At 53.7% G+C, this 60,948-nt stretch overlaps 1 protein-coding gene and 1 long non-coding RNA gene across 3 annotated transcripts; one reads left to right on the top strand and one right to left on the bottom strand.

The window, feature by feature from the left end:
• Positions 1 to 323: 323 nt before the first annotated feature.
• Positions 324 to 28,319, bottom strand: LOC122215277 (sperm acrosome-associated protein 7-like). Of its 2 annotated transcripts, none has more exons than XM_042930347.1 (7): positions 27,983 to 28,319; positions 24,431 to 24,490; positions 19,994 to 20,095; positions 18,972 to 19,079; positions 16,238 to 16,309; positions 2,464 to 2,541; positions 324 to 495 (listed from the first exon to the last, which is right to left on the bottom strand). In XM_042930347.1, exons 1-7 carry the CDS (start codon positions 28,281 to 28,283, stop codon positions 479 to 481), a joined length of 738 nt encoding a protein of 245 aa, XP_042786281.1. In that variant the 5' UTR covers positions 28,284 to 28,319; the 3' UTR covers positions 324 to 478. The 2 variants fall into 2 exon arrangements, with proteins under 2 accessions (XP_042786281.1, XP_042786288.1); XM_042930354.1 differs by having other exon boundaries at positions 27,995 to 28,307.
• A 45-nt stretch (positions 28,320 to 28,364) lies between these two features.
• Positions 28,365 to 41,798, top strand: LOC122215288. Its single transcript, XR_006200316.1, has 3 exons — positions 28,365 to 28,447; positions 39,142 to 41,166; positions 41,697 to 41,798. It is a non-coding gene; the product is annotated as an uncharacterized LOC122215288 (long non-coding RNA).
• Positions 41,799 to 60,948: the final 19,150 nt, after the last annotated feature.

Here is a 60,948-nt window from a genome sequence, read left to right as displayed (position 1 = left end):
TTCCCGTGCTCGGTACACATTCTGATGCGGAGAAGTTCCGTGTGTGTTTTGTGTACATGTGTGTGCACTCTGCAGGGCGCTGCCACGGGAGGGGGGCAGCAGGTGACTCTGGTTCTTCATGGACATAACGCTCAGAAGCTAAGCGTCCTCAAGCCTTATCCTGTTAGAAAACAGGAGCCTCTCAAGCCTTTCCTTTCTCAGACTCAGTAATTTCTGTTTATTAAAAAAACAAAAGGAAACCCACATACCCTCAACCTTAACATTTAAACAAATAAGCTCTACTTGAGACTCATGAATAAAACACACTTCCTCGCACAGAGTGGTTAACAGTATGTGCACATATATGCTCTTTATTCCTGAGGGTGGGGCTGTGGGGTCTCACGAAGTCTGGAGTTTCCTGCTGAGGGGGCTCCCTCGGGGCGGGTGGCCTTGCTGACCATCCTCTGCGTCTCCTCGGAGCTTCACCCTCCTCTTCCACTTACTGGGAAGAGCTCCCTGTTTGGAGAGAGAGTTTCTTGAGAAATTCTAGGCGCCCTGCTCATCCTGTGGCTCAGACCCTCCTGGACTGTCCCACTGGTGCAGGACTACAGGCGTGAAGCCAGCCTCCAGTGTCCCCAGTCTGTGGGCAGCAGTCACAGGTGCTGTGGGGCTGGAAGGAACCGCAGGAAGAGAGAGTCCTGGGTGGGGGGAAACGGGCTTGCAAGGGTGCAGAGGCAACAGGGGGCAAGCCAAAGCCCCAAGAGGTCAGGGCAAACTCGGAGGCACTGTTTGCATGAGGGAGAAGGGGAAGGTGTGGGTTTGGGTGAGGGTGGCAGTGGGCCAGGTGGGGAGAGCCCTGGCAGGATCTTGGGGAGCCCAGGCCAGGATGCAGAGAGGGGAGGAGCTGTGGGGAGGCGGTGGCGGAGGTAGGACCGGGTGGGGGCCAGGCCGCACCCTTTAATGCCTCACTGCCACAGCCTTCTGCCTCCAAACCCGGTGGGGGCCCCTCTGAACACTACTGGGCTGGGCTGGGGGTGTCCCCTCCCCTCGGGGGCACCCCCTGTGGACGCAGTCCTGTGATGTCAGGCTCTGGGAGGTCAAGGACCTCGGTCCCTCCCGTGCACGCACTGCTGGGCCCCCAGCCCTGGCACCAGAGGAGTGCCCGCCGCCCATCCCCCAGACAGGCAGGCCCAGGACCAACGTGCAGGACGTGCAATGTGGAAAGGTCCTGCCTCAGACACTGGAGCCATAGGGATGTTCCTGTTCTCAACGACAGAACTCTCAGGGCCCGGGGACTGGGGATTTGGCAAAGTCTCCCTGACATCTGACTAAAGCAGCAGAAAGTGGCTGGATGTCAGTACCGGTCGGTAAGTTTGTGGCGGGCAGGGCAACCGCTCACCCCCCTTTCAACCCCCGACTGCACTGGGCTGTCCCACTGGGGGGAGGTGCAGACCGTGGGGGGCCTGCAATTTCGGGGCCCCAGGGCTGGCTCTGGCCCCGCACAGAGTGGCTCCTGGCTGCTTGGTGACCAGTCACACAATGCGAGGTCTCTAGTGACCCGTCTGTGGCTCCACCCTGCTGGGCATTTAAACAAAGGACAAGATAGCAGGCTGGCCGCAAGAGGATGACGGGTTGGGGGAGGGGTGTTTGAAGGAGCGGCTGACCACAAGATGCTGGACCCAGAAGTGTCCCAGCAGGCAGGAGCGGAGGGCGATCTAACCTTCCCCTGGAATGCGGGCGCCTCGAGGGCAGGGGTCCGTGTCCACGGTGCTCAGTCCCCAGAACTGAGAAGGGTGTGGGCCCGTAGTAGGTGCCCAGTGAGCACTGATGGAGGCGAATGAAGGTGGCCAGGTGTAAGTGTTTGGTCCTGCACTTGGCTCTACGAGGACCCAACTAATGGTGTGTGGTAGAAAGAACGCAGGAGGTGCTGATTTGAACTGTCTACGGGACTACAGAGTCTACCTGGGAGAGGCTGGGAGGCCAGGAGGAGGACTGGCCTGGAGAAGAGGCTCAGGAGTGTTCTGGAAAGTTCCAGGAAGAAGCGCAGGGCCCGGGCAGAAGCCACCAGGGGAAATTCGTGGACCAACTTCAGTAATTAGGAAGTTGTCTGAAAGGGCAGGGGTGGGAGGAGTGGGGAGGGCAGAGGGCGGGGGCGCTCAAAGGTGTGGGACTCCCCGGGTGGGAGTCTTGGGGACCTTGTGGGCCTGGTCCTGTGGTATGTAGTGGTGGGCCCACAGGTCCCAGGGACAGCTGCGAAGGGAGGGGACACCCACACGTGGCCCAGGACTCATGGAATTTGGACTCAATGGGCCAGGAGTCCCGCACTGACAACACAGGAAACCCGTGGGGGTCCCTGCCAGTCTGCCCAGGGACTGAGTCACCTGCCCCTCCAGAGAGCTGTCCCCTGGAGCAGACGGTTTACTTCTCTCCACGGCGGGGGTGGCATCCCAGCACAAGGACCCACTTATCTATTATTCCACTTACCTGAAGATTTTCCAATGTTTTGAAGGATTTTGTCCAGAACTGATGTTTTTTTATATTGATCATTTTTTAAATTCTTTCCTGTGGGGAAAAAATAAGTACAATGATCAGGATTTGGTCAAGGGTTAAGTCACGATTCCAAACACCTTTCTAGCCTCAGAACGACAGCTCTGGGGACACCAGTTCGCAGGTGAGGGCGGCCTGCCCCCGAGCCAGAGCTGCGGCCTGTGCGGCCCCGGGCGGTCACAGACACGGCCCTGCGGCTTCCTCCTCATGCTGCCGCCCCAGCCTGCGTCCTTCAGGTGATGCTCCCGGTCCCTCGGACGCGTATTTTATGACATCTCACGCCCCATCCCGGAACCGCCCTTACCCCAGAATCGCGGGGCCCATCTCACCGCTGCAGAGAGGGCAGTGTGGGTTCACGGCGCGGGTCGGGGGGGGGGGGGGAGAGGCCCACACGGCCCGCCCACGAGGCTCCCTTCCCCGGGGGTGTGGCCTTTGCCACTGCCCGGGCGCTCTCCCCCTTCTCCTTCCTGGCTGCCCCGCTCTCCAAGCATAACAAGGACACTGCCATCCTGAAGGTTTCCCGAAACTCCACTTGAGTGCAGCAGGAAGACGCAAGGAAAACATTCAAGCCAGCCCATCTGTCCACCACGCGGGTCCTGCCTGGTGGCCGGCTGCTCTGTGGGCTTATAAAAGCGCAGCCCCTCATTCGCCTGGAGCCTCCCAGCCCGTGCTCAGCAGGTATTCACCGAGCAAGAGGACGAATCTTTTGTTACAGCGAAGGCCAGCCGCGAATCACTGATTAGGGCATAAAATTATCCGTGTCCCGCGCGGCACGCAGGCTGGAACAGAGCCTGAAGTCCAGGCACATTCCAGAGGTCAGGAGTGGTGCTTTGGGTCGTGGGGCATTTTTGGACGTTCTGGATAGCACACAGGGGGCTGGCTGTTCCAGCAACAAGAGAGAGAGGTTCTTGGCAGATCCTTCAAGGTGCTTCTGGCTTTTTTTTTTTTTTTTTTAAATGTTTATTTATTTTTGAGAGAGAGAGAGAGACAGAGTATGAGTGGGGAAGGGGCAGAGAGAGAGGGAGACACAGAATCAGAAGCAGGCTCCAGGCTCTGAGCTGTCAGCACAGAGCCCGACGCAGGGCTTGAACCCACGAAACGTGAGATCATGACCTGAGCTGAAGTCGGACGCTCAACCGACTGAGCCACGCAGGCGCCCCAGTGCTTCTGGCTTTTAAAACATTCCTCAAAGTTATTTTAAGGTAACAAATTCATATTTTTATAAGTATTATAAGCCCATGGTAGAATTCGAAAATCTGAAAAAAATAAAAAAAACTGTGGAAAGTAAGGCCATTTCCAATAGTTGGTGCCTTGTTTCCAGCTTCCTCCTGGAGGCCACAATTGCCATCTGCCTCTGTGTCCTTCTGGTGACGGAGATTGTTGCCAACATCATACTCTCGCTCAATATTTAAAACCACATTTATGTTTTTTAGAGGAAATTGCTTAGGAAATTTTGGTGGATAATTCAGGCTGATGAATTTTAGGGAAACACATAATTCATTAATAAGTATAAAACATGTGCATCTCAAAATGCTCATTTCTGGACTACGATCTTTAGTTAGGACTTCACGTGCTATGGTGACATTTACACGGACTGTGTAGGTGTGGTTCCACCTGAACATCAATGCACTGATGAGGCTTGTGGGAAATGTTTACTTTCCAGTTGTGGATGAGACCCCAGGGACACACAGCATTGAGGTCACTGAGGTGGCACGTGGTCCAGCTGGGAAAGCACCTGGGAGGCAGGGCCCCTGGCTTCTGCTCCTTCTAGGGTACCCTGAAGCTTTGACCAGAGTTGAAATGCAGGGGTTTTCCTATATGTGAGAGCCCGCTATTTGAACTTTCACGCCTGGAAAATATGGGAGTAACAAGGACCAGATTTATCCTCCCGATTTAATAAAAAAAAAAAAAAAAAAAAACTAGAAAAATTATATGAAACAATGATTTCCCATTCATCAGACAATGGGCAACAAGGGACAGTGACCCCTGAGGAGGGACTGCCAAGGGGCTCCCATGAGCCTCTGGTTCCTGCCTGGAGTGTTTCTGGTCCTGTGTGATGAGGGAGGATGTAGGCAGAGACCTGTGGTGTCACCAGGAGGGGAGGGGCTGGGGAGGCCAGAGCAGCAGAGGTGAGGGAACTCGGACACTGCAGAGGGTGGCCCTGTCTCCAGCTGAGTAGGGGTCAGTGAGAAGCCACAGGAAGCCTTAGCGTGGAACAAGAGCCACCCAAAAAGGTGGCAGAACAATCTCCAGAGCTCACACAGGCCAGAAAAAGTTGGCGTCTTCGCTGGTAAACGTAAAGAGCCTCATTATACACAGGCATCGGGTAGAGTTTTACTGCCTCGGTATCGGGGAATACTAGCCTTTGGGGTAAGGGCTGCTTGGTCTTAACAAAGCTTAAAAGTGAACCTCAAAGTTATTTAAGTGGGTTCAAGAGCAAGGCTTGCTAATATTTTCTAAAAATAGAATATCCAACATCCAAGAAAGTGAGATTCATACTTGGCATCCAAACAAGAATGAGCAGGTATGAGAATAACCAATGAAATATGACCTATAATGACCAGAGTCAACCAATCAAAACTGGCCCAGAAATGACTCTATAGGTAGAATTAGAGGGCAAGGATATCAAAATTTATCGTAACACCGTATCGCAAATGTTCAAGAAGCACAGTGTCAAATTACATAAAAACACAGCTATGCACTGTCTACAAAATTCCACCTTAAATATAAAGCACAAGGAGGTAAAAAATAAAATAAAAAGATCAGCCATGCGAACACTGATCAAAAGAAAGCTAGAGTGGCTATTTAAATATTAGACAAAAACAGAGAATATCGCCAGGAATAAAGAGGGTCATTTCTTACTGTTAAAGCAGTAATTCATCCAGAAGATAGAACAATTCCACATTTTTATGCATACGGATGAAGTGCAATGAAAGAGCTTCGAAGGGCGTGAAATGAACACTGGTCGAGCCGAAAGGCATGGTGAGCACATCCACGGTGATCGTCTGAGACTTAAATTCTGCTCTCTTAATAGTCGAGTAAATGGGGAGACAGGAACTCAATAAGGGTGTAGGAGACCTGAACAAGGTAGTTCAGCTACTTGATCTAATTGACATTTATAATTGTTGTGACTCCGCAAATCAACAACATGTACACGTTCTTTTCAGGCACACATGGGAGTGCTTGCTAAAGAACGCTGTATTCTGGGCCATATTTAAAGTTTTTAAAAATGCGTTAAAAAGATCTAAGTCATACACTGTGTGTTTCTGACCAAAACAGAAATAAATCATAAATCGGTAACACAATGGTGTTGGAAAAGTCTCCAAATATTTGAAAATGAAATGGCACATTTCTAAATGGCCCACGGCTCAAAGAATAGATTTAAAAGGTGAGTTTATAAGGCATTTTGAACGGACAAAAATAAAAACACAGCATATTGAAATTTGTAGGGTGGGATTAAAGTAGAATTAAAAGGAACTAAACATTCACAATAAAAAAGAGAGTTAGCCTCAAGTCTACGACCTAAGTATTCACATTAACAAGTCATTAAAAAAAGGAGAGAAAAACCTCAAAATTCACAGTGAAAAAAAAGAAAATTAAAAGAAAAAAAATCACTCTGATAAAAAAAATAGAAAAACAACATGGAAAAATGAAACCAAAAGCCTGGTTCTCTGGACAGATTAATAAGATTGATAAACTACTGATCAGACCACCAGGGATTTAAAAAAAGGCACAAATTACTGATATCAAGAGTGAGAGAAATGACAGCCCCATGGTTCCTGCAGACATTAAAAAGGGCATTGAGAGACCGCTATTTAGATGAAATGGGAAAATTCCTCTAAAGACACAAACCACCAAAGCTCACCAAAGAACATACAGATACACTAAACAGCCCTTTATCTACAGAAGAAATAAAATGCGTACTTAAAAACCTTCCCACAAAGAAATTACAGGACCTAATGTCTTCATTGGTAAATCCTATCGGACATTTTATGTAGAAGTAATATTTATTTCATACAGACAGATCTAGAAAACCGAAGGAAACGGAGTACTTCCCAATTCATTCTGTGAGGCCATTAGTACCTTGAAACCAAAGCTAGACAAAAGCATCGAGTAGAAAAAACTATAGGCCAACATCATTCATGAACATAAATGCAAAAATTCTTAACTAAATTTTGGCAAATTGAATCCAAAGGATATAAAAAAGGAAACTGTATCACGGGTTTATCTCAGAAATACAGGCCTGGTTCAACACTCAGAAATCAAGACATGTAGGGGCGCCTGGGTGGCTCAGTCGGTTAAGCGGTCGACTTTGGCTCAGGTCATGATCTCACAGTCTCTGAGTTCGAGCCCCACGTCGGGCTCTGTGCTGACAGCTCAGAGCCTGGAGCCTGTTTTAGATTCTGTGTCTCCCTCTCTCTGACCCTCCCCCATTCATGCTCTGTCTCTCTCTGTCTCAAAAATAAATAAACGTTAAAAAAAAATTAAATAAAAAAAAGAAATGAAGACATGTAATTCGCCATATGAACAGAAACCAACCGATCATTTCAGTAGACGAGGGGTTGGTAAACGTGGCTTACAGGCCAAGTATGGATCAGCACTGGTTTTAGTAAATAAAGTTTTGTTGGAATATAGCCACACCTGTTCTTTTATGTGTGGTCTCTGGCTGCTTCTAGTTAAGTAGTTGCAACAGGGGCCATATTGCTCTTAGACTAAAATATTTGCTATCTGACTTTTTACCAAAAAAGTCCTCTATGCTTGCAATTAGATACACCTAATTTATGAAAGGGCACCCGTTCTGACCACTCGTATTTAACCTCCAACACTGTACTGGAACTAGTGGGGTAAGGCAAGAAAAATGAATAAAAGGTGTATGTATTGGAAAGGAAAAAAAATCTATTCACAGATGATATGATTCAGTAAGCAGTAAATCCTAAATAATCTACAGGAAAGCTTCTGGAACACAAGAGTGAGCTGAGCAAGGGGGAAGGTTACAGAGTCTTGTACAAAACAATCACATTTCTATACACTGGAAATGACTAACCGGGGGTTGAAATTTAAAAAACAGTATCATTTATGATCACATCAAGAATTATGAGATACTTATGCATAAATGTAATAAGACATATGCAAAGTCTTTATGCTGAACACTACAAAACTCTGGTGAGAGAAACCAAAGAGGACCTACATACACAGAGTCCTCCAAAGAGGGCAAGACTGAATACGGTTAAGAAGTCGGTGCCTGACAAACTGATGTATAGACTCATAGCAATTCCAGCCAAAGTCCCAACAGAATGGGCTGCGGAAATTAACAAGCCACTTTTAAAATGTATAAGGGAAGGCAGAGAAACCAGAATAACCAAGTTGATTCTGAAAATCCGAACAAAGCGGGAGGACACTACCTGATTTCAAATCTTGGTATCAACGTACTGTAGCCAAGACAATGTGACACCTGAAAAAGAGTAGATCTTAAGTCCGTGGAACAAAGTAAGAGGCCAGAAACAGGCTCACAAATGACTAGTTGATTGTCAACTATGTGCACGGGCAATTCAACAGAGAAAGAGGAGTTTTTGCAAAAAATGGTGTTGGCACCGGACATCAATATGCAAGAAATCAAACCAAAACAAAAGAATCCTTATCTTACACCATATACACAACTTAACTCAAAATGGATCACAGCCCTAAAGTAAAATCTACAATTTTAAAACTTCCGGAAGAGAACGTGGAAAATGTTTGTGACTTTAAATGAGGCAAAGATTTCTTATTTGACACTGAAAACGAAACTTGATAAATTGGATTTGACCAATGTTAAGAACTTCTGATCTCTGAAAGACACTGGTATGCAAATGAAAAGCAAGCCACAGACTGGCAGGCAATCTTTCGGATCACACACGTGACAGAGGACTTGTATCCAGAATGTGTAAACACATCTCAAAACTCAACAGTAAGAAAACAGACTAAGGAAAATGGGCACTAGACCAAAGGAGATCTTCAGATGGCAAATAAAGACAGGAAAATATGCTCGGGATTACCAGTCACTAGGGAAGTGCAAACCCATGCCACAGTGAGACTCTTGTGCGTCTGCTAGAGCGGCCTGGAGACAGAAAATCTCAGGTGTTGAGGAGGACCCAGGGTCGCTCCAATTCTGCTAGCAGGGATGCAACTTCTGCTGACAGTTTCTTTCCTTCTTTCTTCTTTAAAATTTTTTAATGTTTTTACTTATATTTGAGAGAGAGAGAGAGAGACAGAGTGCAAGCGGGGGAGGGGCAGACAGAGAGACACAGAATCCAAAGCAGGCTCCAGGCTCTGAGCTGTCAGCACAGAGCCCGACACGGGGCTCGAACCCACGAACCCTGAGATCATGACCTGAGCTGAAGTCAGACGCTCAACCCACTGAGCCACACAGGTGCCCCCCATTGACAGTTTCTTATACAGTAAAATATAGCTGCCATACCTTTAGCTGTTTACCTAAACTAAAGGAACATTTTTATTCACCCAAAACCTTGTATGGGAATATCTCCAGTGGCTTTATTTGTAATTCCCAAGCTCATTCAGCTGGTGAGTGAGTAAGCCAGCAGGGGCTGCAGGGAGGGGAACCGAATAATTACGGGCAAACATGCATGCGTCTCAAATGCGTTGTGCTAGTTGAGGAAGCTACACTCAAAGGTCTACATGGTCTTTGTAGTGTATGACATTCCGGAAGGGGGAAAATTACAGAAACAGGACACAGGTCAGTATATTAGGGCTCTGTGGAAGCAGCGTGGAATTTTCTGGTAATGGACCTCTTCTGTATGTCATTTGTGGTGATGGTTACATGACTCTAGAAAGGATGAATTTCCCTGTATCGCACTGAATCTTACTAAAACACAGAAAGTCTAGTAATAACGCCTAACACTTCTTATGAATCAAGATCTGCCCCAAGTTCTTACCTTTTCAACCAATTTAATTGTCCCAATGACCCCACAGCTTAAGGCACTATGACTCCCAGCTTACAGATGATGAAACAGGTTCGAAGATGGCAGAGCCAGTAGGCAGTGGAGCCGGGGTCTGACAGGCTCTTCCTCTCTGCCCTGCACTCTTTCCCACGTCCCATGTCCCACAGACACTTGTCCGTTTCCAGGCCCATTCCGCCGAGAAGGATGGCAGGAAGGTTAGCTGGACTTCCACTGGCAGACGACAAACACCACGGGGTTGAGATCAAGCAGAAAATGACCCGTGCCCCCAGGGGACGGTCATATCACATGAGCAGTCCCACCTATCGCTTAGCGGGAGAGAAGGGCTCCAGCCCAGGAAGGAGAGCCCGTCAGTTTCCAAGAGGTGCCCTGCTGTGGCGGTCAGAATTTCACATTAGAGATTCATTCCTTGGAGCCTACTTTAAACCTTCCTTGCCGTGCTGTCCCCAGGTGTGGCGTAGGAGGACGACATTGTGGTGTCTATACTTTTTTGTCTCTGGGGCAGTCGGTGGTGGAGCTCAGCGTAGCCCTGAGCAATGAGTCCTCAACACGTGGGGTTGCTTGACCGCCCTGCTGAGAGCCCGCCCATGTGCCCGCTGGGGGCGGGGTCTGGAGCTCCGGGAAATGCCCCGCCTGTGGCCACAGGCCCAGGATGCACACCTGCTCCCAGAGGGGCCTGCGTGTTGCGTGGGCTCAGAGAGAAGGGATGCCTGGGGGTGCCCAGCTACGCTGAGCCGCAGGGGCCCCGAAAGGTTCCCGGGAGCGGGTATCGGACCGTCTTTGATCTGCATGGTCATTTCTAGTGGCTCAGCCTAAGACCCTAGTCCTCAGGGAGGTGTTCTAATCTACTCATTCCTTCTAATTTGGAAGCTTCCAAAACCTGCTCGCTGTTGACCAGAGACAAAGAAGAAGACTGGTTTCTAAGGGGCCTGTTTGTCTACAAATGACATGAACTGACTTCTAACCCAGTGTAGATGAAATCACGGCACACCTGGGGGTCTAGGACGATAAACGAGCAGAAGTCCCCTTCGTCCTAAAGTCAGTGTGAAGGGAAGAGAGTGTCCGCAAATCTCACTGGCCCAGAGCACTGGACTGGAGATGATGTTATCTTGTGGCCATGAGAAAGTTCTAGATAGATGTGCCCACAAAAGCTGGGGAGGGCCCCTCCCCTGAGGCACCCCAGGGAGGCAGGAAGCGCTGGCTGCTGGCTTCTGAGATGGAAATCATTTCCTGCAGGGACACCTGAAAGGTAAAATCACCTCCATTGTTCTCCCTGGCACACGTCCTGCACACTCACAGCGCAGGTGGGAAAGACAGGACGGGTGGAGGCAGGGTTTGCAGTGCCACGGGCAGAGCCAGAAAAACCAAGAACTGGTCACAGAGCTGGTCCTCACTGCTCCAGGCAGCTGCAGGGGAGCCCCGGCCCCGGGTTCTCCAATGCCCTTGGAAGCGGTGTGAATCTCCAGGGCTAGGTCCTTGGCTCCCCGGCCTGAGGTCCCGACATAGGACCGCCGTGAGGTCCCTCGGGGTGATTTGAATGTGACAGGGCCAGGCACACCGTGAGTGCTCCGAGGGGGAGAACGTCACTGTTGCTGCAATGGTTGTAACAGTCATGGAGGGACGATTACCTTTCATACTTATGCACCATTGACGACACTTGCACTATTCACCTGCTGACTCGCTGATTCGGCAAACGCCAGGCAGCAGCCGCTGTGCCGGGTGCTAGGTTGGGGGCCACGAGAAGGGTGCCTCCTGGTGCCTGTCCAGGAGGGGCGCACAGGCCAGGGCCCATCACAGTTAGCGGAGCTCTGGACTTCGTGTCCCCCTTCCGTGGATGCACACAGAGGAGTACAGGGAGTAAACGCAGAGGGGAGTGGATAGAAGCCTCGACTAGAAAACATTCGCAGACAACCGTGGGATCCTGTGGTTCCTCCCAAGGAAGGACAGAAGTGACGGCTTTTCAAGTCAAAAGATCATTGTAGACACTAAGCTTTCCTTCTCTCAGGTGAGGCCCTTACCTGTCCCTGTACCTGGAGCGTCCATCTGTGCATCTCCACTGACATCGCCATCACCCAGATACACGCCTCGTGCTCCACACGGTGGGTTTCTTAGTCTTGTCTGCTAGCTCGGAGGACAGGACTATGCTCACGCGGCTTCTGGGAGACGGCAGACCCGGTGGATGCCGACGTCAGCAGCGACCCTCCTGCCCACTCGCTCGGGAAGTCTCTGCCGAGGGCCTGTTGTCTGCAGCTACCCTGGGGCAATGTGGCGCCCTCCAGAGCATGCCTGTGGGGGGCCCTGCTTGTGCTGCTCTGGGCCTCCGGGGGCCGCGGGGTTTCCTAGAAGCAGCCACGCTTGTCGCCGTCGGACCTGGAGTCATGGAGGAGGCATCCCCTGGGCGATGGCTGTTCTCTCACTGGCTGTGGCACAGCCACTAAATCTGCTTTCCTGGATCGGGAGAGGAGTGACGGTGGCTTCCTCCCCTGGTGGTCAGGGGCCGCCACCCCAATGTGCTCCACACACAACTCCCTGCTCCTTCGAAGCTTCAGACTGCGCACGCGACAGTATTGGGGCCGTCCACAGGTCACCTGTCCCCGTCCTCCTCAGCACCTGCCCCGCTATGTGGGAGCCACGACTTTGCAGGGCTGTGTCTCCGACCGCGAGGTACTCAAGGACGGGCTGAAGAAGTATTGCTATTGTCACTGACAACCACGTGCTGGTTGAACTGCCTCAGGGTCTCTCGCCCACAACAACGCGGCTCAGGGCAAAAATGCACGTGCAGCCCACAAATAACACCCACTGCTCTCGGTCTGCAGCACAGCAGCGGCCTGGCAACACTGAACACAGGTCCGTCCTTGCTCACGGGCCAAAGTCTGCAACGTCACTGTCCCACCCAGACCACAGCCTCCTCACGGGAACGTGGGGGCGGGGCTCCAGGCGACCGATCACTCAGAAACAACCTCCCGGCCGGCCAGCTGGGGCCTCCCCACCACCACCGCCCCGCAGGACCCCACGGTCCCCGCCCTTCCCTGGCCAGGGCCGGGCGTCAGGGGCCCCGGGTCACCGGGACCGAGAACAGCCCAGCAAACCAGACAAGGCTCCTCTGACCCTCGCACGATCTCTTAGTGAAAATAAGACGGCAGAGCATTTACTTCTTTTTTACTGCAGTCCACATCCGGCAGGACACCCCGGGCTTGTTTCTGGGCACTGACAGAGGGTGTCCACTGCCAGGCGATGTCCTGGGGCGCTCTAGAGTTCACGTGGTGGCCTCGTGGAAACGGGGCTGCGGCAACTGTGACCAGTTCAGAGCCGGCCCACGGGTAGCAGGGCGGCCCCGATCCAGCGTGACTGGCGTCATAATTAGAGGAGGACATTCAGCTGCAGAGCAGTGCGTAAGGAGCAGGCATGTGGTAACAAGGCAGGGGTCGGGGAGGCTGCTGCAAGCCAGGGAACCCAGGAGGCCTGGGGAGACCCCTGAGAGCTGGGAGAGCGTGGGAGGGACTCCCTCACGGCCTGGAAGGAGCCTCCTGCCAAAACCTTCGTCTGGGACTTCTGCCCCCAGGACAGAGCGACAACGGGTCTCAACAGCACAGGAAGCCAGCACGCAGGAGGACAGCCTCTGGAGCGGCCTGGGGGGCTAGCAGAGGGTGGGGGGCCGCCTGTGCCCATGGTCTTCACGTGCTCACAGCTCCCCGCCGGCGGGACCTGGCCCTTTGGGTCTCGGGCACAGGAGCCTCACCAGCACCGGCCTTACAAGTGTCCCTGCCCCTGGGAAGTTGATCTCCTGGCCCACGCGTGGTGCCCCCGCAGGAGGCCGGTTCCTGGGGAAAGGTGGCTTGGGGAGCCCATGGCGCTGATCTCACGAGGGAGACGGTTTCTCTCCGGATGCGCTCATGTCCTCATCCCGTCTTGCTCTGCCACGGCCTGTCTTTGTCCTTCGCTGTCTGAGAGCTTAGAGAAAAGATTTCCTTCTCCGTTTTTCTCCTGGTTCTCCAGTTGGCTCCTCTGCCATCACACGGGCCTCCCTGGGTCCCCCGATGGGTCCCAGAGCACCCACCACGCGCAACACGCAACGATTCTATCGAATTGCCTTTCAGTGGCTTGTGAAGTTGTGAAACATTATGGAATGTTGCCTTTTTTGGGTGTTAATGGATCCACGTTTCCTCCACATATTCCCACAGTGGCATCTTGGCCAGTGTTTTGCTCAAATGAACCCCACGATTTCAGGATCCCCTTGACAGCTGGTTCATCCAGAGCCCACGGACACCTGCCTGGTACAAAGCGCTGGGTGACAAGGAGGACACAGCAGCCCCTTTGGGAACACACAGGGGACTCGTGGGGCTGGTGGGGGGCGGGCAGGGAACAAAGCAGGGGCCGTGCTTCCCCAGAGACCAGAGCCCCAGCTCTACTGTGCATCGTTCCCTCAGTTTTTAGGGGCCAGGTTGAAGTGGGAGTTGTCTTAACACTTCTGTTCAGCTTTTTCCAAATGCTCGAAAGTCTGGCTCAGGTTGTGGCAGGAAGAGGAAGTGACTGGGGGCCTGGGGCCTCGTCACAGCCCAGGCTCTGCTTCCTCGACACCTCCCCCTGGAGGGAGGCTTTGGACTTCATGAGGCGGTTTCCTCTTCACTGAAAGGGCTAACACAAGATCCAAGTACACATTGTGTACTTACAGCGCGACAGCTTATTTACGTAAAGATGAAAAAATGGACAAAGACACAGCAGGTAAACTGAAATAACAAGAAAGCAGGTGGTAGTGACCCTTACATCAGGGAAAGTAAAATCCAAGCCCGAAAGCATTAAACATGACAAAGAAGGGCTCTTTTTAATACCGAAAGCTAGAGTTCGTAATGGAGAGATAATGCTCATGAACATCCTTGCGCCAAATGTCACAAGAATCACACTCGTAAAGCAAAAACTACAGGAAATGCAAGGATGTGTACAGTGGGAGGATTTACACCCCATTCTAGGGAAAGATTAGGGAGAAAAGAAGAGGTGAGCAGAGAGGGGCCTAAACCACATCATCAATAAGCAGATACTACAAGTACCCTTCCCTCCCCGGCAGAGTGCACACTTTCTCAGTGCTCTCGCAGCATTCACAGAAATTAATGTCAGGTCACAAAGAAAATGTACATCAGCCACACAGTAGCACTACTGAAAACACTTCCCGATCATAGTTTAATCAAACTAGGAATTATTAACAGAAACAAAGAGAAAAGGCCCTACTACCTAGAAATCAGAAAACACCTCTCAGACAACTTTTGGGTAAAAAGGAACTATGCACTAAAATTTGTAGAATTTCTGGGAGATAATGACAATGAAAACATGATATATGAGAATCTATGGGACACATTTAAAGAGCAGAGCACCAACCACTTATTGGTAAAATGAAGTCAGTGAGCCACTCAGCCCGAAGACTGGGAAAGGCAGCAAAGCTCACTACAAAAAAAGCATAAAGAAGGAAATAGTAATGACAAAGACACAGATAAATAGGGGTACAGAATGGAAACTCGGTGTAGTTAGTTAATATGCCAATACCCTAGATCTTGGGAAGAAATTAATACATTAGACAAAATGCTGGTTTACCTAATAAGGAAGATAAAAAAAGAGTATATATTTATAAAATAAGACATGACAAGGGGGAAATAGCAGTAGAAACAAATGATATTTTTAAAATAATGCGATGAGTTGGAGACTTCCTTGCAAATACGTTTGAGAACACAGAAGAAATGGATGTTTTTCTAAAAAAATATGCATTGCTAAAATTGACTGCATCTGATTAAGAAAGATTAAATGAATCACTTTGCCTAGAAGAAATAGAGAGTTACTGAGTAATTACTCTAGGAAAAGCACCAGAATGAGATGGTTTCACAGGGCATTTCTGACTAGTCTGAAAAGACCAGATGGTTTCAATGCTCTTTAAATTTTCTAAGAGATTCAAAAAGAAAGAAAAAAAATTTTTAAATCTTTGTTATTAGCAGGTATCACACTGACATTTCAATCTGATAAAAAGTACCAAAAAACACTACAGACTAATACCACCTATGAACTGTATTTGGGTGCAAAATTACTAAATAAAACACCAACGAGCAGGATCCAAAACAATGAACATGACCAAGTGAGATCTGTTCTAGGAATGCAAGGTTGGTTCAACACTGGAAAATCCATGCATACATCATTCACCGCATTAATAGATCTAAAGAAAAAACTTCAGCATTGCCAAAGATAATGAAAATGGTCGGGACAAAATGTAAAAAAGTTGGTGGATACTTTTTTTTTACACATGAAAATACATAAGTCTTTGTCCAAAAGCCAGAATCTTACTTATTGGCTAAACTTATTCTGCTAAGACTGTGAATGAGGCACTGAAACCCACTAACTCTGCTACTTCCAACCACTGTTCTAGAAACATGAGCTAATGCAATTAGACAAGAGAAACCAATGAGATGCATAAACATTGGTAAAGAAGAAGAAAATTCTATTTGTACGTGATAATGCAGTATGTTTGGAAAACCCTAAAGCATCAATGTTAAAATGAACTGAAACAATAAAAGGATTTAAGAAGAGAGCAGAATAATACTTAGCCTTCAAAAATCAACAGCATTCAAATACACAAAGAAAACAGTTACAGCACACAGGGCAAAGATGTCCTCATTTGTAACAGCAGCAAGGCAGACTGACTCTCCCGCCCCGTCTTCCCAGCATGCAGGCAGAGGTAGCTACTGAGTCACAGTCACTGTCATTGGAAACTTTGTCCTTACCGCCAGAAGAGAACTGTGATTCACTGTAACCCTCAGGATTGCTGAGTCGGTAACTCTGGTCAGTACTGGGTTCTTCGATGACGAACATGGAAAAAACAGGTAGACAGTGTTTTGATTACACATTTATGAACGTTTCGGCCATGTTTTATTTTCGAACATTAAGTTGAAATGCAATATCATTTTCAAATTTTATTTAAAAATGTGTTCTTGGGGCGCTTGGGTGGTTCAGTCGGTTAAGTGTCCGACTTTGGCTCCAGTCATGATCTCACGGTTCGTAGGTTCAAGCCCACATTGGGCTCTGTACTGACAGTGAGGAGCCTGCTTGGGGTTCTTTCTCTCTCCTTCTCTCTCTCTCTCTCTCTGCCCCTCCATGACTTGCACCTTCTCTCTCTCTCAAAATAAATAAATAAGCTTTAAAAAATAACGTGTTCTGGAAAGCCATGGCACAAGTATCAAGTCAGGCGTCATCTATCAACACCTTGTATTCACTTGTTTGCTGGCCCCACCTCCCAATTAGGAGAATTTACATCTCCAACAACATGCAAACACACGCCCAGCAGGCTGTTGCCGTGGCACCCTGCAGAACTGTAGAGACAATGTAAAATGGAAACAAGTAGAAAGACGGCGGGCACGAGGCGTGGTTCACTGGCACAGGGGCGTGCCCCGCTGGAGAACCAGGCACCAGCTCCCTTAAGGGTGTGCGGTGGCTCCCAGCTTGGTGTGAGGGGACAAAGCAGAGCCTGGTGGGCGCCCTCACCTAACAAGGGAGGTGATCTGAGTGTACGTGAATCTCATTTGAGCCCAAGGGAACACGGGACTCGTGGGGACGGCACACTAGGCATGCACGTGGTGGGCCACTAGCGGATTCTAGTACATACCTCTGTCTATCATGATGACCTCCAAAACCATAGTAATGCCCACATATTCAAATACAAACATCTAACATCAACAGCATGAGGAATGAGCCTGGCTTCACGGGAAACGAGGGGCACAAGAAAGGGCGGGAGGAAAGACGTGCCCTGGGTGACCCTGCGAACCACACGTGAGACAGAGACAAAGAACTCCTCACTGACACTGCTCTCCTGTTGGCCAATCTGATTTTCCCAAGGGGTGGGGGGAGCAATCCGAAGTCTCTAGACTAAGCAAGTGCTTCAGTTACTGTGGAAATGGGAGCCAGATTTTTAAGAAAGTTCCAAGGAGCGGGATGGAGGCCTGTCAGCTGCAGGTCATGGTTTTACGTAGAGAAAGAGGGAGACAGTTTAATATGGCTGCGTGTGCACGTGCCTCTGTGTTTGTGCATGTGCACGCCTGTGTTGCACATTTGTGTGTGCGTGACTGGTTGTGTGTGTTTGTATCTGCACACGCATGTGTGTCTGTAGGTCTGCATACGCACACACGTCTGCGTGTGCCTGTGTGCACACGCATGTGTGTCTGTGTGTGCATGTGCTTATCTGTGTACATGTGTCTAGCTGTGTGTGCACGTCTCTGCATGTGTACTGCGTGTCTCTGTGTGCGCACATCTCTGTGTGTGCACAAGCGTGTGTCTCTGCATGTGCACATGCGTGTCTGTGTGCATGAGCGTGTGTCTGTGTGTGCACATCTCTGCGTGTGCACGAGCATGTGTCTCTGCATATGCACATGCATGTCTGTGTGCACGAGCGTGTGTCTCTATGTGCGCACGTCTCTGCATGTGCACAAATATGTGTCTCTGTGTGTGCATGTCTCTGCGTGTGCACGAGTGTGTGTCTCTGTGTATACGTGTCTCTGCGTGTGCATGTGCATGCGTGCGTGTGTGTCTCTGTGTGTGGTCACATACTTCCCAGCCCAGCCTGCTGAAGGAGGCAATGACATTCTACTCAAGTCCACCTGACACCCACTTTGTTTCTAAGTTCCATCCTTTGGTGAAAAAGAATCACGACTCCAGGGCTGGGGCTGGGGGGCTAGAGGCCCAGAACACCTCATGGTGCCAGAAAGTGGGGAGGTGTTCAGAAGGAGGGGGCACAGTAACAGGACCAAAGAGCCAAATGGAGGGACCCCCCAAGGCAAATCTGGGGTAAGTGAATGAATAAATAAGGTACAAGCTCTTCCTCAGGGCAAAAATCCCAATAAAGAAACACAGAAGGAGTGATGGAAGCAGAAAGCTGCCATTTCACAAGCTCTCTTCTCTAGAGCCTGCCACAACCCTTCACGGACCAGGCGTCCCGCGAGCTACATGGGCACCTTTCTTTTGCGTCATCTTTAGGGTGAGGAAAAGATCTGTCACCCCGTGGGGGGCTAGCTCCTCAGCCTCAGAGCCTGAACACTGGAGTTCATTTCAGCAACCTTGGCCGTTGGAGGGACACTTTCCCTCACTCCGGGGGAACCTCCCTGGTGGTGGGGGCGACACTGGCTCTCCCTGCCCAACCCCTGACCCCCAGGGAGGGGCAGGTACCCAGCTGATGTGTGGGGGGGGCGGGCAGTGTGGCGGCCCTTCCTCCCGGCTAGTGGCCACCTGCCTGCCGGGACCTTCCTGCCAGGCTCTGCTTCTCTGGGTCAGAACCACGGGCAGGGGTGGTGGGCAGGCGGTTCCTCGATGAGACCGGAAATCAGCCCAACTGGAGTGAAGCAGCCTCAATCTCTCTCCAGCCACGCTTTCATCCTCCGTGACGGGGACTTCCCCATGTACATCTGCCTGGCTCCTCTGTCCTCCCCACCACCTTCTCCTAAGGCAAGGGCATTACTGTGTTGCATTTACCATTATTGAAAATTTTGTCCTCACTGCCAATAGAGAATTGTGAATTATCGGAGAGTCCATGATAATTCTGAGTGCCACCAACTTCAAAATTCTCATTCATGCTGTCATCTTTGATGAAGACCATGGAAAAAATAAGGAAACAAATTTTTGATCACACACACACGAACATTTGGGTCCACACTGTATCTTACGGAACGCTAACAGTTGTCAAGGTCTACTGAAAACGTGCCTTGGAAAGTTGAGATGTACCGGAGTCAGGCGTCATCTGACTGCCTTGAACCCAGCAGTTTGGGCCCCAGCAGATGCTGGGTGGTGTTCGTCCCAGGAACCGGAATTCACATCTGGGCGCACAATTGCAAGAAAGTGCTGAACTTCCCGGCTGCTGAATACAGTTCACGCACTGCTTGTGGATTTCTGCTCCCGGCCTCCCCTTAGCAACTGTCAGCCAAATACTGGGTCTTGGTTCTCAGCGAGCTGTTTCACTGATCGACACGCACCCCGGACACCACGGAACCGCCCTTTGGAAAAGCGCCTTCTCTCTCCACGTTCACTACTAGCGGTGTGGCCTCGGGCAGGTTCTTCAGACCTTTGTTCTGTCCCGCTTGCAATGGGGTCAATGTCACTGCCCGCGCTCTCAACGCTTAGGTACGTGTCAGTGAGCGGGTGGTCGCAAGTCCCCGTTTCCATGTGTCCCCCCCGTTCCCGCAGTGGCTAAGCCACCTTTGCATCCTGAGCACAAGAGCCTGCTTGTGTGTGCACCCCCGAGACCACCCCAAAATAAGAGGAACTCGTCTCCACCAGCCTCGGCTTGGCCGCCTCAATCTCGGGAAGGTTACAGAGAAGGTTCCGGACACCTGTTTCTTGCACACCGCCATTTGCTTTTGCCCCAGAAGTAAGCTGGCCTTAAAGAATGTAAACTGGTAGGATTATGTCTTCACAATCAGACCTCTAGGTCTGACCTAGACCACAGACCTCTAGGAGTACACGCAATGCAATCACAGGTTTAAAAAATGTATACTTGCTTTTATCGTTGAACAACTTTGTTGACAATGTTGATGCTGTCATGTGCTTTCCAGCCACTGATGACTTATTTGGATTCAACATCTCTTGGACTAGAATTTCATCTTGGGAAAAGCACATAAGGACATGTCAGAACCAGCGGAGCAGGACAGGTACCCTCTTGTTCTACTTGGACCGAAGACAGTCTGTGAAGCGGGACTAGAAACCGGAACTCAAGGGGCACCGTGGAGACGGACAGGGTTGGGGTCTCTAAAGAGCCCTGTCTGGGGTGGGGGACCACTGCCCCCCTCAACAACTCCTGAAAACCTGAGGGCGTCCAGATGCCCTGGACAATAAACTTTGTTCCCCAAAGACACGAGGCTAGAAAGCCTGGTCCAGGTGCTGTCCCACCTCTACTCTCTGCCCCTCTGTCCTTCTGTCCCCTCTGAGACTTTCCCCAAGCCGTCCCCTTGGAGGCACACGGTCTTTCCCGATTTCTGCAGAATGCAGCGTTGTTTTCTCTCTCCCTCTACGTCTCCCTGACAGCTCCCAGGAAGCTTCTAACGTAAGTGCGCTGGGCTTTGCGTCAGACAGACGGGACCCACGTCCTGGTTTCACTCTCACTGGATCACGACCCAGGAAGCTTCTACTTGGACCCTCAGTTTTCTCCTCTGTAAAATGGGTCTGTCTTATCTCATCAGGCGTGTTACGAGGGTCACACAAAGCCGTGTATGTGGAAAGCCCTTAGCACAGTCGGGGACCGTGGTGGAGACTAATGTAATTTAAAAGACAGCAGCTGGGAGTTGCCCGACCTCTGCTGCCTACGAGGAACCCTGAGCAGTCGGTCCAGGTGCTGAGGCTGGAGCCCACCTAGCAGCCGATGACTAGTTTGCCCAGACTTTCCTGGTCCACATCCTGGGAGCCCTGAGATGCTGGGCAAAGCACACGGCTGCCCACCCGGGTTCCAAGTCATGTGACTTACAGGAGTCCAGGGGAACAGACGTGAAGCATCACTGGAAACAAAGGTTTCACCACCATGTACGGGAAGACGCTCTTGCACGGCTCTGTGTGGCGTCCTCCAACCTCCCCCACAGAAGCTAAACTTGGCTGGGGCCGTGGGGCGGCTGGGGGCTCGGGACATGCAAAGGTCAGCGAGCCCACTGGCTTTGACAGGAACTTTGCTTCTCCCGGTAGAGAGAAGTGGGTGGCTTCACCCCCCACACCCTTACTTCTCCCTGCCCTGGAAGTGGACACAGTTCTGGGGCTGTGGACGCCATCCATGACCACAGGCAGAAGCTCAAGGGATGGCCAGGGTGGCCTCAGGGCCATGACTTGATGTCGCCGAGCTGCTGGTGACACAGGAGCACAGCCCCTTACTGCTGCCATTCTGGCCCTGCTCATGTGGCCAGTGGTTTTTGCCACACCTGTCTCCACCTTGAGAAGATTTTGGCCACTCTTCTGGGCCAGTTATTGTGCAGAAGAGCCCATTTTAAGTCCCCGAAGATCAAGGTGTCTAGTTAGATTTTGGGTCAGACAGAAGAGCGGAGATTCATGGGAATAATAAACTTGTATTGAGCACTTACTGTGTACCAGAAACTGTCCAGATGCCTGGGGGTCAAGGGCGGCCCAGCCCTGGTCCCTGGTCTCTGTCTGGAGCAAATACGCAGCCGTGTGCGAGGGGCAGGACTCTACATGTGTGACTGTGCACAGCACTTTACAGAGCACCCACCAGGGGCCGGGACAGGAGCCTGACTGACCAGCTCAAAGCAGTGGGAGCTCCTGGAACCAGTCTACCTCGTGAAGGAAGTCGGGTGGCCTCCTGGGGACACTAGAGACCATCAGCTGCACACATCCTGAGAGGTCCTCAAAGTGGGCGGGGACAGTCCTCAGGGCCAAGAGGAGGCCGAAGCCAGCCGACCTCACACCACCTTCAGAGGGGGGCTGGGGGACACCTCAGAGGTGAGCAAACCCAAACCACAAGTTCCAACAGGACTCCAGAGGCACTGTGCGTGTAATCGTAGCAGAAACCTTCAGGGAGTGACAGAGCATCAGGTTGCTGTACGAGTGAAACAACGCTGTCTTCGAATTGTGTCTAATTTCTTATGGGTAACTTGTTGTTTCTGATAAATGAGATACTGAATATACAAACAGACAAGCACCAGACCTACGTCAAAATAAAACCAGCCCATGGTGTTGGCCGTAGCCCAGAAGGCCGGGTTGGGGGGGGACCTTCCAGAAGGCACTCCTGCAGCCGCACCTACACCCCCGGGTAATCTGCCCCTGAAGGCAGGACGGCTTCCCCAACTGTTGTCCTGCTTCCAACCTGGGACCAATCAGAGAAAGCCCCATGTGCTTCCCTAACCCATCCCTGGACCTGCTTCTGGTTAGCTGCCCCGGTGTCCTGGCCAGGACCCACGTCTGGGCCCCCTCCCCCAAGCTGTCCTGGCCCAGGACCTCCCCCAGGCCCTCCCCCAGCCTCCCCTCCCCCCCCCCATGCTGTTCTGGGCTAGCACCTCCCCTAAGCACCCCCCAGCTGTCCTGGGCCAGCACCTCCCCCAGGGTCCCTTCCCTAGCCACCTCTTTTCCACCCTGAGCTCTCCCCGCCCCACCCACCTGAGTCTCTGCCACAAGCACATGGCGGTGGCCTGGCGGATGCCCTGCTACAGGGAGCTCTGAATGGGCAGACCCTGCTGTTCTCACGCGGTGGCCTCACTTATTTCCAGAGATGCAGATGTCTTACTCTCCTGCCCCCACCCGGGGGAAGTATGCGGTGGGTAGACAGGGAGCCTCAGCTCCCCTTCTGGGCTTAGTTGATCAGAAATCCCAGTGACTCATCCTTTCCGACATTCTCCACAGTAGCCGGGACTTTGGGGGGTCAGCCCACGGGATGGAGGGGGTGCTGGTGTCAGGACTATGGTCCTGCGGGGCCCGGGACGGTCAGAGCACCCAGGAAACTTGGGAGCGTTTGTCTCCACCGCTCGTGGACCTGCTGGTGCCCCGTTCTTGCTGGAAAGTTCACCTGATGAGGCCTCGCCCTTCCAGGTCTGGCACCCTCAGACTTACCTGACCTGCACGTAGCATTTTTAAGGGCATCTAAGTCACACCTTTAAGCTCACACCTGCGTGGGGCAGGGGCCTCCATGCACCTGAGTTCTCCCCAAGGCCTGAACCACACACAGAGCTGATGTCCTGTCGTTTTACGGCCAGGACCTGCTTCAGGGGGACTGAGGCACCTGTGGGCATTGGAACCACTGCCTCTGAGTCTGAGACGGGAAGCACAGAGATGAGCGGAGTAGCCCCAGACCAAACTGGAACATTCATTCATTCGCTCATTCATGTAATCTGCCAATCCACCTGTCTGTCTGTCTACCATCCCCCTGGCAGTCAGAGAGGATTTCCCAGGGCCTCTGCTGCATCAGACTTGGAAATGCAGCAAAGTCCAACGTCGTGGCAGAGACGCTGCTGGAAAGAGCCCACATCACCAGACAGGCACTCCGCTGTTCGAGTTTCTAGGGCTCCTGCTCAGACCCAGGGAAGTCCAAGTCCCCAGCCGGAGCCTAGGGGGAGAGCCGTCCCAGCAGGAGGGAGACTGCCGGGAGCCCTCTCTCTGCCCAGGGGGCTTCTACAAATGTGAAGTGAGGGCTGGACCAGAACTGGGGGCCCCGTAGCTCTGGCCATGTGGGACCCACGCGTGTCCGACTGACATGTCCTCTAAGCGTGAACTACACTGAACTGTGAATACTCTGTGTGACAAAAGGCTGAAAATACCTCATTAGTACTTTTATGTTGGTTACACGTTGAAATGATAACATCAAACAAAATGTGATTAAGTTTCACCCGCTTCTTTTAAAAAAAAATATGGCTACTGGATGGGGCGCCTGGGGGCTCAGTCGGTTAAGCATCTGATACTTGATTTCTGCTCAGGTCGCCATCTCACAGTTTTTAAGTTCAGGGCCCGTATCAGGATCTGTGCTGGCAGCACGGAGCCTGCTTGGGATTCTCTCTGTCCCTCTCAAAAATAAAATAAACACTTAAAAAATATATGGCTACTAGACAATTTAAAACCGTATGTGTGGCCTGCGTTGTACTTCTTTTGAGCAGCCCTAAAGTCAGCGATTCCCAGGACAGCAGGGCTTCTGGGGAGGGCTGGATACTGGGCATTTCTTACGTGCTCCTGGCTGGCGCGGCTTGCTGGTCTGGGGACCCACATTCAGAAGCGATGCTCCACGGCCCTTCTTGCGTCTAATGGCCTAAAATTCTACTTCTTTCCTGAATTCTTGGAAGTTTGACTCAGGTGAAAGCACTGAAGCCGTGGCCATGGCTGTGGCCATGGCATGTGGTTCTAACCTCAAACCAAATCACACCCTCCACCTGTGCCACCAGGTTCTCTGGGGAGCACCCATTCACAGGCACCCACCCCTCCAGATACAGGCCAAATACCGATATGAGGAGGTTCCTTACCAAATATTCCAGGTATATCCTCCTGATCTTTTGAGTTGGGTGGCATTTCAGTGGTTGGACCTAGGGGGGAAATAAATACCCTAATAGTTTAACAATTCATTGAATTTGCACTGATCTCTCTCTCTGCGGCACCCCCAGCCCGCTGCAGCAGGGAGAGGCCTGCAAGGGGTTCCCAGGACTGGGTTCTCATCCGGAAAGTGGCGGGCAAGGTAGCCGTGTGGTAGAGGGATATGCCCTGTGCTCTGACTCCTGCCGTGTGGGGCAGTGCTCGCTGGCACCGTCCCTCAGAAGGGAACACGTGTCCTGGCACCAGGGATGACTGCCCTTGCTCGTGCTCCGCGGACAGCCAACCAAGAAGGACGCGCACGTCCTTTCTGAAGGGCTCCAGAGGCCGGTGCCTCTGGGAGCTTAGGGATGTGATTTGGGGAACGGTGGGGGTTCTCTGATCGGGAGGGGGTCCCAGAGAGACTGGCCACCGGCTCTCTCCCCTTCAGAAGCAGAGTGATTCCAGGTGGTCTGTTTACAGGGAAGGCACGGGGTCTCAGGGGTGAGCCGGCCGGGCCAGACGGCAGACTTCCGTGGGATCCCTGGACGCCCGACCCCCAGCCTCCCCGGCCTAACTGGGGGCCCGACAGTGCATGGAGTGAGGGTTTCTGTACAGCAGCACCAGCCGGGGGCTCCCTACTACTCCTTTTGCTCAGAGCTGGGTGTCCTCGTCCATTTCCTCAACTCAGGGTCAAGGTCAGCCTCCCCTCCCGCCCCCGGGGAGGGGAGAGGGCACGCCCGGGACCCGCTGGGCAGCGCCACCTTGCCCGGCTGCACAGAGCTCGCAGGCGTCTGCAGACTCTCGTTCCAACAGTAAACCAGTGACGACGCTGATTTTCAAATGGTTTTAATGACGGACAATCTGCATACCAATGGCCTCATCTGCACGCGGGGCTTAGAACAATGCGGAAATCTCTGCAAGGAGGTCTGCACGGAGATGACAATCGCTTCCCAGTGTGCTGACCTCCCGGCAACGAGGCAAACAAAAGTACAGTTCGCCGAGGATGAGGCATTAATGAGTCATTAAGAATGGGCACAGCTGCGTCGAGCGAGCACTTTGTCAAAAATACTCTTTTCATTCTGTGTCTGTCCCGTGATTATAATGGGAGTATTGTGCCAGTCAGGCAGCAAGCGTGTGCAGAAAAATATTTATGCTCTAGAATACCCGCACGGTTTTCAAAGTGCATTGTCAACGGTGGCGGCTGTGGCGTGTTTCGCCTGTTGTCACCTCCGACTGACAGTCTCTCGGCTTCAAACCGCCGAGCGCCGGAGTTACCAGGATCCCTGACTACTCCTCCATATTTGCACAGTGCGCATCCCGGACACCGGGAAGGGCTCGCTGCTGACCTCTGCGGCTGTGCTCTGGTTAATTTGGGGAAAACAAGGCAAACCAGGCCCATGGCTGCCGTTCCCGTCTCTCCTCGTGGTCAGGGCGGCTCACGTTGGCCAACGGCACCAGTGCCCTGGGAGGCGGTAAGCCCCCGGCGGTGGGGGGGACTTCAACCATCCCCATTTTGACTGCAAACTTTCTAATAGATGAAGTTCTCATTTCCAGTTTCTCCCTTAACTCAAGCAAGACTCGGAGGGCAAAGCCTCCTCTGATGGGAATGGAAACTGCCTGAGCCGGCCGGAGCCCACACGTGATGGACCCCATGACAATGATGCACATGACCCTTCCTGTCCATCTGCCTGTGCCTTGGCCTCTGTCCCACATCTCTGCAGATAAACCTGGAAGGGTCTTTGCATTTGGAGACAGTCTTGGAGACACCAGTCCGCGCTGTCTTCTGGCTGTTGGCCTCACCGAAATGAACTCCTTTCTCGTGTCACCACCACTGTCTCCACCTTTGGATTTTGTCAGCGGCCGGAGCTGGTCTGTTTGGGACCCCCGGAGACGGGTACTCCCGCTCCCCTGCGCCCCAGCCGCAAGCCCATAAGGAAACCCACTGTTTCCTTTCAGAAAATGATTTAGAGACTGCCCTTAACTGGCCTTTCAAGCCGGGAAGACCATGACGGTCACCTAAGGGTGTCCCTGTCTGGACAGGAGACCAGGTCGGGGAGGGGCGGGCTGCCTTAGGGCTGGAGGAGTGCTCCGTCACTGAGCGCTGGGAGCACCTCCCGAGGGCACTGGCACGTGACAGTCTGAGCAGGAAGGAGCAGCCTGGAGGGACGCGCCCTCCCATGGGGGACACACGGCACCCTCCTGTTACAGCCCCATCCGCACCCACGGCGTCGCAAAGGACACTGTCCTTGGGAAGCGCCTCAGAGCTCAGTTTGCTGAAGAAAAGGAAGTTGGGGATGTTCAGTCCTTTCAGGACCACCTGACTTCTGGCCCGACTGCGGCCTGGCCCAACCCCCGCCCCCCAACCCGGACGTGTGGGCGTGGCAAGGGTGGGAGGGGACACAGAGCCGGCTCAGGCAGCACCCATGGTCCTGCTCTCAGAGGAGCCCCCCAAACCCTGTGGGTGAGCCTTCAGGGTCCACTCAGCCATCCTTGGGAGCTGGGGCTGGAGGACCATCTCTGCCCCGTTCCTTCCATCTGTGGTGACCTGTGCGGCAGGTGTAAGAGTGGCTGGGTGGCCTGAGAATAGAGCTTCCTGGCAGGAAGTGGGGTAGGGGGGTCACGGAGCACCGCCTCCCTGCCATCCTTTGCTGGGGAGTCACAGAGTCCCATCCCGTCCCGGCCGGCCTGTCCCCGCTCGGATCCTCCACGCAGAAGGGGCCAGCATGGGAGGGCTGGGGCCAGAGGCACGTGGGGGCCGTCCTGGGTGTGATCGGCACCCTCCCTGACAAGGGCATTCGGGGACCACGGCGGATCGGGTGCAGCCGGGATGAGCTGCTGTGCAGGCTTCCGTTAATTTTGTCCGGGTCTTCATGACACCGGCGTGTAAGGGACAACCGCCTCACGTTAGCAAGAAAAGGTTTAGGTGAAGCAGTAAGACCATTTGGACAGGACTACAAGGTCCCGGGACAGCAGCAGTGTGTGTGTGCAGGAAGTGCGGGGTGGCGGACAGGGCGGGGGCGGCAGGGTCTCTGTGCTGCCCCTCGACTTTCGGGAGGTTAGAAATTGTCTTTGTTTCCTTAGTTTAGGGGGAGAGGGAGAGAGAGAGAGAGAGAGAGAGAGGGAGCAAGCTTGTGCATGAGCAGGGGAGAGAGGCAGAGAGGGGAGAGAGAGAAAACCCCCAGCAGGCTCCACACTCAGCACGGACCCCAATGCGGGGCTGGATCCCATGACCCTGGGGTCAAGACCTGGGGCCAAATCAAGAGTCGGCCGCTCAACTGACTGAACCACCAGGTGCCCTAGAAATCATCTGTGATAACAAGTGAAAATACATCGCATACGCTCCTTCCCCATGGGGTTCTGGAGTTCGAAAAGGACTTTCAAGGTAGAAAAAGTGTTCAACTCGCTTCACTCTCTCCCAGAAATGGATGGGAAACTGGGGAGGTGAGGAGGGGCCTGACTCAGCCCCAGGGAGACGTGCGTTTCCCACCCGCCCAACAGCCACCCACCTGTGACTGTACCTGAAGTCATGTTGATGGGCTGGGGCTCCGTGTGGCGCCAGCAGGACAGCAGCAGGACAAACAGGGTCACTCCTCTGTCTCCTGCCATGTTCCCTCCAGCTGAAGGAGGAAGACCATGCCCTGAAGACCTTGGTCTCCAGGATACCCTGGAATGTCCAGGGTCCTGTGACATCATGGCAGGAAGTGAGCAGGGTCCCACCCTGTGTTCTGGGGAGGGTAGTGTCCAGCGTCCTGTGACCTCACAGCAGGAAGTGAGTGGGGTCCTGCACCCTCGTGCTGGGAGGGCCATGTCTGGGGAGCTGTGACGTCATGATGGGAAGGGCGCGGGGTCCTACCCCGTGTTCCGGGGAGGTTAGTGTCCAGCATCCTGTGACGTCATGGCAGGAAGTGCACAGGGTCCCGCCCCTTATGCAGGGAGTCTGGTGTCCAGGGTCCTGTGACGTCACGCAGGAAGTGAGTGGCGTCCTGCCCCCTGTGCAGGGAGGGCTGTGTCGGGGCCGTGTGACGAAGCAGGGAGGCTGACTGGCGCAGTAGGGTAACAGAGATCCCCTTAGCGTGCTCACTTCCTGTTCTGGAGCCTTCTTTTGTCCTGCAGTCCTTGAAGCCCGAGGGGTGGGATAGTAATCAAGACTCTAAGGGCACGTGGCAGAGCCAACCAAAATCAGCTTAAGTGACAAGAGGTGCCTTGGAAGGCGGATGGTGAGCGCTGGAACCAGCATTTCCAGAAGAATAGGGCTGATGCCCCAGGTCTGCCACTCTCCCCCTTTCCCTCCTTCTCAGCAGCCCTGACTTCTCTCTGGTGGTGGACTCTCATCCCAAGACAGGAGCATGGCTACATATGTCCCACAGCTCATTGTCTCAGACACTCTAGGCTTTTCTCCATTGACATCTGTGAGAAAACCCCAAAGGAAGGACTCTGGTTGGCTCACCTGGGTCATGCCCGACCAGGACTGATACCTGTCCCCGGGCTCACAGTGGGGTGGGTGGTCTGCCCAGGCCACTGCTCTTGTGTAAACAGGTGTGGGGTCCCAGGGGAGTGGACCAGGGTAAAAGAGAACAACCATGCCTCCTAAAACCTGGTAATGGCTCTAAAGATGGCTGGCCTACCAGGGGTCTCTTAGAGTTCTGGTTTTTTTATTGCTGAAATGGGGAACTTTTGCAGATTTTTGCTTAGGTATTCTTCCTGGTGGATGTAGTGGAACCCTTCTACCTGTGGGAGTGATCATGAAGGATGCTGCAAATATCTGCAATGTCCCTCAGGCATGTTAACGTGGCTTGGGTTTGCGGGTGATGTGGTGGGTTTCATGTCCCACTTGAGCTAATTAATGGACTGATGACATATAGACCAGTGGTGTGGACTTCTGCTGTTCAGGTCCTTGAGCCAGCAGTCCCCGCATGAGACAGTGGAAACAAAACACAAATGGACAGCGGCACCTCGAGTGACAGAATTGTGACCCACCGTCCAGGGCCACCGTCCGAGTGGTTAAGCAGCAGTTGCTACAACAATCAGCCCCAAATGACCTGCATTTGATCAGTAATTGACAATTTTCTTAATTTTTGTCCCACTTCCTACCTATGCCACTGGGAGAAGGCAGCTCCGGGCATTTCCCTGTGAGGGGCTGGGGAGCAAACCTGGGGAGAACCACCTGGGGCAGGCGTGTCCTCAACACTCACTTAAAACAACATAAATTTAGGGGCACCTGGGTGGCTCAGTCGGTTGAGCATCCGACTTCGGTTCAGGTCACGATCTCATGGTTCGTGAGTTCGAGGCCCATGTCGGGCTCTATGCTGACGGTTCAGAGCCTGGAGCCTGTTTCAGATATGTGTCTCCCTCTCTCTCTGCCCCTCCCTTGCTTGTGCTCTTTCTCTCTCTCTCAAAAATAAAAACATTAAGAAAGAAACATAAATTTATCATCTTAATAGTCCCAGAGGACAGAGTCCACACTGGGTGGACGGCAGCGATGTGTGACTTCCAAGGGCTCTCTAGACTTTCTTCCTCTGCCTCTTCCAGTGCCCAGAAGGCACTACGTTCCTTGGCTGTGGTTGGTCTTCTCCATCTTCAAAGCCTGTCCTCTCTCTGGTTCTCCCTGTGCTGGTTATATAGACATTTGAGATTTCATGGGGTTCTCTGTGAGCATTAATTTTAGGTGCCAACTTGGCTGACCACATGGCCTAGACATGTGACCAAATATTCTGGATGTTTCCATGAAGGGCTTCTTGATGAGATTTACTTTCAGACTGTTGGACTTTGGGTAAAGCCGACTGTTCTCCATAATGGGGGTGAGCCTCATTCCATCAGTTGAAGGCCTGATTAGAGCAAAAACACTAATCCCTCCCGTGCAGGAGGGACTTCTCCCAGCAGATGGCCTTCAGACCTGGACTGCAGTGTCCGCTCTTTCGTGGGCTCCAGCCTGCCCTGCCGTTTGAGACTCGTCGGCTTCCACAATCATGTGAGCCAATTCCTGAAAATAAATCTTTTCTCTCTGCATCCACACTGCCTCCTGGCTCTGTTTCCCTGGAGAGTCCTCATTCGGGCCCCCATGGACAATCCAGGATAAACCCTCCCTCTAAATTCAGGTGGCTGGCAATCTGAATTCCACCTACAACCGCAGTTACCGCGACCATATTAAGTCAGAAAACTCGCAGGCTCTGGAGATTGCAGGCCTGGGTGTGCAGACCACCGTCCCGCAGACAACAATGTCTTTTGCCCACTTCTGACTTAGTGTGGAATTTTGAGAGTTCATTATATATTTATTCTTACTAGGTACGAGTACCTATTAGAGCTTCCATTTGCAAACAGTCTCTCGCGGTCAGCAGCCCACCTTTCATCTTCTTTACAAGGTGTTCTGCGGAACAACAGTTGTTTTTGGTTTTGCTGAATCCAACGTGTAGAGGCTGCTTTCAGGCAACGAGCTTGGGCAGTGGAAGTCTGAGTCAGGGGCCTACAGTGACCGCCAGGCTGAAATCAAGAGGCCCAGTAAGTGACCCACCCTGAAGTGCCATCGGCCCCAGCGGACCAATGGACTGCCTACAACCAGGCCTGACTCCTAAGATTACCAAAACAGGGAAAATTCCTCCGTCCGCATGCTTCCTCACTGCATCCTGTAACCACAGCGCCTCACCACTGCCTCCTGGCGGACAGTCTCTCTGCTGTCCTGCGACCCCCCCCCCCCCAACCCCGCCCCCAATGTATTCAACAAACCTCTGTCTCTTTGTTCTGTCCTGGGGGGTGAGTTCTTTCACCGCCTGAGGCCCGGACCCACCCAATCAGAATGTGCCACACAGTGTAGTCATGTTTTCCATAGTTGTCCTGTCTTTTCCCTAAGCCCTTGGTCTGGAAGATTTCTCTTATCTTCTAAAAGTTTTATACTTTATAGCTTATAATTATCATGTATAACCCACATAGATTTATGATAATATTGTCTATACTTGCAGAAAAATTTTGCTGGGATTTCAATGAGAATTTTGTTAAACCTTTAGATCGGTTTGGAAGGAATTGTCAAAAATGTTTTCCTGCGTGAATTGATACGATCATAGATTCCTTCTTCGTTTGTCCACCAATATGGTCAGTGACAGCGGGGAATTTCTACTGTTTTACCTTTTTCTCCTCCGCTGATCCTTTTCTGTCTTCTCTTGCTATTGAACCCATCTTGTGAGATTTTTAACTCTTCAGACATTTAGCGGATATTTAGTTCTAAAATATCTGCTTGGTTCTTTACATTCTCTGTGTGTTTGCTGAAAGCTTTTGTATCTTTGTGGAGACTTTCTATTTTTCACTTGTGCCGAGCATGTTTGTAAAGTCTCGGGGAGGCATTTGTATGATCAGTGCATTAAAATCCTCAGCAGTTACTTCAGACACCTGTCCCGTCCCGGTGCGATGACTGGGCTTTGACTGACATCCAGCCGGTGCATGCATCGCCGTATAAGACTCGGGTCATTTAGACCTTGTTCTCCGTAGGCAGGCGTCTGACACTGCCCTGGAGCCATCGTTACTGTCGATGGGGTGGGGTCTGGCTGCCGTGCTCAGCCTGCTGCACCGGTGTCCCCAACAGTGAGTTGGCGCCTTTTAACAGCTCAGTGAGGGTGCAAGGCTAGGTTACCCACGCAACTTTGGCTGGTGGGCTGGAGACAGGGAACATTTTTTTCTGTGGTGTCTGGCTGGGGTAGAGGCGTTGTACTGTGGAAATGTCATCTGTCTCGTGAGGCTGACCCTGCGTCCCTGTCATTTGGCTGGAGGGAGCAGTCTGGGTCTGTGGGTATTTCTGTATTGCCAGCATCTCCAGCTGGACCCTACTGGGATTCATGAGGCAATCTGAGAACCCAGGGGACCCATTGCCATGCTGTCCCTCGGGTCCTGAGGCCCCTTGTCCTCGGCCATCTCTGCGTCTCCTGGAGAATTCTCACGTTTGTTTTACAAGTAACATCAACAGACTTCATTGTGCTTAGTGACAAGACCAGGGGATGGGTTTTCCTGGTAGAGGTCCACACGTGCTTTCCTAGAAATCACCAGGGGGTTCGTGTGCAGCGTGGCCAAGCTTTGGAGAGGTGGTGCACACTGGGAACTAGGCTGACTCAGCTCCCATCTTGGCCGCTTACTAGCTGGTGACCTCAGAGAAGTCACACCGAGCCTCGGCTTCCGAGCCATCCCACGAGGACAGGTGTTCCCATGGGTCATTTATTTCCCCCTCTTGCCACGTAGCCCCTACTCGCTGGGCTGTGTTGGGGCCCCCGGGGTCATCTCTGCCTCACCTGGCTGTGCCCTTGCCAGTCCCTCCTTCAGTGGCTCTCCTCCTCACCGACGTCTTGTCTTGGGGGCTCTGCTGTTGGCCTGTCTCGTGACTGCACGGCTTCTGACATGGTTCCGTGGTCCCAGGAGAGACTCCACGCTGGCCAGCTCTAGGCGGGGTGGGGGGGGGCTGGCAGCATTTGGGGGTTCAGGTACCGAAGAGGCACCTTTGGCCACAGAATAAACCACTGGCCTCACCAGCTCATGGTCCTGCCCAGCATGACAGCTTGAAGGGCTGGGGTCCGTGGGGCAGAGAGCCAAGGGGCCAGGGACAGAGCTGTGACCAGCACCGCTGTTCTGGTTTCCAGGTCCACGGAACAAATCTCTGCTCCTGGAAAACCGGAGAGGGGAAAAATGGGATGTTTCCATTGACTGGGAGGCCCTAGGGGTAGCAGGCGCAGGTGATAGTCTGTCTGCACGTCGCCAGACGCCCCAGTTAAAGATCCTTTCGAAGATCGTTCAGAGTTGTTTTCACTTATGAAAATATCCCGTAGACCCATAATTTGGCAGTATACATATAATCAATTGTTTCAAAACCAGAAGTGATGCTGGCTATTATAATGTAAACTGTTTGCTAAATGAAGAATTACAGGAATCTAATTGGAGAAGTATACAAACAGTGGTTAATATGCTGCTTCTCGCAAAGACATATTACAACTTATAATCTTCCTTTATGGGTGTATGTTGTCAGCGCCTAATCAGGCGTGCGGGTGTATTCAGGTGTTACAACGTTCTATTAGCGGGGACGCCGCACTGTTATTTGCTGAGCTGTTTGTGTTACATTGTTGCTGGCTCTCTGAGCTCCCTTTCCCTGCTCCTCTCTCTCTGGTCTCTGCAATCTGTATAATTGTCTTCTTACTTTTGTCTTCAGAGCGCTTAAAATAGAGTCCTGGGAACAATTAACTGTGTCAGAACCACAGAGTTCTGGTGCCCTGCAGATGAATGGTAGGGACCTGTGCTCATGAGGTGCAGCCGTGTGGTATGCCAGTGACCCTTCCTGCCTGGGCTGCCAACCCGTCCGAGGCCGCATCAGGGTGGGCTCAGTCCCTGGGGGCGCCCACTTGACCTCAATGGGCCCCGATGACAGCTCTGTGTCCTGAGGTCCCTCTACAGGGAATCCCAAGGTGGGGGGGGGGGTGCTGCAAAAGTGAAATGCCAGGGGTGACACCGCCTCTTCTGTGGGAGTAGCGGGGAAAGGTTTGCCCACGTGAGGAAGCCCCTCCATTAATTCATTTGTTCGTTGGTTCGGCTTCCTCGTCTCCTCCCGGAGCGTGTCTTCTGTCGGCCTCAAAGAGAGGCCGAGACCGGCTCCATGAGAGCAAAGACCGATATGTCTGCTGAGACCAGCTTCCATGGTTTCAGTCTCTGTTGGGTTCAGTCAGTCTCCTGAATTCAGATAAGGAACCTGATGTTGCGTTGGGGTAGAGTTTTGTCAAAATGGAATATGATAGACCAGATGCGGTGTTGTGTGAGGGTAGCAGAGCTTCATAACTACAGTTGTGCTGGAAACATCTGCCCAGGCCTGTGCCCTCGTATTGCTGAGGAGGGGACCTCTGCTAGCCGAGCTTCAGTGCGGGTCTTTGGTTTCTGTTCACAAGGGCATCAGCCGGAGGGACGAACAGGGAGACAGGGTGGAGAAACGGAGAGGACGTGCCCCAGCCACGCGCGGGGGGAGCATGGGCTTCCTCGGTCACGGCCAAGGGCGGGGGCCACCGCTGCCCCTCCCTGTGGGGCTGAGGGTGACCAGGAATTGAAACAGGAAACCCTGAATGTCTGGATTACCTGACCGTCTTTAAGATTCCAGAACCATGACTTCAACTCAGACCACTCTGCCCACACCCCTGGCCCTCTCAGCCATGAATATTGGCGAGCGTGGAAAGAATCCTGTTCTGATCCTTGATCGTTTCAGTTCCTCGTCGCCGTGGCCAACAGACCCAGGTAACGGCTTCTTCCTGGCGAGCTGCTGAAACGGGGGGCGAAGGAGAGAAAGCTGGGAGAGCCTCACGCGGGCAGCGCTGATCGGGGCGCGCTCTGGGCAGCATACCCCCCGGGGGCCTGCCCCGTGAAAGGGGACCGAGTCGGCTCCTGACAAAGAAGAGAAAATTGGTGTTACACCCCGTAGTTAATGTGACAACATACAGCTAATGAGCACTTAATGACCCCCAGTCTGCTCATTTCTGTCACCCGTTTGAGAATGTTACTTGTTTTATACTTAGCCCTCTGCTGGAGGATTAGCTCCGCGCTCAAGTGAATTAGTCAAGGTTCTTTAAAAATCAGAACAAAAGTGCTAGCAAATGTGTACAGATATGAGGGGCCTGCCTGTGTGTATGCTTGTCTGGATGACATGTAATTAACGTAAAGAAATTTCTGGCTGACTGTGTGAACTGGCAGTGACATTTTACCCACATTTGTTAAGAATGTCACCTTCACCTGGGATGTTATCTTTTCTCCCGAAATCCCTCTGGGAAGGACATCAGAGGCTGTGCTCTCTGCACAGGGACAGAAGGTCGTGTGTAGAGCAGGTCTGAGCATCTGTGGATGCACGCGGTCCCAGCACGGATTCGTTGGTTACACACACACACTCACACCCAGTTTTTCTTTCTTCCATTTGATCTGGTTCCGCTCTCTCCTCTTCTCTCGTGTTCTCTTAGGGACGTGCACCGAGAACTGTGGGCATCCAGAAAAGTGGTAGAATCTGTCAGTTTAAAAAAGTGCAAAGGTCTCTTTTTGTCGTTCTAATGCTCTACAGGTCAGATCAACTTAGCAGAAAAGCTCACTCTCACTGCTGTTACATTTTGCAAATGACTGAAAAATATTATTCTCATTTGCTGACTTTTTGTTTGATTTATTTAAAAATTTTTAATGTTCATTTATTTTTGAGAGATAGGGAGAGACATAGTGCAAGCAGGGGAGGGGCAGAGAGAGAGGGAGACGCAGAATCCAAAGCAGGCTCCAGGCTCCGAGCTGTCAGCACAGAGCCCGACGTGGGGCTCAAACCCAGGAACTGCGAGATCATGACCTGAGCCGAAGTCGGAGGCTTACCTGACTGAGCCCCCCAGGCGCCCCTCATTTGCTGACTTTTTAAAGATGACACCAGAGCCTTGAGACGGGTGCTGGGTCTATCTGCTTTCCCACTGGAATTACATATCTCCAGCACCCACTCAGCCAAGTTTATGCTTCTTTGTAAGAACTCGTGTCTCTTTTAACAATGCAGAATAAGTAACAGCCAACGTGCTTTGGAGCCGGGAAAGCAGGTGGAGGCACAATGGTTCTCTTTTGACTTTCAAGTGTTCAGAATAGAATCCCAGTTCCGCTGCGTTGCCTGGGCTCTGGGGGACCACGGCAGAAATTCAGCTGGGAATCTGCAGTTCACAGAACCAACCATAGATGTCGACACAGTACGCGGCTCCTTAAAACCATAAAGGCACAGATTGTTTTCTTCTTGGCTCAGGTGGCTGAATTTTTACCATTAGAGAGTTCTTCCTTTGCTTAAAATATTATGTAATTGGGGCTTACCATTTAAAAATTCAATACTTTTGGAAGGGATAACATGTTAATAATTTAGCAGCCACTGATACCCAAAAGCTAATTAGTTTAGGAAACGGCTTCACTAGCTGCAGTAAATCATGGTAAGTGACGGCACAGGATCACAGTGACTAGTGCCTACGGGCTGTGCTGTGCTGAGGAGGCCCCAGAGCTCTGGGAGTAGGTGTCCGGAGGGAGGAGGAGCTGGCTCCCTGAAGGTACCCTCCACTCGATTCTAAATGTGTCCGTGGGGCTTTCTTGTAGCCCCCCATTTCGAGAAGGCGGTACCCTGAAAACCCATGTGCACGTGGAATTCTTTGGGAAGCTGAGGGGGGAAGCGAGAAGAGGCAGCGGGGCTGTTTGCAAAGGCCACTTGTCTGTCGATTTGAAATTGAACACTTAGAATTCTGAACTTTCTAATATTGTTATCTAGTAGCTCTGGGAGGTGGATGGGCCAGCCTTGTGAGTCCATTTTAATAGATCCTGTCATCAGCGTCTGCTCATGAAAGTTCTTCGTTACATTAGTGTCCCTGAAACTGGAAGGAGGCTCCTTCTGCAGTCTCCAGGTGGCCCAGAGTTCAATGCAAAGTTGTTTTGCACAAAGACATCTGCAAAAATAATTGGCCTTTCCGTTTTGATTTCCTTTCTATTGATTTATGTTAGGGACATTTAATTCCAAACCTTGGAGATGGCCGACACGGTCATTCGATTGCGGCTTTGTAGTGAAGAAACCATTAAGAAAGTGGAGAGGGAGAGTCATACAATTTCCGCTGGGACGAGGGATCGGGGCTAATTTTATTCTGAGATCAAGCTCGTGCCAGCCCTGAGCAGGTCACAGGCCGACATGTAGAGCCCCTGGTGGTGGGCCCCGCGAGGGAGGATGCCGCACGACCCAGGAAGTAGAGCTGCGCGCTCTGTGGGAGGGGGGTTTGGGTGCTGTCCCGAGACGCGGTCCTTCTCTGTTGCAAGGGGACAGCTCCAAATACTTCCAGGCACACGTCTCCTCAGACTGTCGTTTGAAATAACTGAGTCCAGTTTTTCAAATGAATTTTGATCTTAAAAAAAAGATGCCGGTTCCTGAGCCTTGGCGTCCAGGTGGCCTGGCAATCGGATGACAGACGCTCTGCTTCCCACGAAGCCATTACTGTGTCATTTGGAGGAAGGACACTGATGGGAATAGGAGGCCAGGCCACTTACAAGTTCTCTCTTTGCAAACGGCCAACTGATGCGCTCAGTGGATAGCCCCCACCACCGCCCCCCACCCTGGCAAAGGAAAGAAAAACTTGGCTGAGCATAACCATGCATATATCTATATTAATAAAAACCTAATCTTACAATTTTGTTTTGAACTTGAAGGTTTCAAATTTCATTTCATTTTGAAGGGAGTGAAGCCTCATCAGAGTTTGGTCTTGTTATGGTGTTAGATACATTTCTCTGCTGTGCAAATTTCACGTCAGGACGCCGGGTCGAGGGCGGCAGTTGCTAAAGGGTGTGTGCCACTGGGGGACTGATGGGGCCACCTGCTGTGGATGCCACTCCTTCTAGAAAAGCTCCAGGTCACCGTGCCAGCTTTGGGGAACGGCTCCTTATGCCCCTGGGACCTGAGGTCATCCCACCCTCAGAGAGCCTGCCCCATCCCCAGTGCTCCCCGTTTTGGGGTCCGCTCCCCTCTGGGCACATGCAGAAGACTGAGACAGGAAGAGGGGGCGGGCCGGGAGCCAGGAGGCAGAGGGGGGGGAGGGACCGAGCCAGGAGAGATGGCCACGTGAGGTCTTAGTCACAGCAGTGGCATGGCGGGCTGGCCAAGCCCCAGTGGTAATGCCCCACCCAGACTTTCCTTCCCGCCTTTTCTCCAGCTGCACCTGCACCCCACTTGCACACATCTCCCATCACGTTGACCCCGTAGCACACCTAAGTACGTGCTGCCAAGTAGAACGAGTCAGCTTCAGGAATAACTCCAATGTGACCCCACAGCCCAGGCAAGGGCCTGCACCCCTGCACCCACCCTCACTTTCCTGCAGACACTGCCCCCCTCCTCTGAACCCCACCCCCCAGCACCCCTGCACCTGCCCTCACCTTCCTGTAGACCCTGCTCCCCCTCTGCACCCCACCCCCAGCACCCTGCACCCCTGCACCCGCCCTCACCTTGCTGCAGACCCTGCCCCCCCTTCTGTACCCTACCCCCAGCACCCTGCACATCTGCACCTGCCCTCACCTTCCTGCAGACCCTGCCCCCCCCGTACCCCACCTCCAGCACCCTGCACCCCTGCACCCTCCCTCACCTTCCTGCAGACCCTGCCTCCACTCTGTACCCCACCCCCAGCAACCTGCACCCCTGCACCCTCCCTCACCTTCCTGCAGACCCTGCCCCCCCTCCTCTGTACCCCACCCCCTAGCACCCTGCACCTCTTTTCAAATACTGGCTGTGTCTGTGGGTGTGGAAGAGGTGGGAGCACCATGTTTAGGAGCCGGACCGCCGAGCTCAGGTCGTCTGTGACCTCAGGCAGGAGCTGGGACGCCCGGTGCCTCGGTTTCCCCATCTGTACAGTGGGGCTGCTGATGCTCATACCCCCGGTGGGAATGGGGATTAAAGGAGTGATAAGTGTCCTATGGGTGATGGTGTCTTCGCGTTGGCATAGACATCTCAGCCCTGGAGAGCATTTCCGTGACTTTCTGGTATTTTCTAGCCATTCCATCCCACTCAAATCTAAGTGACAACATCTCTTCTCCTCTTCCCCAGCCACCCTGTTCTTTCCCTCCCGATTTTATTCTGTCTTAGTGCCCACTGATTTGACTTCTGAAAGCGTTTTAAGATTTTCTCTTCTTCTGTCAACAGGGTTTGGGAGTTGCCTCATTGTACCGTTAAGTTCTGATCGCCAGGCAGCATCTACCGGCTCCTCGTGGGCGTCTGAGAGGAGAAGTCAGTGGAAGTTTCCAAGGTGAAGCGTCCTCAAGAAGGGAAGCTATTAAGAATTTCTGAAACAGCTTTGCTCTCCTTTGACTGAAATCAGTGCATGTTTTGAGGGTTAACCAACAAGATTGATGCCTCCTTTCAAAGGGCCGGGTGTCCTTACTGAGCTGTCCTCTGGAGCACCTGACGGATGCAAGCCTCTGGGGTTGGGTCAGTTCTGGAGCCTCTGAGAGCTGCTCGTTCTAAAGCTGCTGCAGCTCATAGTACAAGGCAGGTTCTCGCTGTTTACTGTCTTTGTGCGGTCAGGTCGGAGTCCAAACTTTGATGGCTTTAGTAGCCAGCAGCTTTCCAGGGTGGGCATCAAGAGACTGTAGACAGCCTTCGGGCTTTATCTGAGAGCTATTTACTTACTTGTCGCAGGAAACGTGTGTGTTTTCTGCGGAGAGAGCAGAGAGCTGCCTGCGTGGATGCATCATCTATCAGCCAGCAACTCGAATGTGCTACAGAGCAAGGCCCCCAGGGCTGCCGATTCCACCTCCCTGTTTCACGACAGATAGCACTAACCTCTCTTTACCTGGAACGACTAACCCACATGTGGAGAACAGTATGATGGCTGACTCAATAGAGGAAATGGAAATAGACTGTCAGAAGAGGAAACTGACGTGTTTCCAAGTGTGAATCCCTGGGCACAGGGAAGGGGACAGGCATTTGCCTCCTTGAAAGGAGTCGTTTGAGTTTAAGAGAAAGGGAGCGTGTCCGGCTGGGTGTTGTTGACATCTGATGGCTGATGTTTGAAGCGACGGCTGGTAAGTCTGTTTATACTCACGTTATATCCATAGAGACGGGCCCCTAGGAGCACACGCTGATCCGCAGACGTGTCCTGTCCGTGCGTCGCACACACCAGCCATGGTGCTGTCAGGTGCCTGGGGCACGACCGTCCAGACTGATGAGCAGCTCTTCACAACGATCTGATCAAATAAATGGACAAAGCGAAGGGCCCGCCCTGCCCTGGGAGGCCTCGCACCCCCTCGCGAGAGCCCCAAGTTGTTGCTGATACGGCGGGAGCTTCCCCGACACTGCTGCACATTCCCGAGGTATTTTGCAGCGGCTGTGGGTTTTTGAGCTATTATAATTAATTTTTGAGGAATAATATGTGAGACTTGGGTAACTCAACATGTTTTCTGGATGTGAAGGGACAGGCTGAGGACACAGCAAGGCAACAAGTGCCCGGCAGTCCCACCACCCACGCTTGGGCCCAGACGAGCCACGCGGGTGCCTTCCAACACCGTCAGCATCATTTCCCAGCTGACGCCAAGTGGGGGTCCCGAGGGAGAGCCCCTAGCCAAGCCTATCAGCCCAGCACCATGGAGGTGATCGTACATTGTTGTTTTCAGCCACGAAGTTCGGGCTTTGCTGGGCTGCACTGATGTCTGGGTGTAAGATCCGCGGCATAAACATTATGGTCCATGTGAGGAAGGTGGTGTTTGCAGGGTCTTATTCGCCAGAGTAGAGCTGAACCCTGCTCACACCAGAAGGGCTGCTAGAAACATTCACAACCGCATGCCAGCATTGCAGCCATACAGAACTATGCACAACCACGTGCATCCACAATCACGTGACCATCTGACCACCCACAGCCGTGCACGACCACGTACAGCCATCCAGAGCCTTGCACCAGCACTGCAGCCATACACAACTGGTGGGGACTGAACACGGATCTGGATTGCACACTGCCTGGGAGCCAAGTGCAAGCACGCCATCACACGTGGAAAAGGGAGGCAGCTGCGGACAGTGATGTCTGTAACTGCGGAAGGTGGGTGCTGGCCGGGGCGCTCTGGAGCTCCTCCTTGACGAAGGAAAACACTGAGGCTGCTTTGGCCCTCGCGGCCCATTGCCTCCTGGGCTGTTGGCAGCAGAATGGGGGCCCGGGTGTCACTCCTCCCCTGGACGGTGAGTATCACGGGGCGACCAGGCTGAGTGGGCCAGTCCTGTGGGCCAGGGCCGTATGCAGAGGTGTGGGGTCCACATGTGGGGCACTGGCCATGCCAGGAGAGCAGCCCATCGTGAGAGCCTGCGACCTACTGTCAGGGGCTCTGGGAAGCCGGCAACACCCATTGTGCCCAAGACAAGATGAGCCCCAGGTGCCCTCCGTGGCCAGTGACGGGGACTCAGGTGTGGCTCCTTGGGTCCTGCAGGGTGCGGGGCAGAGTGAGTCGGTTCAGGGGGAAGGTTGTCAGGCTCCCGAGCCCACAGGAGGGGCCTCTGGACCAAGGGAAGGCACAAAAAATCCAGACTTTCCTCCAGTTTGTCCCCATGAGGGGCCAGAGGAGAGCACTGGCCGGTGTCCCAAACGCAGTGACATTTGGAGGACAGAACCAGAAGTAGGACCCTCGTTAGAGAGAAGATACCGAAATCTGGCTTGCCTTGCAGAGGCCACTCAGGCGTGCACTGTTTTGTGAGGACTTTCTTGTTCTCTGCAGACAGAAGTGATGACTCAATTCCTAGTTCATTCAAAACCAAGGCCAGAGGGGCGCGGGGGGGCTCAGTCCGTTAGGCCTCCGACTTCGGCCCGGGTCATGATCGAGGGGATCGAGCCCTGCGTCGAGCTCTGTGCTGACAGCTTGGAGCCTAGAGCCTGCTAGGATTCTGTGTCTCCCTCTCTCTGCTGCTCCCCTGCTCTCTCTCTCTCTCTCTCTCTCTCAGATATAAATAAACACTAGAAAAAACAAAACCAGAGCCATGATGTGTGCATCGTGGTGCACATGTCAGTGAGACAGGTGCACGGGTGTGCCCCCCCCGACCACCATCACAGCCCCTCCTCCCTGCCCACTTGGCGCCTGGATGGCCGTGGCCGGGGAGCCGCACCATCGGGCAGCTCTCAGGCTGGCGAGGACCTTGGCCGCCGGGCATCTCTTTGTCGTTCTCGGGCAGTGCACAGAGATGTGCAGATGCTGCTACTGGAGTCTGCTCACGAGGCGGCGCTCTGGACTCACACCCGGCACAATCGCCGGGGGCCCGACCTCACACACCCCTGCGTTCCATCGGGCGAGAGGGGTGCTGCTCTCAGGGTCCTCAGGAGCCCGCGTCCGTGGGACCCAACCCTCCAGCATGGCGGCCATTTGAAAACCAGGATGATGTGTTTGGGCCATGATTTCCTTGATCCCCTGACCGCCCCAGAATTGCTCCTGGGCGTGGCTCGCTCTCCCATCAGCCGTGTGTGGGGTTAGTGTGTTAGCTTAAAAGTCAGGCCCAGAGTTGCCAGTGCCCCCCTCCTCCCTCCCGCCGCCATCTGCGCACAGCTGAGCGTCATCAGCCCCAACCCAGCTCCCTAAGGCCCGATGGCGGTGCCTCAAACCTCTGTGCGCAGGTGGCCTGTGGATCCCAATAGATGCGGGACGTGCAGGGCCCAGCAGGTGCCCGAGATGGCAGTTCTCACAAGCTCCCGGCAGAGGTGATGCCCAGGTCCCGGGCCTCACGCTGAAGAACAAAGTGCTAACAGTCGCGGTGTTCACATGAGACTCGGCAAGACGCACAAAGAGGGGAATTGCTGTTGCGGGCTGGCATGGTGTCCCCTATGCTAGGTGTTTGGGGACAGGTCTGTGGGGACAGGGCAGGGAAGGCTGGCCAGCGAGGTGGCTGGGCCGCGGTGCCGATTCCAGACCCAGGGCCCAGGGGAGGGAGCTGAGGCTGCATCTTCTGAGAGAGGCTCCAAGGGGGGTTTCAGGTGGAATCTGTGACTTTAAGTCTTCTGCAGCCAGAGGGAATAAGCCATCAGGGCCTGCAGCCACCCTTGTGGGCTGAGAAATTCGTGAAACTCGGTGTCGCGGTGTCAACGGTGACTGTGCTGGCAGAGCCTGGAGTCCGCTGGAGGCCCTCACGGCCACAAGTGGTGCCAGCACATGGAGGGCGGAGACCCAGCAGCACCCACTTCTTTCCACCGCGAGCGCACCCTCTCAGCCATGGCCCCTTGCAGAGAGCCCGCAGGTGCGCAGAGCAGGACCCATGACCTCAGAAAACGTCTGCAAGGCTCTTCTGTCAGGAGGTTGGAATGAATGACGCCTATTTATGGAGCTTAGACCTTTAGGGTCCAATTTAACAAAAGAAGGAATCCAGACTCCCAGAAGGAAATTTGGGATTTCAGAGTTTATTTCTTCTGTCTTTGCAGCAAACGACACACAGATTGTTTTCCTGGACTTCACTTTTTAGGTAAAGAATTCAGATTCTTCAGTGATCGTGTTTCAGAAGTTACTGAAACAGACAATATTCTGACATTTTTCTTCAAGGTGCTGGAAGATCCCTAGGGCTAGGGGTGCAGTGGTAACACCCAAGACACATGGGTAATTGTCACTCGTCCCTCCCACCAGCATAAAGGCCGTGGCCCAGCTCAACACAAGTGCCCCGTGGACACTCCTGCCGGAGCCGGAGACCATATTGCGGATCTACCCCTGTAAAACCCAGGGGGCGCTGAGGTCTGGCTGGAGTTTTGTGCCGTGTGTGTGTGTGTGTGTGTGCGTGTGTGTGTGTGTGTGATGAGACCAGCCACCCCGTGACGCAGGACAGACCACGCTTAACACATCCAGCAAGAGATAATTGTGTTCTGTAAAGAGAAAACACACCCATAGAGGGGTCATTTATTTTAAAAATTCCTAGTTTTGTAACATTAGGAGCCGAGTGGTACCTGTTATGCAGTAATTACGTCCACTGGCGCTGTTTTGCATCCTTCCATTTGAGTAAGAGCTAAAGAATGCTTTTTACTGTGCCAACACACTCTAAATAATGACATATTACCTTTAATTTTCCCATTTGAATTTAAAGTTTTCTTTGGATCAACACTGATTTGTCAGTTATTTCTACATGCAACTTCCACTAAAATATACAGCAGATTCTGAAACAGCTTCACATCACGACTCAGCTGTCACGGGTGTCTTGCCTCTGTCAGTGACGGCCGGAAAGTGCACAGGCTCTGCCTTGCACCTGATTCTTATTTATAAATTCCGCTTCATTATTGCAACAAGACACCGCAGGTAGTGCATTTATGTGGGATTCCTGCCCCCCTTTCGGGTTAAAGTCTCTGCGCCTTCAGCCGCAGAGCTCCTGGTACCCCCCGATGGGTTCAATAATCACCCAGAAATGCACTGCACGCTGGGGCTTATGGCTTCCATATATTTAGTGCGATCGTTTTAGGGGAAAAAAAAGGACTATAATGAAGATTATGTGTGGGGGGAGAAAAAGCTCAGGAAAGAATTAACTATGAAATAATGTAATTACTCAGAGGCTCTTGGACATTTGTTTTTAATATCCAGGAAAATTTCAGAAGTTCTTACAGCCCGCTGTATATGCTCTCTCGGGAGATCTAAGCACCAACTTTGAAAATGCACTTTGGCTGGTTGCGTGGTGGAGACCTGGGGCTAATTTCTTAAAAGGGTTAAGCTGGCATGTTCCGCATTAAATTACCGCCGTCATTCAATTCATTAGAAGAGTTTATGGAGTTACAATATGTCTGTAATTTATAGCCTGCTTACTGACAAAGCTTAACGCTAACATACGCCTAATTTGCCAGGGTTATCTCAAGTTCCATTCATCTCCCCCGGTGACAATGCGCATGATTCCATGCTTCACGGACAAGGTACATGCGGTTTCGTATTTAGTGCTATCAATCACAGGGGATTGCCTCTCTCTCCTGCCTCAGCGTTCAAGGTGATTTCTCTGAGGCCTCTGATGAGTGATGACAGGGTGGCCCGGCCACTGGAGGGCGGCGTCCCTCAGTGTCCCCAGAGGGACCTGGGGAGGCCACGTGTCAGCCGGGTGACTCAGTCGTGGCAAAGCCTGGGTGTCCTAGCACCACCAGGGCATTTCAACCTGGTGGGGACAGCATCTCATTTACAGGCCGTCCATACGGAAGTGGGCGGGAAACGCGCTCTCCTGGGTCAAGATTCCCAGGTTCCTGTGTGTGGGGCTTCATCCCTGCCGGCCTGCTGGGGACAGCCGATTCGAGCTCAGGGCCACAGCACCCCCTGACAACAGCGCTCTCCTGGCCGCCGCCGGTTCTCATGGAACAGTGGCCTTAGAACACGTCTTGCAAAGCTTGTGGGCTGTATGAGAGCCACATAGTGAATGAGGTTGTTTAGCTCCTGTGTGTGCGAAGAGCACAGTGTCGACACCCGGGTAGAGACGGGTCTGTGCTGTAGGGTTCAGGACGTGCCGGCACCTTCTGTGTCTCCAGACCGGTCTCGGCTACGTGTGTGTGCTCACACTGAGTGCATGGCCGCGGCAACAGGATCCGGGCAGGGTGCTGGGCCTGTGACCCTGTGTTATCCAAATGGCAAATGTTTAAAATAGCACCTCAAGCCTGTAAGTGAACAGAGGTAACCCAGCACACAAAAGCAAATAGTTCTGGCAAGTTCCAGAATTACTGGTAGACGGCAACTCGACTTAATGGAAGGCTTGATTGTATGTGTATTTTCACCTTTTGTGCAGGAGACCAGCCACAACCATCTGAAGGATGAGCCTTCTGGAAAAGGTCTCGGGTCCAGGGAAGCAGCTCTCACTGGTGATGCACTCTGCCTGGGTCTGTGTGGGCTCACGCCCAGACCCCAGGATGGCGGGGATCTTCCCTCCTGGACACTGCTTACCTGCTTTCTTTCCATGTTCTCTTATTAGATCCTCCTCGATAATTTCAGAAGCCGACACCTGGCACGGCTGCCTGGGGCTGGAGGGGATAGGGGTTGTGGTTCAAGGGCTGTAGGTGGGGTCTCTGCTCCCCAGGACGGAAACGTTCTGCAGATCCCGCCCACGACAGCGTGCCGCACGCTCAGAAGTGCCGAGATGGTGGTCTTTATGGTGCGTGCATGCCCTGACCCTGTGGTCTTCAACTCACACGACTGGGATCATGATGTCATCACGGTGACTCCAGAAAACCGCAGAACCCACGGGTCCCAGGGGGTGGCCACAGGAGGTTCCCCGTTGGAAATTGAGCTGGTTGTCCACCGTGCTCCTGAGCAGCAAGTGTGGAGCTTCCGCACAGGACGGAAAAGCCCGCGTCGGGGGCCTGTTGGAAAGCATAAGTCTGGAGACACGAGGGCTGTGCATCCTGGGCAGCAGGGCTGATTCCACACGTGTCTTTTCGTCCAGAAGTTGGAGGCATGTTAGACTTTTTCCTGTGACCACTTCTGCTGCTCAGAGTGTCTGTGACGCGGATATGGGGGAGGGCACGGCACCCAGGTCCAGTTTGTGGGGAGAAGCTCCCAGTTATTATGTGGCTAATTAGGCAAGGCCACTGAGCTCCTGGGAGAGCTGTCATGTGAGGCATCAGTGGTACTTGTACAGATCGGTTTATTACCTTTTGGGAGATTGTAAAGCGAGGCTGCCCCACCTGCAGCAGCTTGCAGCGGCCCAGAAGCTTCTCCTTCGGGTCACAGGGGTATCAGCGCGGTCCCATCCTTCACATTAGCTGCTCATCCCTGCAAAATTGAATTAGCATCAGAATCCCGGGCACATGCAGACGGTGTCCTCCGAGACTTTCCTAATGTGATCCTGACAAATGGACTTTCACGTACGTGCACGCTCCTTTGCTGGGGACAGCAGAGGGACAGGCGTCTGGAGAAATGGTTGGGTCCTTCATGAGACCCAGTTCAGGGGTCTTGTCCCTACAGGCCAAATGAAGAGAGGGGTCTCATCCTGGCTTGCAGTTTGGAGACCCGAGGAGCTAAAAAAGAAAAGATAAAAGGAAAGGGAAGGGAAGAGAAGGGAAGGGAAAAGAGAAAAAAAAAAAAAAAGGAATGTTTTGTGGCAGTTTCATGGCAGTAGAGGGCCTGCTCTTTCAGGAACTTAAACTAGAGAAATTTTAGTAAGATGTGTGAAATAGAAATGCACATTTAGCAAGAGAGGAAGCTATGGCATGTCATGTGGGAGAAAGGAATCTTCTAGATTTGCTTCTCTTAACCACGAGCTCAGGTGAGCTGCTCTCCCAGAAGGAGGACAAGTGGACAGACAGAGATGGACAGGGAGAGCATTGTTAGGGGACCGGGCTCCTGTGGTCATGGAGGCCCAGCCCACCACCTGCTGTCTGCAAGCTGCAGGCGCAGGGCAGCTGGGGTGCGGAGGGGGCGTCCCTGTCCAGACCTGAGGGCCAGAGAACTAGAGGTGCCAGGAGGACGGGTGCCCCGGCAGAGGCAGAGCGAAGATGCCCTCCCTCTGCCCGTTTGTTCTTTTCGGGTCTTCCACAGATTGGATGGGGCTGCCTGTGTGGGTGAAGGTGTGTCCACTCAGCCCAGCACTGCCGACACTGGGCTCTTCCGGAAGCGCCCTCACAGACTCAGCAGAAATAATATTTTATCAGCCATCCTGGCACCTCTGAGCCCAGCCAAGTTGACACAGAAAATCAATCATCACAGGTGTAGATATTGTTACTTGTTCATTTGTATCTGCTCCCCCCCCCGTGTGTGTACACACAAACATGCACACACGTGCACATGCGTGCACACATACAAGCATGCGTGCATACATGAATGCACACACATGTACAGGCACACATGCACACATGCACACACATGGCTGATAACACACGCACACATGCACACATGCATATGTGCACACATGCACAAATACACGCACACGCAGTGCACACACGGGTTGGTAACACACACGGGTTGGTAACACACATGTGCACACGTGCACACACGGGTTGGTAACACACACATGCACACGTGCACACACATGCATGCACACACGGGTTGGTAACACACGCGGGCACACACATGCACACGTGCACACACAGGTTGGTAACGCGCACGCACACGTGCACACACAGGTTGGTAACATGCACACATGCACACACAGGTTGGTAACATGCACACGCACACGTGCACACACGGGTTGGTAACACACGTGCACACACACGCACACGTGCACACACAGGTTGGTGACACGCACACACGTGCACACACACGGGTTGGTAACACGTGCATGCACATGCACATGTGCACACACGGGTTGGTAACACACACTGGCACACACACGCATACGTGCACACACAGGTTGGTGACACGCACACACAGTGCACACACAGGTTGGTAACACGCACATGCACATATGCACACACAGGGTGACACACACGCACACACACAGGTTGGTAACATGCACACGCACACGTGCACATGGGTTGGTAACACACGTGCATGCATACACACGTGCACACATAGGTTGGTGACACACACATGTGCACACACACGGGTTGGTAACATGTGCACGCGCACACACAGGTGCACACACGGGTTGGTAGCAGCAGAGGGCTCACTGGACTGGGAGCGGTTGGGTGCACTGACATAACACGGGGTTCCACTGCTCACTGATCACATTTGGAGAGCCGGGTGCGGTGTTGGTGCCCCACTTACTGTGTCCAGTTTCCACTGCAGTCCCACTGAAGGATCTCACAGGTGAAGCGACTTGCCTGAGGTTGGTGGCGCTGCCGTGGTGGAGAAGGCCCGCTGCTGGCAGGGCCATCCTGCTGTGTGTCGCACAGCCCCGGGGCTCCTCTGGTGGCTCTGGCACGTGCAGCCGTTGTCGTCACCGCCCACAGCTGGCCCCCTCCCTTCGGAGCTGACAGTGGCAGCGAGGGGTGGCCCTCTTCAAGGCAAACCCATCTGAGGCTGTGGGCATCTTGGGGTGCGTGGCTGAGGACCTGGGGTCCCGCCTCTCCAGCCTCCTGGAGGGGAACCTTCAGTGACTAGAAACTGGGGTAGAGATAGTGTCACTGAGCCCGAAGGTCCCAGACCCCAAGGCACTGGGGATTTGGCTGCTTGGCAGGGGAGTCAGCGGTCAGGGAGGCCCCATCAGCCCCCCACGCCCTGCCGTGGGTGGACGGACCCTGAGTCCCGGGTGGTAGCATGGAGCATGGATGGCAGGGAGGCCGGTGGTGGAGGCCAGCCTAAATCCAGAGAGAGGCCATGGGGGAGAAGCCGTAGGATTGCTGAGAAATGGTTTAAAAAGTGGAAAAGAAATCTACCCTCAGAAACTGACTTGGAGACTGAGAGGGGGAAGGGTAGGTATGGCTCTGTGGCTCCCAGACCAGAAATCAGGCCAGAGGAGGGCAGATGTCCTCGGAGGGCGAGTGATCTGGACACCCTGTGTAAGCTGTCCTCTGGGGGAGCCATGTCCTGGGTGGGGAGGGGGCTGGAAGCTTGGCTGGATATTTCTTGTCCTAGACTGCAGACCGTGTGCAGTTCAGGGCGGGGGCTCCATACAGGGTCCTGCTGGAGGTCCTGAGGACAGCCTGTGGGGCCTGAGGCAGAGCCAGGCAGGTGTAGGCGGGGCCTCTGCTGCTGGCCAGAGCTAAGTGGAGAGCCTCGCCCCCCGCCCCCTGGCTCCCAGGCCAATTTCAGGTCACGTGGGAAGCTCTTTCCACGGCCCAGTGGGGACACACACGGATGACAGCCAGCCTGCTTCCGAGGCCAGAACTGTGATGTGAGCACAGCAGCCACGGACCATGGTGCTCCACGAGTCTGATGGGGAGGGGCTTCGGGGGCAAGCTGCCCCGAGACAGGGGACTCGTCGCCAGTAACGCATAATGTCTCATTTGCAATTGTGTATTGGTTACATTTTGACTTGGTAACAGTTTGGATATATTGGATTAAATAACCTATTACTCTAAAAAGAAAGCACTGTGGTTCTCATAAAGAAGGAAATGCTTTTTGGTTACGCTTGTTTCCCAGGGCTCTGGGCTCGGAGCTTGGATTTCACGTCTCTGGGCCGCTCTTCTGAGAACCAGGGTGGTTTCTTCCAGGAATGACCCTCGCTCGTGTCTCAGCAAGAACTCATTATAGAGCTTCGGAATATAGTATCAAGTTCGTCAGTCTTCTGGATCAATTAGCTAGGAGAGCACTAATTCTTTTAAAAATAAAACATAGCATATTTTTCTATTGCCAAAGTAACACCGGATTTTAAAGTGATAGATATTCATTTGGGAAATGCCATTAGTGTTAAGAGAACAGAAAATAAGTTCTTGTATTTCTGTCGTCAGAGCCCAACACGGAACCCCGGGTTGGAGACAGGAAGGGCATTTCAACAGCTTTTTCAGGTGAATGTGGATATTCGTTGAGGCCGCACTAAACAGCGACGTGTGGCGGCTTTCTCCAGGGTGTTTATGCGGCGGGGTCTAAAACCCTCGCAGTGAGCTGTTCCCACGCTGTCACGTTAGAGCCCGTTGCTCTGTCTTGGGCTCTGAGCACATCTTTTGCCCGTTTGGCACAGGGTGATGTAGATTTTCCAGGTGTTGACACACATCGTCATGCGATATCAGAAAAGATCACCTTCCTTGGTAGCCCCACTGACCTCACCAGAAAAGATGAGACACCGTTAGGAAGCAAGTGTGTCAGGCTCAGGGGCACAGATCCGTTTTCTTCGGTTTTTGCTTGAAAGGCCACATGGTAACTGCCAGCTTCTCTCCTTAAAGATCCAGGCACGCACTGCCCTTTTCCCGGGACAATGTCTCTGCCCCACAGCCGGGTCTGAACGTTGAGCTGCCGGTGGGTCTTTTAAGGAAGAGGGATGTTCCACGAGGGAGCGGCCAGTTCGCTTGCAGCTCAGACGGCAGCACGGTGTCCTTTTCCTCGCGGTAGCGCGGCTCTCTTGTGCCGTGTGCACACGTGTGCCTCGTGCACGGCACTGCCGATGTCCTACAAAGAGCCTTCGTGGAAAACCCGGACTCTGGACTGGGTGCAAAAGGACAGTGCGGGGCTCTTGTTTAAGGACAAATGAGGAGTTTTGAGATGGGGACTGCACAGCATCGGCCGCACACTGGCCCTTCTGTGCACCGAGGCCACGGGGGTGCTTGGGTGTCTCGCCTGGGAGGCCAGCCCCGCGTTCTTGTGCATCCAGACTTCATAAAGCACAAGCACATTGTTATCAAGCACATTGTTAAGTGCAACTGGCATTTTTCTGGGCCTGCTCTGAGGGTGATGGTGGCCAGCACAGTGACGACACCAGACACTTGGGTGCCGCTGCCCTGGTTCACCCTGAGGTCCCTGAAGCTGACCCGCTGTTGCTTTGGGGCGTCGGTGCAGATGTCCACACGGTGAAAAGGCCGGGAGCATCTCAGCGTTGTCAGGAAAACAACTCCGACCTTTCTGACCCCCAGAAGGTGCTGGACACCCCGGGGTCCCATGGCCACACTCTGGGGAGAGCCTAGGGCAGACCCCTGGGTTCCAGGGAGAGGGAAAGACGGTCTGAGAGAGGGCTAAGTGGGGAGCCAAACACGGGAAGGCATTTCATTTTATGTGTTTTCTTTTTATCTTTTCCTTAGAAGACATACTTTAAAATCCGTGGTACTTAATTCTACTTTATGTTTTTATAAAGGGCCAAAGGGGGTGTTGCACTGACTTTCCCGTCACCGTCCTCAGCCAGCACGAAAGTCCCCTGGGAGTGTCCCCTGCTGTCTGCCGGTGGCTAGGTCCGGGTCACGTAGGTCCCCGTGTTGTGCTGATGACCTCGTATGTCCAAGCCCGGCCATCTCCTCCTCAGACGGCCAGGGGGAAAGTGCAGGCGCGTGTGCGCCTGCAGGAGGGGACCCCGGATGGAGAGGCAGGGCCTTGGGAGCCCCCGCTGGGCCCCGGGGCTGTGTGAAGCCGCCTCTTGGGAGCCTAAACTAGTTGAGGGCCTCTTTCCAGCAGCCGGTCACAGCCGGTCTTGTCCAAGAACCACTTCAGCCCAGCAGTGAAAACAGACCCTCCGCCCTCTGAGATGGGGGAGAAAGCCCCGGCTCCCTGCAAAATAAAAGACTAGGCAACATCTTTCACTTCTGCTGGAGCACGGAGAAGACTCATTAAAGAGAAGATAAAAAAAAGAAATCCCATCCAGTGCTTTTGACCAGGCGGGCCTGCAGGACAATAGGCCTGGTCGTGCGACGCTCCCCGAGGGCTGGGGCCGGGTCCTGGCTGAGAGGCCGGCTGCGAAGGCGCTTCATTATTGGTACATTTTCCTGCTCGGGGCTCCCGCTTTGGCAGCCTTATGCCAGCACCTGTGTGCGCAGACCTGGGCCCGGACGTCCCTGCAGATGTCACAGCTCTTTTGTGGGATCTCCTATTAGTGGCACTTAAGAGGCAGGGGCCAGGACGGCTTTGCTAAGCGCGGGATGGACACAAACATTGTTCCCGCTGTGAGCGAAGGGTCACACGGTTTCCCTCGCCTCTAAAGCCGAGCCAGATAATTGCTAGTGATTAGCAATTTTAATTACCAGGTGCAAGGTCAGGACCCCCTCCTGTAATTGGGTAAGTTGTTAGCAATCGTGTAGATGTGACCGGGGACTGTATTTTACCAATATGCTCTGGGTCTCGGAAAGTTAATTAAATTAAAGCAACTAAAAATCACCAGAGGCGTTCTGGAGTCGGATGAGCCAGACAGAAGTTTTTGGTAAAAGTCGTTCCAGGAACGGGTCTCAATGCAGCCGAGTGAGGAGGTGACTGCCCTGTGCCCGCGGCACACCTGTGGCCCAAGGGGCGGCCCGGCCAGCGCCTTCCTGCGACGTCCGTCCCTGGTTTGGGGGGCCGACTTTCGAAAGTCATAGGGCCACAGTGAGCAGCCCTCACGTCTCCCGGGTTCTGTCGGGGAGGGTGTGAACGTGACCTCACAGCACCCCACAGACCCCTCCCCATTCCTTCTCCTCAGCTTGTCTCGCTCACGACTAGCTTGCCCGGCTGTCTACTTGCAGTTTGACGGGTGTCTCCGAGTAACAGGGGCAAGAAGAGCCTCTCGAAGTTTCCCTGGGGTCACTGTGGTCCCGGATGCCATCCGAGGTGCACGTGTCTCTCCGGGAGACCCCAGCGTCAGCAGCAGGGCAGGACCTGTGGGCAGCAGCGTGTGCTCACGGCAGGCGCGCTGGCCGTGGGCGGCTCAGCAGAGGGCTCAGCAGCGAGAGCCTGACGGCCAAGAGCAGGGTCCCCACTAGGCTCCGAGGAAGGAGAACGGGGAGAAGATGGGCCCACCTTGGCTGTGATGGAGCACAGGCCTGCTCACCGGGGCGCCCGCTCTCTGCCCCTCTGACCGGCCTGCTCGGGGTGGGGGTGGGGGGCTGCCTGGCCCGGCTCTGCTTGCCCCGCCCTGCCTGTGCAGCAGAGGCAGGTGCGGGGCGAGCCCCCGGCCCCAGTCCTGTTCCAGCCTCGGTTTTCTTGGCACTGTTCTTAGCAGCTTTAATTAAAAGTATTTTCCTTTCACGACACACTTATTATGCTCCTTGGCCACAATGCGGGACCCTTGCTGCAAGTGCTAACTGTGGCAATTCATTCCCGCGGCTCCCACTCCCGCAGGAGGCTTTGTGGCTTCCAGAAGGAGAGGCCAGGCGCCCGGTGTGTGTGGGAGGGGCCCCTCGGGGTGGGGCGGGCTCTTGGAAAAGCCTGAGGCTCGGGGACAATGACCCAGGGAAGCTTCTAGCTGGTTGGACGCCGCTCGGGAGTTCGAGTGAGCCGTGCAGGGCAGCTGGGCCCTGATGCCGGCGCCCACACTTGCGTGCGAGTCCAGGAAAGCGGAACCAGCCAGGTTTCCCAAACGGGACAATGTTTCCAAAGCTGATACTCAGCAAACCAACCACTTCCTCACTCACGAAGTGTGACGATGGTGTGTGCGGCCTCCTCTGAGAAAATGGGGGGAGGTGTTAGCGCTCTGTGGGTTCACCACACCTGCCATGGAGACGCGCTGTCACAGGTGCCTGTCATTTTACACACGTGTGTTCTAGCGTGTCACACATTTACACTACATATGTTACAGGTGCCGTCCACACACGCTGCGATGTGTGTTGTGTGCGATATTACCTACATCTTTGCGTGGGCTCCTCACACGCGGGTTATGCGTACCGCACGTGTGCGTTACGTGTTGTGTCTGTGACATTCATGCGTGACGCTGCTATGCTTGCACGTTGTACTTCTTAGACGCATGACAGAACACGGGTGTGGGTTTTTTCCATGAGTGTCGTGCACACCTCACACGTACCTTACGTGTGCTGTGTTCGTGTGCCGTTGCTCTCTGTGCCTGTCGTAGGTGAGCATGCACGTGTTATTCACAGATACATCTGTGTGCGCACGTGTACTTCACGTGTGTGTGTGTGTGAAGTTCATGCTAACACGAGGCCTAGGTGTCGGTGGTCCCGTGAGGAGGGGGCTGCTCCCTGGGGCTGAGACACAAAACTGCATCCTCCTTGTGTGTTCCTCACCCACACCTGCTCCTAGCTGTGCCGGACATTGTGCATGCTTTCGCCCCCTGGGTCACCCGGTGGTCTCACGGTGCCCCCCATGGGTGGTGCACAGACCCCACGTCCCCCCCCTCCCCACCCCAGACTGCCCTCTGGGCCCGGGCACCGTGCCAGGTCTGTGCCCACACGGCTCCTTCGCGCCCACCCAGAGAGGAGTGCCATCCACTTCCCGGTGTTTTGGCCTGCAGGGCTGTGCTGCTCCTGAAACCACGTCACCGTGCGTCTCAGCCAAGGGAACAATGAGTGCGTCACCCTTGTTGGCGACAGTACCAGCGTCTGTAGAAAATGCCTCTCCCTTTCCTTACGCTCGACCCGGTGATCCTTAGAACCATTTTGCAGGACAATGAAAGCAAGACCTGGAAATGAGGGTGTGGAGCTCCTGTCCAGGTGCCGTAGGCAGCTGGACCCGTCCACACGGAGGGGGTGTGAGAAGCCGGCCGACTCGGAGTCCTGGCCCTTATTGTCCTCTAGGAAAGTCCCTGTCTGGGTGGGTGGCAGGGTCCTAGTGTCCGAAGGGGAGAGCGGGAGGCTTGGGGCGGGTCCTGGATGGCTCTGAGTGCGCAGGGTGACAGCGGAGATGAGGCCCAGTGGACACCTGCCAGCTTCCCGGTGCACAGAGGCCTGGGCCCCACGGGGACGGCCACCAGCTGAGTGGCAGGGACTTGAGTCTCCCCACACTGGTGGGGGGGGGTGTGGTGTGGTGTGGGCAGTGCCCATGGTCAAAGCAGGTCCTGGGAGAAGACTGCGGGAGCACCTGTTCGTCAACAGCCTTACTTTATTCTGTAACTTTTCATTCAGAAATCACCTCAGATTTACAAAATAATTTCAAAACTAAAGCGTTCTCGCCTACCCTTCACTCAACTTCCCCAAGTGTCACCGTCTCGTAGAATCACAGCTCGATATCAACATCAGGCAGTTAATGTACTGGTGTACATTCTTGCTGGTTAATCTACGGACCCGATTCAAAGGTTGCCACCCTCCCCACAAACGTCCCTTTTCCGTCCTGAGAGCTGGCCTCGGGCCCCATGTCTGCGTGTTTCTCTCATCGGAGACCATTCCTTCGTACACGTTTGTCTTTAATGACCTTGGCGGTTTCGCAGAGGGATGGCCTGTGATTTTCCAAAACATGGCTCAGTTGGGGTTTGCCTGGGCTTCCTCATGAATAAGCCCGAGTTTGCGTCTTTGGCCAGAAGTCCACCCAAGTGGGGCCTGAGGGGTGCCCGGTGCCCAGGTGTCCCTCCCGTGGCGAAGGCTGCTTCCGTCAGGTGCTCAGGGCCCTGCCTGCCAGTTGTCTCCACTGTGAACTTGTGCTTTTCCTCTTGGTAACCAGTAAGTATTTATGGGAAGATATTTTGGGACAAGGCAAATAGCCCATTCCTCGTTATATTTTCACCTACCAGTTTTTGCCGGCATTGATGGCTCTGGCTTCGACAATTATCACCGTGTCGCTTGCCAAGTGTGATTTCTATTTCCATCATCGAGTCTACATTTATTAGTTAGATTCCACGGTAAGAGCTTCCCTTTCCCCTTATGTATCAACTATTTATCTGTATCAGCCTAAGCCCTTGGGTGTTTATTATGTCCCATGGGACACAATCTGTTATTATTATGGTTGAAGTGGTCCCACATTTGGCCGTTGGACGCTCCTTCAGTCGAGAGCTCTTACTTTCTAGTCACATGTTGTGGCAATTTGCTCTGATTCCAATTTTCTGACTTCTCCACTGTGATCCGCACTGTGGGCTCCCCGTTCAGGCCCACACTCCCGCCGGAGGCGAGGCGGGCGTTGCACCCGTCAGCTACCCTGGACAGAGGCCCCGGCCTCTGCACCCCTGCCTGGCGCAGACTGAGCCCGGGAGCCCCCTGCCTCCCGCAGTCCAGTGCTGCCCTCAGTGTGGCTGTGTCCCCTTCCCTATGAGGATGCCTGCAGGAAACAGCTCTGGGGAAGCTTGCACTTCAAAGTACCGTTTTCGGGGAGAAAAGCCCACAGAGCCGGAGGATGACGTGAGGGGAGGAGGCTGGCTGGGCGGGAGGGAGCGGGATCTGAGCTGGTATTTGGCGCCCTCACCGCGCCAGGGCCATTCGGGGCCTGCCGTGGACCGAATCCAGCCTGCGCTCGCCCTGAGTCGGGATGCTGCGCTGTCCAGATGAAGGATTTGGGGAAAACAGCCCATTAAAGTAACAGAACGTCCTTTCCTGTTGTGTAAATACAGCCTGAGCCATCTGCTCTGGTGTGTGTGTCTTTTCACTGCCGCCAATATGGTGGAGGATGCTCTCCAAGGTTTCCATGAAAAGTAGCTTTCGTCCCATTTTTAAAAAGAGTGAAATAATCCTCCACACACCTCAGGCCCAGGAGGCCGCGGGCTGGGGCTGCCCAAGAGCGCCGTCCTTGAGAAATCTGAACCCAGTTAGGGAACGACCATGCGCCCTGTGGGGGGACTGTCACAAGCGTTCACGCCGTCTGGGGTGGGCGCCCTCTGGAAGGTGCCAGAAGAACACAGCGGGTGGAGTGCCCAGACCGCGGCTGTGCCGGGACCCGAAGCCTCGCGGGCAGATGTGAGAGGAGGCGCTGGGGCTACGCGGGGTGGACGCAGGCCCGGCTTGGGGTGCTGGGCAGGGCACTGGAACAGGGCGGGGGACGCCTGGGGCCCAGGTGTGGTCCTCAGAGTGTCAACACACGTGGCCGCGTCTGGACCTCCTCTCCCGGGTCCTCTTCCAGAGGCTGAGGGACCGGCTCAGGGACGTAGGTGGGGAAGCCCGGGGAGGGGCCGGCTCTGGGCGCAGAGAACCCTGACATGGGACTTCTGTTGGACCTGTGGCCGCAGATCTGGAGCAGGGGATGCTGTGGGGCCGTGGCTGTGGCTCCACGTGATAAGGGAACTTCGGGGCTTCAATGGGTCCCTTGATGAAGGTGAGAGGGCACTGGGGGCCGCGAGCCTCCTGAACCTGTTTGGGGCCCTGACTGTATGCGAGGCCTTGGCTGTGGTGGCTCCACATTTCCCCATGTGGCCTGGAGAGCTGCTGGTGGAGTCGCCTCTGTGGATGTTTCCAGAAGAAATGACAGACTGTCACTCGGGAGCCTGAAGTCAAGGCACTAAACTGGTACTGCCTGGGGAAGCCTGGTCTGCCCCTGCCCCATCCTCCCAGGACCCTCCACGGAAGCCCTTCTGCCTTGAGGGTCCCCAGCCTGCTTCGGGGTGACGCCCAGGCCATGTTCTCCAGGTTCTGGGCTCCCGGGATGGAGTGTGTGTGAGAAAGGGATGGACGCTGTGCACCAAGCAGCTTTGAGGTCCGGCGCTGCCCCCTGGCACATCCTGTCTGATGGGGGGTGAGCAATCAGGGTGCAGGAGCTGGGAGGAGGTCATGTCTGATGGGGGGACAGATACCTGGCTTGGGGCCACATGGACCCCAGGCCGGCGAGCCACCAAAGCCCAGTTGGGCCTCTGGGGCCTGCCAGAACCCTCTGGAACCTGTTTCTGTGCGGGTGGACCCAGGTCTGCCCCCATGGCCGTCGTCGCAGGCTCTGTGGCCCATTCCAAGTGGCCTCGGAGTTCTGGGGGTAAAGGCTGACCTTGGCCGTGGTGTGGGCATGCAGGCTGAGTGGAACCACTGGGCGTGGGGGATGCCCATGCAGGCTGGCCTCTCTCTGGGAGCCCAGGGAAGCAGTGGGACCTGAACTCACGTGGCTGTCACGGCCTCACTCTGTGCGGCTGCATCCAGGCCTGAGTGCCCAGAGTCACCAGCAACCAGAGACAGAGATGGGGCCGGTACGGTGGTCTGCCGGGGTATCTCGTGCCTCCCACAGGCCTGTGTGGACATGACCCCCACGGTCAAGGTGCTGGGATGAGGGAGAGGACCTGAAAATCAGGCCACCGCATTTCATGGTTTTCGGTCACCTAAGAATGATGGAAACAGACATCCTGACCCATTTCTGGGCCTCATCCCCTGTGCACCCCCACCCTGTGGAGGAGGCGGGCCCTCGGCGGTGAGGATGGAGGGTGTTGGGAGAGTGCACAGGGCCGGTGGTCCTGGCAGCAGTGGCCTTGTTGGCGCGTTGGGTGGCCTGGGACAGGCGTTCATCCTTGCCAGCCGTGGGCGCTAGGGCCGAGCAGCAAGGGAGCCACGCAGGGCTGCGGTGGCCTTTGGCACATCTGGTCTCCTGTGGGAATGCAAGCATATTCTTCCCTCTTGACGTGGGGGGACAATGCTTGGCCCTCAGAACGTCCAGCCTTCGAAGCCCCACCACCTTGTCGCCAGGGGGAGGGGGGGCGGGGTGGTGAATGGGGGCGTGGCCCTGTCCCCGGTTGGGGGTATATGGGTGCATGTCCTCGAAGGCTGTCTTGCTGAGTTTGGAAATACTGCCCTGTGGCTCAGGGTGACCTGGCATCTGCTGGGCTCGCAGGCCACGGCACGGGCACTGCCAGCAACCCACGTGTCCCCGGCCACGGGTGGATGGAGGTGGATTTGAGGCCTGGCCGTGGGCCTCACATGCCATTTCCTGCCCTCACACGCTGAGGTGGCTCTTTTCAGGAAATATTGTGATGACTCATAGGATTGAAAATAGTGACGTCCTACAGCAAGCCTCTGTAACCTCCTCCCGTGACAGGGACACTTATGGCCTTGTCTCTCAGTACAGCACTGAGCCACGGGCAAGGACAGGGCATCTGTGTGTGTGTGAACACACGTGTGGTCTTGGCCCGAGAGCCAGTCACGCACACCCAAAGCCTTGAAGTCTTGCTTGGTAGACAACCAATAAACTGTTCTGTATTTTGGGATCTGCTATTGACTCATTGTAGGAAACTCTGCGTGTCATTAAGTTCTGGGAGCCAAAATAGACATAAAATTTACATTCAGATTATATGTATCTTCAGTACATTCAGAAGTGTGCTTGAATACTATAAAGTCTCGCTTTGCTTATGTGCGATTGAAGCCTATTCTAGTTTGTTATAAAATTGTTTCTGGAGAAGAGATCGTCAGAATGCTGAGGCCATGGTGCAGAGATATGTTGGCACAGAGGAAGAGGAGGGGGAGGAAGAGAGGAGGAGGGGGAGGAGGGGGAGGAGGGGGAGGGGGGAGGGAGGAGAAGGGAGGAGGAGGAGGGGAAGGGGAGGAGGCAGGAGGAGGGGAGGAAGGAGGAAGAGGAGGGGAAGGAGGGGGAGGGAGGAGGAGGGGAGGAAGGAGGAAGAGGAGGGGAAGGAGGGGGAGGGAGGAGGAGGGGAGGAAGGAGGAGGAGGAAGGGAAGGAAGGGGAGGAGGAGGGAGGGGGGGAGGGAGGGGGAGGGGGGAGGGAGGAGGAAGAGGGGAAGGAGGGGAAGGAGGAGGAGGGAGAGGAGGAGAGGAGGAGGGAGGATGAGAAGGAGGGAGGGGGAGGAGGGAGGAGAAGGGAGGAGGAGGGGGAGGAGGGAGGATGAGAAGAAGGGAGGGGGAGGAGAGAGGAAAGGGAGGACGAGGAGGAGGAGGGAGGAGGATGGAGGACGAGAAGGAGGAAGGGGGAAGAGGGAGGAGAAGGGAGGAGAGGGAGGAGGAAGGGGAGGAGTCAGGAGGAGGGGGAAGAGGCAGGAGGAGAGGGGGGAGGAGAGAGAAGGAGAGGGAGGAAGAGGAGGAGGTGGGAGGGGGAGGAGGGAGGATAGAAAAGAGGGAGGAGGAGGAGGGAGGAGGAGGGAGGAGGAAGAGGGAGGGGTCTCGAGGGTGTGAGGAGGCAGCAATGGGGCGCTAATGAGAGGGTAGCAGTAGGGAGACATGGATGTCTAGGAGGTAGCCTTCCAGTGTTTTAGTGTCACTGTCAGTCCCTGTGCCTTGGCCCCAGATGAACCCTGGTCTCCCGGTGGAACCACGGGCACCAGGAGGCCACGCCAGACGAGCTCCCTCCCGGCAGTTTCCCCCGCCCCCCAAAGCCAGAGGTGGGTTTGGGGTGACTTCGACATTAACTCTGCTTTTTGTCAACTTTTGTAGGTTGAAGTTCGACCCCTGTGTTGTTGGAACACAGATCTGGGCTACTTTATTGATACTAGTTACCTGCTGTGCGTCTGAGCGCCTCCCGGCCTCCTTGCTGTGCTCTGAAAATGCAGGTATTGTGCGCCGGAATTATAATCTCGCTGTGATAATACGCCTGTATTGATTCAACAAAATGAGTTGTCTATTTTGTTTTCACTTCGACATCTTGAAGAAGGAAAGACTGACAATCAGAAACATAAATATTTTGGACTTCACATCTTGTGGCATGAAAATTTCTTAAAAAGTGTAATAATTGCAAAATAAAATTTTACCGGGAAATGCAATGTGTTTGAACCCGGAGGATGAACTTCTCACAAAAAGCACTTATTCCAGAGCAGTGTTAACATGTTACAATCGCCAGAGCACCTGAAAGGCAGAAAATAGACAGCATTAAAGGCACAGCAATCCAAATATAAATATGGAGACACTGCGGCCCGGAGCTGTGCTTGTCTTTACGTGATAAAAGGTGGTATTTTCACACTGCTCCACTCCGGAGAGGGTCTCTGG

The sequence above is a fragment of the Panthera leo genome, chromosome A1 (assembly GCF_018350215.1).
Source record: "Panthera leo isolate Ple1 chromosome A1, P.leo_Ple1_pat1.1, whole genome shotgun sequence".
Classification (NCBI taxonomy): domain Eukaryota; kingdom Metazoa; phylum Chordata; class Mammalia; order Carnivora; family Felidae; genus Panthera; species Panthera leo.
Note: the sequence above shows the minus strand (reverse complement) of the source record. Positions and strands in the feature narration are given on the sequence as shown.

Bases quoted from the DNA above. Each gene is read 5' to 3' on its own strand.
- LOC122215277 (XM_042930347.1), bottom strand. From the start codon at position 28,283: ATGGCCCTCCCAGCACGAGGGTGCAGGACCCCACTCACTTCCTGCTGT. The intron at 24,491-27,982 runs GTGGGTGGCTGT...TTTCCCCCCTAG, and splicing joins GACTTCAGGTACAGTCACAG to GTCCAACCACTGAAATGCCA. The intron at 20,096-24,430 runs GTAAGGAACCTC...GCTTTTCCCAAG, and splicing joins GGATATACCTGGAATATTTG to ATGAAATTCTAGTCCAAGAG.